The sequence below is a fragment of the Pieris rapae genome, chromosome 7 (genome assembly GCF_905147795.1).
Source record: "Pieris rapae chromosome 7, ilPieRapa1.1, whole genome shotgun sequence".
Classification (NCBI taxonomy): domain Eukaryota; kingdom Metazoa; phylum Arthropoda; class Insecta; order Lepidoptera; family Pieridae; genus Pieris; species Pieris rapae.
In genome coordinates, this window is record NC_059515.1 from 5,254,054 (window position 1) to 5,315,001 (window position 60,948).

Below are 60,948 nucleotides of genomic sequence, written 5' to 3' on the forward strand. Positions count from 1 at the left end.
AAGACTTGCTGAAGACAGGGGTAAGTGGAGGAAAGTATGGGGCTCCACTAACACGACCTACAGAAATGAAGAGCCTGACTGATAAAGAAGAAGGACCAGCTGAGGTATCTGAATCCTTTGACGATATTTTAAAATCGTTGTTAAGTAAGAACTTAATCGTCAAAGAATAAAGAAACTTCTATCCATACAAAAACACACAGTTATATAGAAATAGTATAAAACCTTTTTCAAATGTTATGCGAAACAGCACGTGCCAATTTGTAGTCATCCCTAACATTTCCAACAATCCGTAACTAATCGATCTTGAAATTGACGTAAAATATTTCTGCATAATTTTAAAGAATAATAAATCAATATGAAACAGGATCTGCTTAATATGGACATAATTCTATACAACTCCTTGTCGGAGTGAAAATTAAAGGCTGGCGTTGAAAGACTGGCTCGTAATGAGATCCCTAGGGACATTTTAATAAGAAAATGGGCAGTTGTAATGATATGAAATCGTTATGTGACATTGTTTTATAATTTATTGCCGGTACGAATGCGGTCTGATGAATTAAAGCTGTTGAGTTTTATCCATTGTAATTATAAGGAATGATACTTGTGACTTTGTCTGCGCAGGATTAATATTTTAAAAATATACACGTGAATCGATAACTTCTTGCTTCGTTATTAAAAGCAGCATCTTTAGACTCGTTATATAGTTATATGGCTTAGACAGGCTGACTCTATGGACAAGCAGTCTTGAGTATGTACTTCTGTGTGTAAATACAATATATTTTTGACATATGGGAGGCATACTTATACTCTATATCTCGACTCTGAATGAAAAACCCTCTTTAGTAACTGGCATAGCGTAACCTTGCTAATTCATATAGCCTACGTTTTAAGTTTCCTGTACTGTACAATATCAATACTAATATTACAAAGAGGAAAGATTTGTATGTAAGTATTTTTGTAACGAATTGGCTCAAAAAGTACTGGACCGATTTTAAAAATTCGTTCACTGCTGAAATGCTACATTATCACTGATTAATAGGCTATTTCATTACAAGAAAAATGTTGGTGGTGAAAGAAAAACCCAAGGTGTAAAAAATACCTATAAAATATCTTTCATAGCCTGCGCTGCGTAAACTATGGATGACAGAAAAAATAAATGATTCACAATATTAAAGAAATGTTAGGTAAAAAATTAATGTTAACTCTTGCGAAACTGGGACCAGCCGCTAGTAAGTTATAAGATTATCCTCGCCTAATACATATGCAGTATCTACACAGATTCCATTTTCACTTTCACAAATTTGTGTCAAGTTCAATAACAACAAGTTACAATGAAGATAAAATTTAGTATGAAGAGATTACTGCATAACATACAGTAGTGTATGATGTCTCAATTAAAGTGTTTTGTCTGTTACAATAATTAATGTTTTGTCCAGATTGCACACGAAATTATCGATTAGCCAAACAATAAGGCCATATCTCGGCGTAATACATCGACAATAAAAACCCAAACATATCGCCCCCCACCGCCATTAAGTTCGAAGAAAAATCTGTGTTCAAATTGCTTTGCGTATCCTTTGCCACCCACCTATGCGCGCACACGTTTCGAATTGAAAATCTCTAACATTTTGCTAACTATCCGTGCAAAAACCGCAAGTATTCTCTTAAGTTTATTACACGAATACCTGTCATAAAACGATCTGAACTACTCATCAAAGAGTTTCTTAGTGTAATATAATACAGAACTGAACACCAATCAAAGACAGCGATATGGATGCTTTTTACTTCACGATGGAACGTCATACATTTTTCATATCGACAATGCGACCAGCTCCATTCAACATTCTTAACACTATCTTCGCAAATATTTATTTTAGACCTTATCCTCTTGGAATAAAGGCGTTCAAGATTGTTTTCGATGATATGTTCGTCTGTTTGAACGCAATTAAAGCGCAGAAACGCACATCATTAGCGCACACGGCAATATTCCACGGTGTTTCTTGCTGGTAAACCGGTGGCTGCAGTGATCATCTCATATTTATCTTTCATCTATTTAATGATACACGCAATTCTTTATCCAATACCTAGGTGGTAAAGACTATAGTTCTGTAAAGCGAATAGAGATGACGGTGCAATGTAAGCGGTGTGTAAACATGGAAGTCATTTTCATCGAGATACCGTAACCGATTCCATTGTAATATGATCGGTCGATTGGCATTTTGATGAAATCCTAGCAATTTTATTATGGCTTCATATTTGGTGAGACGTTTATTAAATTGTGATAGCTGAGGAAGATAAAAGAGTTGAGGAGTGGTTTTTACGTTGGTTGTTTATGTCACTTACCGACATAAAAAGGTTTTCTAAAGATCATAGATTGCGGTAATGATGGCTCTCCTTCAGCTAATGACACTCTTATCAGTCTCGAACGATTTTCAATAAGATCAGTCAAGTTAGTGGCCGCATCGATCAATATTATTACCAATGTATTAAACATATTGTTGTTATGAGATTTTTATCTTGCAAGAAATTGTCGTTTAGCTGCAGATCAGATTGGATAAAAACTATTTATGAAATTATAATTGATTTCGGAGCATATCCTCATCAGTTAATTGGTAGCTAACGAACTCCCACGGAAGAGGTAAGGTTTTTTATTGCTGGCAATATACAGTTTTGGTATTAAAATTATTAGTGTATTTTTGTAAAATTTAATTGCATGAATATATTCTAAATTTGTAATAAAATTAAAAAAGGAAATGGATCTCCTCTGGTAAATAGATTATAATATAGACAGCTCCGTAAGTAGTATCAAAATGCAATCCTTTGTAATCTACTTTTACTTTGCCATGAGAAGTAAGATGCATGTCGCACTATCAAAATAAGTGGTACTTTTCATACCTAACCAAACAAAATGACTAAGACCAAGATTAGATATGGAAACTGTGTATGAAAGCGTTTTGAGTAATCTTATATATAAAATTGTCGTGCCGTGGTGTTTGTGGTTAAATTTCTCCGAAACGGCTTGATTCCGATTCACATAAAAATTTTGTGCATATTACGTATGCCTATGAATCGGACAACATTTATTTTTCATCTCCCTAAATGTTAAGGGTAGTAGGTAAAATAAGTAGGTACCCCTACATATGTTTTTTTAATTTTTAGATAAATTTTTATAATTTCTTATCAACTGTAGCAATAGCGTTAAAAAATACATACAACCCTAAATTTTCAACCCACTACGATCTACCCCTATTTTTTATTGTTTATTTTTTTGTTGCACCAACATTCTGATTGAATGAAGCTTATACACACAAAAAATAATAAAAATAAGATAAAACAAAGCAAAAATTATTAATATTACATTACAAAATTAATTATAAATGATATACATGGCAAAACGACGTTTGCCAGGTCAGCTAGTAATGCAATAAAATAATTTAACTATATAAAAAAATACCAAAATCGAGTCAAAACAAACGCCTTATACAATCCATGGCAGCAAGAAATAAACAAGAATTTACAATATTTAAAGCAAACACCGAACCGTGAGAGCGGTGACGAATTATGAATAAAGTACAATCAGCAAAATCAGCTGTTTGTACAGTAAAATACGCAAAATTTTTGTTTTTCATTTTTTAACCATATACTCTCAAAGCAGGCTGTAACAAATTTGTGATGCGATACTGAGAGCGATCTAATATTTCATAAATAAAGAACTACAACAAACTTGAATAAAAACGTTTGGAAACGATACCATTGTCGGTAAGTTGGTACAGTTACGGTTCAGGTCGCACCTACCAAGCAAATAGTTTTGCCGAAAATACCAGTAGTACATACATACAAAATAGAGATGTGTGACTTTTACATAAAAGTGTAATAAAAAATAACTAAGTAAATAAATAAATCAAAACATTATGCAATACACATAAAAACAGTTTTACTAAAAATCTGATCGTTTGCTGATAGTACAATGCCTCTTGTCAACCACATACAGACAAACGTGAAAACAATAGAAGTTTTTCTATAATTGAAAATTTCCGATCATAACCCGCTGTAAGGCAAGAACAGAAATCGTCTCCTACCTTTTTATGTCTTCTTCAATTCGAATTTTTGGACAAAACTGATTGTTTACCGGAAAAAATTACGGCTGTTAGCCGAAACGGTGGGCATAAATAAAAGATGGGGCTATCTGAGAATTTTGATTCGGTGTTTTTGCGAAATGAATACCGAGTGAGGTGGTGAACAAAAACATGCACTATGCTGGATTGAGAAAGGAACGTGGTGTCAACTGAGGTTGGAGATTTATGGGAGGGCATTTATAGCGTACGACTTTAAATAACAACTTCTAAAAGTGTTGGAAAATAATAAACGGCTCAAATATAAGAGTCAAACGTCCAAGTTCGATTATGTTCCCTTTGGAGTAGAGACTCTTCTGTCTTAAACAGTTAAGTTGGCGCATGGTATATAGTATCGGTGACCCCAGAGCTGGTACTTTCCTCGGTCAACGAATTAGTATCGCAATACAGCAAGATAATGCTGCTAGCGTTAAAGGTACACTGCCACAGGCACCAAATGTTTTAGATTTGGATTTAAAAGAAAACGGACACAAAGTTTGTAATACATTTTCTTTTCTGACAAAGCTTATCCCAAGATGACAGTACGAAAATTAAAGTTTGAAGTTGAGATTGTAATTGCTGTCTTGGGTATACACTATGTAGGACGTACCTACTACGCAACCTACGTACAGACTGGTGCAAGTGAGCCTTTAACGGCTATTTCAATAACAATATTGAAATAGCAGTTAAACAGCAGGGTATCCTTTAAATTAATTTTATAATACAATATATAAAATATAATTTATTTATAATACAAATTATATAATACAATGAACAAGTGTTCCTACGGCGAATATCGTAGTCGGATTCGTGTAGCATCAATTAAATCGTTCAGCATAAAATAGGTCTTAGTTGTAAAACTTTAAGTGTTTTAATAAGCGGCAAATTTATTTATTTTAAGTGCCTTACTTATGGTTATTAATCAGACTGGAGATTTAGAATGCATGCAAAATTAATTATGCCAGAAACATTTGTAAGGATGAGATGAGAGAGAAAGAGCTATTCTTAGCAGGTTTGCCTTTGACCTGGGATCAATCTCTTGTATTAAAAATATGATTTAATTTGAAATTGATTTCTCTCTGAATGATGGATTAAAAATGTTTATTTTTCACGTCAGCTGCAAAAGAAATTTAAAATATAGGAGCTTAATGGCGTAAAATATAGGATAATTATATTATTGATTATTTCTGTTTACTACGCACGTACACACGCACGTCGACACTCGCGTTGTAAATTCAATTTAAATAACGAATAAATTATTATAATAAAAGTATTTAACTTAAATACGTATTTTTTATCAAATCTTCCAAAATTGATTTGACATACCTGAGTCATACCTTTTGATGAGTATCAAATTGAATCCTATCAAGTGTGACTTGTAAAATTTACATTAAACATTTCTATAAAAATTTGGAACATTAAATCAAAACGTGCTTACTGAGCATAAAGTTCGAAAACGGCGGAAAATGCATTAGAATGTTAAATAGGCGTTTTTTGCACAACGAAGCTTACCAGCGTTGGCGCACGTATTGTCTTATTTGGACATGGATTGCTTAATTAAGATTATTCATTAGTGTTTACATGAATTCTTCATTCCTTAACGTTTTTTTGTTAAGTAGTGAATAACTTGAATACAATCATTTTAAGAATGCTCAAATAGAAGACTTATTACTTCGGAAACGAGTTATTTTTGTACCAACAACTATCGTTGACCTTATTGAGGTATCGAAGGTGCCAAATCCAAATTGGGCTAATATTAAATACAGCAGACGTTTCAATAAAATGTACAATTTATTCCTTTTTGCCGACACTATTGTAGATTTTTTAAATTAAAAAGAAAAATTAAAACGGGAAGCATGTGTGAACGCAGCGGTCAAGATCACGCGAACAAAATTCTTTTTCAATTATCATCTATCTGAGATACTGTATAATTATGATTCCAGGATAATGGGGTGTGCGTTAAAAGTAGAACATTAAATAAATTAACAAGTCAACTTTATTTAATTAATAATTCGTTTTTATATAAAATCGGGGCAAACGGGAAAGAGGCTCACCATTTGTAAAGCCGCCCCACATGAACACTCTGAATCCAGAGGGCTCCGATTGCGGTGTCGGCCTTTTACTGTAAGTACTCTTTTATAGAATTGAATATGTTCTTACTTAGTATACTATAAGTAAACTGCCTTGAAAGACGCCTGAAAAGTTGTGGACCGAATGTGAGCTGATATGGATAACTTTGTTTTCTACCGCGACGTCCGATGATGAAACTTAGTTGTAGATATCATTTCTTATTTCATTTAATAATAGGTAGAATTGCTATGTGTAGGTAAGAATGGCTTTTTATTTTATATCCACGTATTGCTAACTACTAACAAATACATTAAAGTAAAAAGTATTATTATTATTAGAGGTGTATTAATGAATCCGTATTTTTTTTAATTTAATTTTTTATGGTGCTTTTCGGATAAAAATTGTATATTTTCCCATTCCTCATTTTTTTCTATGATTTTTCTCAATGCATTGTTCGGATCAATTGTCTTGTTTCTTACGTATCTTTTTTTCCTGTTCGTCGTTTTTCACATATAAGGGAGGGGCGTGGTCGCTTTTTCCCGCTTGTAAGAAACATTGAGCATGTAATACTTATTTACCAGAAGGTTTATTCTAATTATCACACTTATCCTAGAGTGTTGTCAGTGTCATAATTACACCAGCCAAAAATTTACGTGACATTAAATGTTTGATTAAAAAAACAGTTGATACAGTGACACAGGACGTAGGCTACAATATTTACCATAAACAAGCACCTAATGCGAGAAAGGTGCCTTGTAAATTATTTAAATTAGGGTCGAAATCACAAGCAAAATCGATTGCATAATGATAATTGTGTGCATTCTGTAGCAGTTAGGTGCCTCCGGGTAAATGTTGCCAGCGATCAAATTACTGACTAATCACACAGGGTGGCCAGCCTAAAACATCCAATTTAATGCTTCACTGAAAATACAGTCATTGTACATTATATATGTTTCTAAAAAATAGATAGATTATTCATCAAAATATTTAAAGATTACCTTAAAATATCATGAAATTACTTTTTCAGCTGTATGAAAGAGTGCTCAGTACAGTAAAATAAATCTGTAACAATATTGTTCAATTAATTGTCGTATTTAACAGGAGAGGACTGTGAAGGCTCTGCGGTGAACTTATTATTACTTAATATTTGTTAAATCAGTTTAGCTAATAAATTAAACTATATAGTGTTTTTCTTTCTCTTTAAAATTAGTAGATACTATTGCAACTTCTTAGACGTCCATTCTGTAAGAATTTACTTGGAATACTGTCGCTCGGCTTGGTTTCCTGGCCCTAGTTGCCTAAGTTTTGGTTGCCAAGGGTCTCAATGGGATTGAGTCGCTGGCGACAAGTTGATAGTGCGTAACTCTAAGGCTAAGTGGACTTTTGTGTTCAGAATATAGAGTGATCGAGAAAATTTTAGTGTAGTAGTATATTTTCTATAAGTTTAAACAAATGACTTGTAATGTTAAAACGTCTATAAAAAATACTATAATCATTGCGTTAATACCTTATCCCGAGTTAGTAACCCTGTGTACATGTACAAGATTCGATTTCCGCTAAAGAAAAATATTTTTCTTCGTACCTACCTGCATATCTGTACCGTATTCATTATTTCATTCATTTCACGAAACGAGCGCTACATTACGCGGAGAATAATTTAATTTAATAAGCGTTGACTTAAATTTAAATTAATTCATAAGTAAACAAAATTGAATCGTTCGGCAGCCAAAACACCTAGTGGACATAATGAGAGTTCAGACAGGTTTTTACAATGTTTTCTTTATTTGCAACTTATATGTAACTACATTAATTGCGAAATGCGTCTTTAATAATTACGTATTTAATGTTCATAGTGAAAGTTTCGAAGGGATATTAACTAATTATCACATTATTTTTTATTCTTAGTTTCGAAGCGAAAATAAAATAATTGTTACATTAAAGTAACCTCTGCAATTTCCTGCCTACTTCCAAAACAATTCGACATAATATCATTCAAGAAGGGGTGTACCAATTCTTAAAAGGCCGCCCACTTGCATATCTGGCAGCGTCTATGGCTGTTTGTTTGGCACATGTTCTATAAAAAATCCCACGTACTATTTGAGGCAATCACTGCGATAATATCATACCGATTATGCTATATCGCTAGCCACTGCACTGAACGAACATCCTTCCATTTTTCCGAAGGATGCCTATGCATGTAGTATTAGCAATGTAATGTTTTCCATGGGTTTCAATGCCAAACAATTATATAAACGATAAATAACGCTGTTATGAGGTTCATATCCAAACAGCAGTAGGCGTAACATTTAGATACAATTCTGTATTTATTTTTCATTTCATTGTTTTTTTGATTGTTTCAAAGTTTTTAATATAATTTAAAGATATCAAATAATGTTAATAAATATCTATGAAAAAATTGGTTACGTGTTTGCTTGGTTTATTTCAGAACAGAAGTAATAGTAATACTAACAATATTCAATTATGATTATGATTAATATTTTTAATCGCCTGTACAACATCAGTTTACGATTTTTAGATTGCGCAAAGTCGTGTGCGCATCCAGTGAAGTGTAAAATCCGTGACAGTTCACACGAGCATCATAACAAGGGGCGGTGACACATAATCGCATTATTGTAGCATCTTGACATTAGCACGCCCATATTCAGAATTCAAAAGGGCGAGGGAAGCGCAGTATTTTTTAAGGTTTTCTTGTTAGAAATAGATAATTTATTTTATCGTATTAATTCTGTGCTGTATTCCCCTATTTTGAGAGAAAAGCAGCCGACCTAGATATAGACTAGCCTCTCATCGCTGAGGTCGTAAGTTTGATACCCGGCTGGCTACAATGGACTGTTGTACGAAACCAGAAAGTCTTAGATTTGGACTCAAAAAGTTGACGGTGTGAGTCAAGTATGGCTGATCATCCTAATCTATTAAGAATCACAGATAAGTATACGGTTAGGTAGTGATTCTAAGTGGCTCTCCAGATATAAAGATATATTGGAGTAATTTTACAAAAGTCATCAGGAAGAAAGCGCTGAAAGTATCTTATTTCGAAGGCCAAGACACTTTTTGGTTCGCAAAGCCAGCGGAGTAAGTTAAGACTCTAAATCATTGAACACAGGAGCCAGGAAGCTATTTCCAAAAACTATAGAAACATATCCAATGAAATAGGTTTCATATCTAAATACAGCTGACATAAATCTAGTCATTTAACAATAACAAAAAAATAGAGAATATTACAAAGTCTGGATAGTCTATTATCTATTCCTGCCTAATTATGGACAAGGAACCCGTGTCCAGGTGTAAATATGACAGGGATATTACCTAATGATGGACATTATGTCATTTGTGCAATGCGGGCTGACTGTTGTTTCACTGTTACTAATTACAAGTTGGCTTTCCCTTAGGCCTTGAGGCATATCGAGTATCAATCAGATCTTAGTTCTTCCATTATGTCAGCTAGTTTTTTCGGTCAATTGTATATTAAAACGTGTATGTTCTAATGGTTTTCAATTGTTTTTTTTTGTCCGTTAACACCCAACAATAGAGGATTTTTTAATGAAATAGGAGACTCAAATCATGTGAAGTGACACTGGTGCCCATGGTGTGTAGACCATACCATACCATAGGCACGCGAGTGGGTTGCCGGTCTTTAAAGAATTTGTACGCTCTTTTCCACGTCAAATTGGTTCGGAAATACTTCAGTGGGCAGCTAACCCCACATCTATGCAACGCCAACGATCAATCAAATTTTATTACTTAATTATTTCATGGATTTCTGGGATAAATAGGTAAGTGACGAATAAAATATCGTCTTGGTAACCTTTGGCGAAGTCTTCATTTTTCCTGTTCATGAAACTAATCAAATACAACTGACAAAGCAACATAATGACGGTTGACATAAAAGTATAAAAATACTATCCAAACACCCAGTGATTGGGACGTAAAGTGGATTGCACCTGCCGAATGCGGCGCGGGCGCATTCACCAAATAACTATAATTTATAACAAATTACTTTACAGATGCCGTCGTTTTAGGGTGCGCGTTATTTATTAATCGCTCGTCAGGGATACACAATTCATTTAGTTAATATTAAATACTGCTGTATTTCCGAATACGAATTAATGAAAAATTAAATTTAAATTATTTCTGTCTGTTTTTTAATTTTTATTATGTTTAATTTATATTTTTTTTATTTCTCGTGAACAACGATCAACAAGAATTAAATTGCGAAGTATTAAACCTCCGAGTTCTACACGATGTACCTTTAACAGCGCGATTTTTAGTTTCTTACCTATTAGGCAAGTACTATTTGACGATGGCAAACAGTTACAAACAAATTCTAAAAGATCTGTAGTTAAAGTAAATACAAACTTGCAAAGGACAGCTCCTTGTAACAGCTGGTAAAATTTAGACCATTCTACGGCCAGCCGTCCAATAGGCTACAACTCAATATTAGGTGGGATTGTTGCCAAATGACTGTCCAGCTCTGTATAACCCCTTGTCGCTGGACAAGTTAAGTAAAAGTCCTCACGGGTCTGATCATCACCCAGACGCTGAGGCTTGCCATAGACGAAGGTAGAGTGGAGGAAACCAAAATGAAGAGCGGGATAAGAAGATTAACAGTTAAATTTTTATCAAGTCTAAATGTCAACTAATTGGTACGCCAAATGTTTTCAACCTCTGTCAAGTGAATCTTCAAAAGTGACGGATGAGACGACAGTCATGTCAAAACTCACGCATAAATTAACATTGTAATGAAAGTTTTAATAATCGTTTTTTAAAACACTTAATCACAAGGTGATATAATGATGATTAAAAACAATTTATCAGTCGAATTAAGATTTTAAAATTGAAAGAGCTACCTTCGTATTGTTAAATAGGTTTGATAACATTAATTACTTTATCGTTTTTCATCTTTGGTCTAAATAATGCAGAATGAAAAGGAATTAACGACGAATCTTTGAGAAACCAGAGACAAAAAGACTTTTCGATAGGCGTGAACCACTAACGCGAAACGAATATGTATTGCTCACGCTTTGCCACGTGACCATTATTATACAAATTAATTTAGCATTAGCGACTTTATCTCAATTCTCAGGGCTCTTACTCTAACTTTCAATAGTGTTAGTTTTTGTACCGAATGTGACTTGCATACAAAAACGTCGGTATTTGTTTCGTTAAGTTACATACTACGGGGGCCAACGTGTTGGAAATATGGGACACTACTCAAGTATATATAGAGAGTGTCAACAAAGAATTAACTAGCGGTTGCACAGTTAGTCAGTTTCCGATTAGATACAATACAATAAAACTTTTTCGTAGTATTAATATTCTCCATATTAAAGGCAGTTTCCACTTGGTATATAAAGCTCTGAGATTCTTATTTTAAATCTACTTTTATTCGTAAGGTAAAATTAACATCATGGACCAAGAAGACACTTTTATACCAGTTCATTCACAAACTATATAAATAAATTTGATTGACGTAGTCTATGATATGGGCAAAATAAAATACTCAAAGGTTAAATAGTTCTATTAAAACCTATCTACTATAAATCTAACACAATCTGTTTTAGGGTGATCAAAAAATAGTAACATTGATTATTGCGAATGTTCATTAACAAAAAAAGTTAAACGTTAGGAATATAAGCTTCCCTAATGACCGCAATTTTAAACACAAATAAAATTAAGTTTATACACGTCCCGCGGGAAATGCAGTGCTATAATAAAATGTTAATAAGTAATGAGACTAATTTGTCCACACAAAATTTTGATTATAATTTGATGTGCAGGCATTATCGTAAATTCTTTTGGTTGCAGAAAGCAGGCGTCGAAAATCAAAGCGACATCAAAAGAGGATACACCCATGATGCATGCTGCAAAACATGTTGCAGCGTCAGTCTCTCTTGTTAACAAGCTGGCCTGGGCTGGGCTGTTTAAACCACAAACAAGACTTACTTAGAATATAATTGATAACTTGATTGAATAGTATTGCAGTTATCGGGTAGAAGTATCTAGATGCTTCGTAGCTGACCACGACGCTCAGACATGAGCTGAGTAAAGAGAGAGTGAGATCGGATAGAAGATGTAGAAAACTAAATCTATAGCGTTCGTATACACAATATGCCAATCAATATGCTAATTAATTATTATTTCAGTTTTAGGCACAGTAGTTTAAGGCACACAGATATATAGTTACGCATCACTCAGATGGTGATTGGAAAAATATTACTGATATAAAATTTTGGTTACACGTTCCACAGTTTTATTCTTTGGTTTTTCGCTCTTAGTTATATTGATTGTTGATTTAAATATTATTAATACAACTTGAAACCACCTTCCCGTCTGTTGATATGCCATCATCGCTGTAACCTTTTCGGGCGGTCATAATAAAGTATTATTATTTTGTCTTAGGCAAGGATCTTAATACATAAGAACAATAAATGTGTTGGATAGCAACATATTTATTATATATTGTTGTTGTATAATCTTAAGTTAAATAAGAAGGAATGTCCATATAAAGCGCACACGGCGCGTGTCTTGTCAAGTATTCTTGGCGCTCGATTGCGTCAGTCACATCTGCTTAATTTGCCCTTACTTGCCTTTAAGTTTTTCTCCTTGCTTTTGATAAAATACATAGAAACATTTTGCACACACTCTCTCTCAAATTTTACGCAATACTCTACACTTCATTTACATTTTAAGTATCCAGATTATAAAGAATTCTTATTTTTTCCAATATGTCCAAGAGTTTATGAAATAATTAAGTCAAAACTTAAACACATCATATCCATTAAACGTACTGTCTTCGTGGTACCCATGAAAGAAGACGCCAGACGCCAATTTTTAACTATAGAATCCTATACAAAGTTATTTTATTATACACATGAATTACTATCACAATTTCGCGGAACTAATATTCACAAAATGAAGTGTTTAATGATTTTTCGGGCATTTTTCAGAAAAGCAAGTGAAAAGCTGTGCCAGTATCAGGAAAACATACTTGTAAGAAAAAAGTCTGGTATTTGTCGTAATGTCTTTGTAATTAGAAATGTGCACCGCGGCTGCTACAATTAGGCTTTCATAATAAGGTATTAAAATTTCGTTAAGTGCTTAACGATTATAAAAAGTTTAAATGTAAGATAGTTAAGACCTAAACTTTTATATTGGTAACGTAGCTCGGTTATGAATACTTTTGTGGAAAATCAGGCTCTAGAGGACCTTCTATATGCGCATCCAACAGTGGCTCCTACGGTGAAGGAAATCACCTGAGGAAACCGAAGTGCCTTAGATGTGTGCCAGGCACAGAAGGCTGATCCGCTACCAGCATATTAGAAAGACAAATGAAACAGATATAAAAATTTGAGGCCTAGACTGAAGTCCTACTTAAGACTTTCTTATAAACCATGAACTTATTAGCCCTTATAAATTTAACCGATGAATACATACATATATATAAGGCAACTCCCGGATGGGGAAGGCTCAACTGCCTTTCGACATTTTCAGGATATCTTTGCCTAGAAATAAATATGTTTTCCAAGGAATCGAACCAAAGATATGGTGTATATGGGTAAAGGCCATGTAGCGTTAAAACACCACAAAACATACTAATAGCTATGTTAGTCGTCGTCTGATAATCGATGTAGAATACATGAATAATCATTAAATAAATAAATAAAGAACTCTTAGTTCATATAATTTCATTCTAAGAATGTTATATAAAAATTCGTAAATAAGATATTGTAATTTGTATTCTCATTCTAGAGCATCGTAAAACAAATACAGTTCAACGATTGAAAATCTAAGTCTTACAGACTATTGTAATAAAAAGTCTTAATTTCATTTAGTCAACAGTTCTCATAAAGAAAAATGCAAACAACATTGAACGAGAACAAATAATAACTCAATAAGTGGAATGGAATCCTGACACCAATTAAAAACTTTTTGTTAAACTGAATTAATAAAGACAGAATAGGATGCGTTGTCTATGCGACCACGCCCTCGCAGCGACTGACACGGGTATAGCTGTCTCTTTCAGTCGTATGAAAAAATTCGAGTTTTGTGCTTTATGATTTACGAGGGATTTCCCGTTTAATCTATTGAATTTATTAGCTGGCCCCGCAAACTTCGTTTAATGCCTTAATATGTTTTTTTTACTTAGCCTGTATTTATAATAGCTACATACCAACATATGGAACATTTTGCTATGCAATGCTAACAAAAAGGCTTTTCGCATTTATGTTTTAATTTTGACTTCTTTTTTAGCGCATATTTTGCGATTTATTTTTATATACTATATGATCTTCTTTGAATACATTTATATTTGTATATACAGGTTTTTAAACAATATAAGCTCATAATTAGTATTGTATTTTGCTTTTACACTTTCAAAAGTTAATTGTAATTTTCTACCCATGAATCCTGCATTATAAAAATATATAATACATACTAATAACCTTTATATGAACCCGCTACAGTTATTATGTATTTAAAACTTCTTAATTATACGTCTAAGTTGTTTTTAAGTAGTTGTTCAGTAAACGTACCTACCGTTTCGAGTCCATTTATATATTTAAAACATCAATTCGGCTATATTATTAAAACCTGTACTAGAAATTTATTACCTTAAAATAAACCATACTTTATAAATATTAAAACAATTAGATTACAGCTTGTATTCAAATAACTAGTAATATGATACTTTTAATTTTCCTTGATAAGTATCTCGTAAAAGATTTAATGGCGACGCTTTATGTTAGCAGATGTTTTACTAGAATTATATTCACTTTAACTATCTTTATTTTAAGTATTAAAAATTTAAGGCAAAAAGTATGGAACTTGTTACGATAAAAAATAACCAGTGGCGCTACAACTATTTAGGTCAAGCCACATTTTTGTATGTGTTCCAAGTTTATTTTTTTAATAAGCAAGTAGGTCATCAGGGTTCTTGTCTGACACGAAGTCGACTTATTGGGTTTAAGTATCACCCAGACAAAAAGATCATTGGTGCAAATCCTAGGCTCAGCCGCTGGACCAACACCTCTCGCGCTAGGTATCAAAATGATAGGGACAATTTTAGGGCCAGTGTCTTTTTCATAAACATCTCTTTGTCCGCGACTGACAGTCCCTTGAGCAGGCTGTTTCAGCGTAGAGGAAACAATCTCCCACGTAGTCCTGAAATGCGTGGCTAGCTTCCCAACTAACAAAAGGTCGGAGGTCGCTGTGTGAAGCCTGCAAAGTGCACAGGAAAATTCTGAGCTTTTGGAAGGAGCTAACGCACCATAGGTCGTCGTCGAATATAACTGATTCGCACTACATAAATACATACGAGTATTAAGTAACATAACCAAAGCAATACTCATACAACATTACTTTAAAATTTAATGCATTGTATAAAATACGTAATATATACAAAAATGTTTTAAAATTAATATTGGTAATGAACTGGTCATGTAACACTGACAACAGTTGGACATTGAATAGAACACAATGGAAGAGACCATCTGGGAAAAGAAGATTGAGCAGGCGAAAAAGACGGTTGTCTGATGAAGGATAGACTGACGGAAAAGGTTTAAGGAGGCCATATTTCAGGCAACTAACATTTAGCTATAACTAAATACCTACTAATAATACTGCTATTGGAAATGTAAATTAAGGATATAGAAATAAAATATGTCATTATTAAAAGTTACAGGAGGCAGACGGGCAGGAGGCCTTTGATATCGTCGCCCGTGGACACTTACATGTGCCAGAGGCTCGCAAGCAAACTCAACTGCAGGCATTAGCCCCAAAAACTCCTCTAAAATTCGTAAATGCGGTAGAAGATGAAGAGAGATCCTACGTCTCTACAAGTACTGTTACAATAGTGGATTTGTTTTTGGGTAATAAAAGTTATCGAGTTCAACGAACTGTCTTTTATTATGTCACAGAGCAGAGACTGTTGCGAAATTTACCATAGAATATACGAGATAAATTAAAAATAACTTATATTTTAACAAGTAGGTACATTATAATTTATTACAATAAAATAATTCAAGACTTAATAAATTTATATTTCATTAGTTAAAATTTAAACCCTTCCCACCTAACAGTCTTAATCATATAAATTGGTTTGCGAACATTAACAAAATAATCGATTATCAAAACGCAAGCTATGTTTAACCGATATCTCGGCAGATAAAATTTTATTAGAGGAATTATATGTCAACGTCGTCCGTTGTGTATCGCGCGTACAATCTGCCTTCGCACCCGACCGAGCACCCTGCTATTACGCTTTTGAAAACTGTGAGTAGTTTGAACTTCGGTTAAATTACCACATTTTCACATTTGTGTTCCCAAACATCCCAACGGAGAGTTCTTGAGAATATGAACTATATTGATTAGCCAATCACCACCATTACAGTTACAATTTTCTAACCTAACTTATTATATATTTATATTTCTACTTATGAGTCGCCAACAAACTGATACCCCTAACAAGACCTAACCTAATTAAATAAGTAAGTACCTAAATGCAAGTACATCTTTTGGATTAAATTTGTAGTGTTTTATGATACAACGTGTGTACATTTTTCTTTCCACCCCTTTTAGTAACTATTTTACCCCCTCAAGTATACGATTATTTACTTTAGATTCTGTAGTTACACGGCACGCGGTAAATTTGCGATATACCTTATTAAGATGATAACTGGCATGCAATTATAATCCGGTGCCTAAATTCAGGAAGCAAAATCGGCCGCTGCTACTATTCACACCCTCGGCTGAAACCTTTTCAAAATCGCACTAAGCGATGCCAGATATTGAACAAAGTCAGATTAACGGACTTTTTAACTGTTTTTAAGTTCTAAAAACGGCCACAACCCCAGTAATAAATATTTTATAAATAATTTAATCATTTATTATTATTTAAATAATAATAAATGATTAAATAATTTTTAATCTTTTTGGTGTTTTCATGTCTCATGTGTGTGAATAAGCCATTTAGTCAAATTTAAAATTGCACTAAATTTTATTGAAATTCAGATCACGTTCATAATTTTCGTGGTCACTCTAATAATTGTGCACGTAAAATTTGAAAAAAAGTCACACGCATCTGCCTTCCGTCCAGCACATAGCAATTACACTTGGAAATAACAAAAATTTACTCAATTTTAACAACTTTCTCGCATAACATCTTGTAAGAATTGTAATAGCATCCCAAAAATTAGTTCTAATGAGTCATTGTTTCGTGCCTTTGCGAAAATGGCGAGATCGAAAATGTACATCCGGTCAAGGATTGTTCCAATTATGAAAAATGGAAATCCAAAATGACATGAGTTCTGATGAAGACAGGCAATATTAACATGTACTATGAACATTTACCTTCGGACGAGATTGCGCTGTTACGATGGATGGATAAAGCTTAGTTATTTTATTTAGCAAATAATTAATCGATCCACTCCTATTTAGCGTTTAGAAACTTATCTTCAGAATAGGTAACTGTTTCGTATAGGTAATTCCTTAATAATAAAGTGAATATAAATAATATCAACCAATACAGAATAGCAAGATGTTTTTTTAATATTATTTATCATTGTTTTTACACAAAAGAAGAATTTATACTTCATAATTTGTACTCGGAACTATTTAAGTATCGTACGTAACGTACATTATCACGTTTCAACTTCAGTCATTACAAAAATTACTTCCTTCTCGAAAAGATAGATAAACTTCCTTTGAATAAGCCTAACGAATTTCTCAATCCACCCTACACCCTAATAGAAAACGCAAACATACCTACCGTATTAAATTTTATAAGGGTCTATCATCCCGCCCAGATGCACTCCTCTTAAACGCATTATGAAATATATACCTTATGCCGTTAACATAAAGATACAAACTCAATACAACGCGAATAAAAGCTTTTGAAGCGTCCAAAATATCTAGATCTATGATGTACGAAGTAAACGCACTGTGGGTGTCTGTTTCTGTACTTGTAGGGGCAGAAGGGGAGGTCAATAAGACTGGTTGTTCTATTACGGGGAAGTGTGAAGAACCTAAGAGGTGTATCGGTCCCCTCCGTTCCGTAGGCGGGGCTCAGATACGGTTCTACCGTTACAAGCGTTCCGCGCTTCGTCACGATCACGCGTATGGATTGATTTTCCAAGTTTTGAAATTCGAATTCCATTTTCGAAGTTATAAAATTTCGTTTCCGTTGAACACTAGAGGAAAAGAGGTTTTACATTAAATTCGATTTAATTTAAAATCCAACCCAACATTGTAATATATTTTTACGTACATTGTTTTCTACTGTGCAGTGTCGTGTAGTGACTAAAGACTTTTATGTAATGAAAGTTATCTTAGAGCTTTTCAGAATATTCAGCTGAATAAGGTAAGATTTGTACAATTCTATATAAAAAAATTGTTTCAACAGTATTAAATAATTCTACTAATTATATAAAAGATATTTTTTCTATACTTTTATAAGAAAGATTCTTGAGGATTTATTATAAATAAATTGTTAAATTAGATATAAATTTTATTAATTTACTCTACACAATTATGTAAACACATGTTTTAGTTAGGTTAATAATTATTTATATTTGTAGTAAAAATAATATATTTATTAATCAAATAAACATGTCAATGACACTATAATGATTATTGTTGAAATCCCGTAAGAAAAGACATCAACGCAACTTTAGATAGCACTTTGGATGTTTCAAAGCCGTTCTAAGTAATATTATGGCTATCCTAATTAAGTTTGTAAATAAAAAGGATTATTTTAATTAAACATATCTATGTTCACCTTTTGTAACATATACCTATAGTAATTAAAAAAAATTAACAATGGTTAAAAGTAAACCATTTTGAAAATAATTGTGATAATTCCGTAAATTATCCTTTCATTTTGTTTTCTTGTACTTAGGCCATAATTTAATAAGATCGTCCCCAACAAAACCATATCAATAAATGTGTTTCAAATGAACGTTTAGTTCAGAGGTCTAGTGGTAATGTGTGGGACTCAAAATCTTTTGAATTGTCCGTTCCAACCCCGTCTATGCATTTTTTTCCTAATAAAGGAATAACGTAACACCGGTATTGCAAGTCTGAAAACCAAAAATCTACGAAACAAAAATAAAAATAAAATAAATAAAATACGTTTATTTTGGAACATAAGATCTTCATGGTATCACTTGTTCCACGTCATTAAATTCGAGCCTGTTGGCATCCCTACTCATCGGCAAAGAAGACAGAGGGTGTTGGCCGAGAGAAAAAGCGTATGAGATACATAAAGCTTGCCTTTAAAACAATTAAGTAACACATGTACCTACACTAATAAATAAACTTTTAAAAGAACGCTTAACCCCGAAACCATATTAAATTGCAATAAAAGATTGCCTCGGGAGATGACGATAAAAGGAGAAAAAAATCTGAATTAATTTCTAGTCATTCCAAAAGGTACCCCAGTTGCAATAACGAGTCGATTTTTTATGAACTAAACTAATCATTTTAATTACAACGCTAACAAGCAAGAAATTAAAGATGTGTGGACACCTAATACGGCCTGGTTTATAAATGGTAACACATAATAAACTTGTTGGTTTGACAGCGGACATATCCTAAAATAGTGAGCTTTTTATAAGATATGGAGTACATGTGAAATATTGTTACCCCGTGGTCTGTGATCTACAATCATAAATCCTGTATAAAAATAAACTGCTTTAATAAATTCAAAAAAGCTTTCCTTAGGTTTCGCATTTCTAATTAATTTAAGAATTTTTAAGCACACAAATCAATACTTAATATAAAATATTCATTCTTTCAAGCTTTATTGAATAAGCTAATGTCAAAAAATATTACACCAAAGCTTGTTTGTTACATAGTAGTAAACTATTCAATGGAAACGGTAGAACTCATGTCAAAGGTTTTTTAACTTTTAACATAGCGTCATCTGTTAGATTTGTATGAAATTGTCAAACAAATATTTGCAATAAAATAAAATTGCCACTATAATTAAATATTCAAGCTATCCTATCTCTTAAGTTGCACCAGACTGCTCACGGTGTGCCAATTTAATTTAAAATCGGTAAAGTAGTTTAGGAGTCCATCTCGGACAAACATCGTGACAGGAGATTTATATATATTAAGATAAAGGAAAATCGATTTCATGGAGGAGCAACAGACCTAAAGGATGAATCGCCACTAGTTTTTACGCTGATATAAGTAAGAGTTGTTAGGGGCAGGCCTGTAGTTTAAACTGAAAGCCTTTCTTAATCAAACATAATTATGAGGAGATAAAAACAATTTCTTTGTCATTTTCGTCGTAATAAGAATGAAGTATTCCTTTTATCATATTTTCTCACGTCATTTCGCGGATATTTTATCAACCTGCATCAAAAATGATATGAATATGAATGGGCATATTTTTAAATAGTTCTTTGTTGCATAAGACAAAGAAATATTTGTTAATTGTCACCTTCGGGAGTTTTTAGTGATTTTAGTGAAATTAAATTTCGTAACAACCTGGATTTCAATTGTTGCCTAAGAAAGGCGGGAAAGAACCCCCCAATCAAAACATCGGAAAAAAAAAAGGGAAGAAAAAGGAAAAGGAATAGACCCCCATGTTCCGAATTTCGATATGAAAACAAAAGAGACGGAAATAAAGGGACTTTTCCAAAAAATTAACAACCAGCTCGAAAGCGTCAGGAACCTGAAGACAGAAATAAAAATGGAAGTAAAAGCAGCAACCAAGAGATTGCAAGAAATAATAAGGGAACTATTAACCGAAAGAAAGGAAAGCAACAAAGAAATTCTGGGGATAGCCGAGAAAGAAGGAGGAGAAGTAAAAGACGGAGAAATCAAGAAATCAGAAAGGAAGGAAGCTAAGGAAGGTGAAATGAACAAAAGAATAGAAAAACTAGAGACAATTAGTAAAAGCTTTGAAAAGATGATTATAGAAAGTGAAGAGAGAGTCATGGCGAAGCTGGGGGAAATTAGAAGTTACGCCGAGGTAGCAGCAGTAGCAAGGACTGAGTCGAGGGAAGTTAGCGGCAGCACCGCAAGCAATGACCTAAGGGAAACTGGACTGTACTCCCTGATTGTCGAGCCGGGTGAAGAAACCGAGACGGCCGAGGATACAGTCCAAAAAATTAGATGCTCCCTTAACGCCAGGGACAATGGTTTTAAAATAGAAAAACTCACAAAAATAAAGGGAGGCAAGGTGGTCATTGGTTGCGGTACTGAGGAGGAACGAGCAAGGGTGAGGGAGAGAATTGCGCACGTTCAGAATGGAATTACGGCCAAGGAGCTCAACAATAAGCATCCTTTGGTAATTTTTAAAAATGTATTGAGGTACAACACCCTCGAAGACATAAAGAAAGCCCTTAAAATACAAAACAAGGCAACGACCGGAAACCTACCCGGAGAGGACTGGGTGATGACGGAAAAGCACCGCCAAAATGCCAGGAACACGCACGAGTGCCACGTCATCGTGCAGGTCTCCCCGGGGATGTGGAAGGCGCTGACCCGGGCGCAGAAGGTCCACATCGACCTCCAGAGGGTCTGGGTGGAGGATCGGTCCCCCCTTGTGCAGTGCGCCACGTGTCTTGGATACGGACACACGAGGAAGCACTGCCAAGGGGGAAAACTGACCTGCTCCCAGTGCACAGGTGAGCACCTTAGGGCAGACTGCCCAAGTATAGACAAGTTACCAGAGTGTGCAAACTGTAAAAGAGCAGGAATGGACAGCGTAGACCACAGCGCGTTTAGTGCCGAATGCCCAGTGCGCAGGAAGTGGGATGGGCTAGCCAGGAGGGCGGTCGCGTATTGCTAAAGTCCCCCCAGGAGAAATCCGTATTATACAAGCCAACGTACAGAGATCTGCACTCGCCACGGAGGAGTTAATAATCGAGGCGAAAAAACGTCGCATCTCCATCGCGCTCGTACAGGAACCCTACATCGGGGCGGTGAGAAGAATGAAGGACTACACGGGCACAAGAGTCTATCAACACACCGGAGTTGGAAACCATACAAAGGCGGCTATTGTCGTTCTAGATAATAATATCCAGGTAACACAATACCCCGAGCTATCTAGTCCGAATTTGGTTGCCATATCCGTAGACACAGATAGTAGAAAACTAAACCTAGTCTCGGTATACTTCGAACCGTACCCGAACCCCCTAAGTCCGCACCTCCAGACACTGGAACAAGTCGTCGAGAAACTAGGACGGAGAACAATAGTGGGAGGGGACGTAAACGCCAGAAACGTCTGGTGGGGGGATAGGATAACCAACGAGAGGGGAAAAGAGGCAGAAGCGACCTTCCATAACGCTGGATTGGAGATCTTAAACCAGGGTGGGACGCCAACTTTCCACACCACCAGAGGAAACACAATATACTCTAGTTGCGTTGACGTCACGGCAGCCACGCCTGACCTCCTCGGTCTCATTGTAGATTGGAGGGTGGACCAGAGTGTCACGAATTCGGATCATAATGCCATCCAATTCGAGATCATCTCACGGATAAAAAAAGATGATGGATACGCGAGATCAACTAGAGTGTACCATGTTCGAAAAGCGAACTGGACCCACTTTCGTACGAAAGTTAGACAGTTGCTTTCTCAACACGAACTCACACCACAGTACATCAACACTTTAGACTCCACTACACTTCTAGAAAACACCATAGTTCAATACTCACAGTTAATTACAGACACTTGTGACACACACATTCCAAAAATTAAAGTACAGGGAAAACACACCGCCCCCCCCTGGTGGACAAAAGAGCTGAACCAAATGAAGAAAGGCGTTCTAACAATGAGGAGGAAAATTCGATGCTGCTCTGCTACTCGCCGTTCCGCTGTTATAGAGCGATACAACAAGGCAAAACAGGAATACCTGGAAGCAGCAAACAAAAGCAAGCTGGAAAGTTGGAAGAGCTTCTGCGAGAAGCAAAGTGGAGAAAGCTTGTGGGACGGCATCTACAGGGTCATCAGGATAACGAACGGTAAGAAAACTGATCAGCAACTCGTCAAGGATGGCGAGACTCTCTCCTACCAGGACTCGGCGCACTATCTGGCGGAGACTTTCTTTCCGGAAGATACGAGCGCCCGGGAAACCCTTTGGCACACAGAAATACGAAGAAAGGCTAAAATGATAAAAGAATCGGGCCATGATGGAGCTCATGACCCGCCTTTTACACTGAAGGAACTCGTAGAATGTGCCAGGAGTTTTAACCCCAAAAAGGCCCCTGGTGGGGATGGGCTAACGTCAGACATCTGCAGCGAGGCGATACTTGCGGACCCAGACGTTTTCCTGGCATTGGCGAATAGATGCCTCGACCTGGGCTATTTTCCAAGGATTTGGAAGAAGGCCACAGTGATTGTCTTCAAAAAACCAGGGAAGGAAAATTACAGTCAGCCCAAATCATACCGACCAATCGGACTTTTACCGGTATTGGGCAAAATAATGGAAAAAATGCTGGTGAAAAGGCTGAATTGGCACCTGGTCCCCCGACTCTCTTCCAAGCAATACGGTTTCACGCCGCAGCGTGGTACCGAGGACGCCCTCTATGCTCTAATGGAAAATATCAACTCGGGTCTAAAGAACAAAAAAGTCGTAACACTAATATCACTAGACATAGAGGGAGCCTTCGACAACGCTTGGTGGCCGGCCATTTGTGTGAGATTGACTGAAGAGCAATGCCCATTAAACCTTGCACTACTAGTGCATAATTATCTAAGCGACAGGGAGGTCCGCGTCGTTTACGGAGGAGCTGTAGCGACAAAACCAACAAACAAAGGCTGCGTACAGGGATCCGGTGAGAGCCGGTGTTTACGCGCAGGCCTTCGCGGATGACGTGGTCCTCCTGTTTGAGTCCAACACGGCGTTGGAAACAGAAAAAGCAGCGAATGATGCACTCGCACAGATCTGGGAGTGGGGGCACAGAAACAAATTAAGATTCGCCCCCGCGAAAACCAAAGCGATGCTCATTACGAGAAGATTAAAATACGACACGCCACGACTCAACATGGGTGGCACACAAATTGACATGTCGGACAGTGTGAGGATTTTGGGTCTGACGATAGATCGCAAAATCACATTCAGCGAGCATGTCAATGCAGCCTGCAATAAAGCCATCGGCCTTTACAAACAGGTTTCCAAGACAGCTAGGGTCAGCTGGGGCCTCAGCCCGGAAATCATTAAAATAATATATACGGCTGTTGTCGAACCCATAGTCCTCTACGCGGCAAATGTATGGGCTGACGCGGCAAAAAAGAGGTACATGATCAAAAGACTGGACACAGTGCAAAGAAGTTTTGCTATTAAGATATGTAGGGCTTATAGGACAGCTCCACTCAGCTCCCTCAGAGTGCTGGCAGGCTTACTCCCCCTAGATCTGAGAGTACACGAAAACAAAACATTATACCAAATTAAAAAGGGGCATATGACCTGCGAGTACTTAGGGGGAGCTGAGGTGGAAACGAAAACACCTTTTCATAAAAGTCTTCACCCGGCAAAGACAGCACTGGAATATGTTATTCTAACAAACGAAGAACTAGCGATAAATAATGAAAGCATTGAAATATATACGGATGGTAGTAAGACGCAAGAAGGGGTGGGAGCTGCGATCTCCCTTTGGAAGGGAGAAAAAGAAATAAAGAGTCAAAAGCTGCCTCTGGCACATTTCTGCACCGTGTATCAGGCAGAACTGGTGGCGTTACAAAGAGCGGCGCAGATAGCGGTGCAGCGGAAGGAGACCGAGGTCCTCATATACAGCGACTCAAGGTCTGCATTGGATGCGGTTGCGGGGGGACGCTCTTTCGATCCCCTGGTCACCGAGATCCGCGAGCTTCTTACCCAGCACCCAGAGAAGAGCGTCAAACTTTTCTGGGTAAAAGCACACGCGGGGAGAAGAGGGAACGAAAGAGCGGACCAGTTGGCCAAAGAAGCCACTAACACAAAGCGGAGGCCAGTCTACGACCGCTGCCCGCTATCATACATTAAAAAATTAATACGCGCAGGCACGGTGCGGGAATGGGTCAAGAGACAGTCCGAAGAAACAACCGGGGCGACAACTAGGATGTTCTTGCCCGACCCAGAAGCTGCGTACAAAATCGCAAGGACCAAAGGGTTTAACCCTATAATGACCCAAATTTTGACAGGGCATGGAGCCTTCGCGGAATACCTCCACCGTTTCAAAATAAAAACGAGTCCCGCATGTGAATGCGACGAAAACACAATACAAACGGTGGAGCATCTCCTAGTGGAGTGCCCCATATTCGCCATTCAAAGGCACGATCTGGAGCAGACCGTGGGGATGCGGATGACACGCAATGTGCTGCCCGACATCCTTGCGGGGCACAGGACGGCCCTGGAAAAATTTTGCGAGCGGATTCTGCGGAGGACGCGAATATTCAACGGCGCCCGGAATATTGCTACGCCCTGTAATTAATTCAAAATGACCAAAATGCTAAATTTTTATGAAAGTATGTAAAGTGAATGTAAATAAACAAAGAAAATAAATATACAATTTAAATAAAGAAAACTACTACACTATACTAGGAAATGTAAAATGTTAAGTAAATGTGAATGCATAAAGCTGCTGTAAGAAACACAATATAATATAACATAACAATATTAAAATAAAAATAAAAAATTGAATGAACAAAATAAATACAGCAAAAAAGGACCCAGATAAGCAAAAGTCAGGGGTGGGTTCGCAGCTCCATTAAAAAAAAAAAAAAAAAAAATAGATAGAATTTATTTTATATTATATAAAATAAATTAAATTTAATGAATATGAAAATCCATGTGTTGTTGGTCTAGGTTAAATTATATAAGGTGATTTTACTTGTATGTATATCAATGTATATTTTTTTTTTCACGTACGTGTACATTATGTTACCTACATATATAAAATAGCTTTTAATTCCGCTTATTTTATTATTAATTTTAAAAAATATTGTTTCCTTTAACTTACAAGCAAACTGTTTAAGGCGCACATAAAAAGACGCGCTTATAACACTAGGCCAAGACCGTTGTAAGAATTACTCACATATATTACTCTTGGATTAGCAATTAGCATTAGTAACTATAACTAGAATAAAAATAAAAATCATTTTATTCGTGATTTCAGAATAAATACGGCATAACGGAATCGAGTTATTTTTTATAACGCTTTCGTGTTAAAAACTTATAAATATAGATTAAACATTGCATGATCCCAGTTTTAAGTTAAGCCTAAATTAAATTTAAAGTTGATAAGAAATGACGTCAACTGTTTTATTGTGCAATCAAAAGTTGAAATATTATCCCCATTTACATGTTCTGTTCAAATTTTAAACTATGTTTACGTTTAGGCGTTTCATAATTTAAATATAAACGTAATCTATAAAAAAGATTAGGGTTTTAAAGGTTCAATTTATCGTGGTACCTATATACACAAGTCGTACGCTTGGGATCTATATGTATATTGTAAATATTAATCATAAAAAGGGTATTACACCTTAATAATTAAGACAATAATGAAAAGTATCTTCTATAAAAGTCCACTGATTTCGTTTTAAAATTGATTTCCCGGAAATATCGCTAGTTGGCGTCCTGCTATATTATCTCGACAAAACTACTAGAACTTTGGCTACGGGAATATCAAATTGCCAGTAACGTTTAGCGGTGATCTGTTGTTCCTGTACAAATGGAGGAAAAAAGACTATTGCTTGAGCAGAAACCATCGTTTTTTTGTCTTGTCATACCAAGGCTTCTATAGAAGGATTTATAATTAATTATAATAAAGTTCTGCAAAAAAATCATTTGTAGCAATTGCTTCTGTTCTGTATTGTTCTAGAAACAAAATTAATGACTTTAAAAAGGTCTAATATCTACCAACCTTCTAGAACTATTCTCTATTCTCAGTATTACGTAAAGTCCTTTTATTATGCTCTTTATATTAATAAGATACAGTTAATCTGATTCAACTTATGCAATGCATTTTATAGCTATCCATAAAACAAAAGATATTATCGAATCGAATTAAAATAATCCAAGTAGGTTTTATGATGTAACTCAGCTCTTAATTTTTATCAATATATCTGATCTGACCGTGATATTTCGACTATGGTCATTTTTTTGACACACAGCTTTCATTTTAAATAAAAAATTATGATAGCCAAAAATAATTTTAATACCGTCTCCGCCATTGTTATCTATGTGCTACACATATTTTTCACCTGTTATTACCTAATATCAGCTTTATAAAAGCAATTTTATTAAAACGCTAAAGTAAATTCTAAAATCGTGTACCACGATTAAGCCAGCGATCACTGAGCATGTTATAAAGCCATTGTTTACATACTTTTGACGTAAAAACAACAGAAAATCAAAGTCACCGTATAAATTTAGTGCGAATTCATTAAAATTTAGCCTAAACAAGGTGTATCAACTTTCATGTGGCACGAATATGTAAATACCACCTAAACCCCTTCACACATATTCCGATGTTTAAAGGAATTTAAAAAAGTTCAGCTAATTAGGAAATTTCTAGATGCGTTTGGTTGCATGTGGCATTCAAATATATTAAATTTCATTTAAGGTTATAAATGCTATTTTTACGTTTGTTATGAGTTACTTTGAGTTGAGCAGCTGAAGAGCTGGGAACCCTGACAAAGGTATTTTTACACACACATTGTAATGCATATGTGCTTAAAATGAATAAACAATTTTTTTTATACTTTGTCAAATTAAGCAGTACTTAAAAGTTAATTGCATATGGTTAATGATTTCGGTGCTGATAAACATAAAAACGTATTAAATCATTTACGCACTAAGAAATGAAAAATAATTTAACTCTTTTTTATTCATGCATTTTGCTTATACAATTTAAATAACAATTCACTTATATAATTTACTATTGATTGGATTTGCTTTTGATTTTACCTATGTCATAAACAATATTCTTTAATCAACATCTTTTAAGGGCGATAAATTCTTTTTGAACCTATACGACATTGTAAGAACCGAAAATTTTGCTTTGCCAATAATTCTCAATTACCTCGTAATTTGTACCACTTACACTTCCAAGTAATATTTTCAAACAATTTCTGGCCATTCTTACTTATTTTTCTGCAACCTTGAGTATCCCTAAATACGGTTCATTAACACCTCTTCACTTAATTTATTCAAATTAGCGCAATTGCGCTGTTGACAGAGAAAGCCGACCAAAGCCGCGGGCTAACCATACCATCGAAACATCGAAGCCCTTATTGCCTACAAAGTAGGCTCCAAAATACAGTATTTGACCAACATATTGAAAATCTAGAAATTTTACAGAGAATTTTATCTCATTCTTTTAGCTTAGGTGGGACGAAGACAAAATACACGTTGATATAAAAAAGTAATTACACAATTATAGGGCGTCGGTTGTAAGGTGCGAAAATTGGGTGTAAAATTGAACTCACTCATCAACATCTCATTATTGCAGACACGCGAGGTTTTAACACCTCTTTTTTATTATGAGGTTTTTGACTGCAATTAGTTCTATGATGATATTTCGAAAGATTTACATTTAAAGTTTGTAAAATATGAATAAAAGATGAAAAAAAGATAATCATGTAATTCTTATGCTACCAAGTCTTTATTTCGTATAAATGAGATCCTCTACAATAGAAGAAATGGCAAAGACAATGAAAGTGTGTAAAGTAAAAATTCACAGCATAAAACAAAAGAAAGATAACATGTGTGTAAAATTATAAAGCAAACAATCACAAAGTTATTAGGATTTCAGTTTTAAAAACTTAACCTTATAACTAACTAACTTAACTTAATATGGTTGTTATAAGTCTATTTTATTTATAAATATACATAAATGAAACTGGATCGCTAGAAGAAGGCTGAACAAATTTGAGTAGGTATGTGTTTTTATTTATTCCATGAAGTCTGAAAATTTAACAGAAAAAAATTGGAAAAGTTTAGTTTAGTAAAAATGTAGTTTTATTGCGGTTTTTCAATTATAATAAATAATTAATATGTAGCTTCTAAATAAGTAGCCTAAGTAAAAATCATATCAAAGCGAAACGAAGCTCGCAAGGGCAGATAGTAATAAATAGATATAGATACATTTGAAGTGGTGAAAGGGATCTGTTAGGTAATATAATAATAATCCCTATTTACCTAATAAATAAGGTATATTCCGACTATAGACCACAATAGATACAATAAGACTTAAAACAATACTTAAAGTACATTGTTAGCAAAACTAAGAAGAGCCGGATCCTTATTGGCTAACATTTCTGTGAGGTGGTCGCTCTGTGTGGCGCATAAATGCAAATCTTCAGTGCGGTGTTGCTATCTTTATCTCGACATGCGAATCCTCAATTACACTGTACCGTACCGTTTAATTGGCACTTCCAATAGCAAGATGACTTCATCACTAATTTGATCGGATTAATTTCTTCACCTCCGATTTTGCATAAGATCAAAATTGTTCAATAATAATATTTGGTGTCTTTATATATGGTTATAAAAAGATAGATATTGCAGTTATATATAGTACAGTTCAAATGTAATTTATTGATTATCTTAACAAAGCCAGTCTGAACTGGAATTCTATTGGCTAATACGTCCGTGGTGGTCGCGCTGTGTGGCGCATAAATGCAAATATTTGGCTCGGTGTTGCTATCTTTATCTTGACATGCAAACGGTCCTCAATTACACCGCACCGTACCGCACCATTAAATTGGCACTTGGTCATGAGATAGCTTATTTACAAATTTTCTACTCAACGAAATAAATTGACAATCTTATATAAGCTGACCCCGTCTAATTAAACACTTATAAATATGGTACCATATCTGCTGTAGTCTTTTGTTTTAAAACATAATTACATAAAATTACTCATTAATATATTTTACGTTTATACATTTTGTGAAGTTTATGTCCGTTACACTTCGGTGTGAGTGCACGCACTGTTAAATTTAGTCGCACAACTCGAGTTAAATGAAGATATATTCAACCATTAATGTGTTTAAATGGCGTTCAGACCTGTTATCAGAGAAACCCAATTATTAATTTAACTCTCAACTAGATAAATAACTTTATATAAACACATGACAGTGAAAAATATAGCTACTGTGCGAATTGTATTTAAATTATGTATATCCTTTTTGATTGTATTATTTGTGATTTCTTTATTGCTGCTAAGATTTTTTAGTGTTTCATGGCACCTTACTCATATATACTAACACCTATCTTAGTTTATAACTAGATATTTTGGATTCTATCTTTCGATTGGAATAACATTTCCTATTCAACATATATGTGCAATACCTACTTCTATATGATTAAAAAACATATAGGGCGATGACCGTTAAACCTTGTCTTCTAAAGCCAGACAAAATTTATGAATGAATTACGTTTTTATATTCACAAAATATTAATTTACTCTTCATATAAATTATGAATTCAATTTCCGCTTTTTTCACACACAATTTAGTAAATCACCTGTTTCATCATAAAAATTTAAATCAATTCCACTATCATTCAAATTTTCTTTCTATGTATTTAAATGTTGATTAGCACATAATATGGATACATTTATTTCGTTTAATTTATGTTCTGTTTTGACAGAATATACATATAATACACATAAAAGCTTCTGATTCCTTGAATTATATTTTTTATCAAATAGGCGTTGCCGTAGTGAGTAAACGCCCATTCATTTATCTTAATTAAAATTAATGTTCGAAATATTTATGCATAAATTCTATTCACTAGTGTTCGTAATTTAAATTTATCATTGATGTTATCAAATGTGAAATATTTTATAGACCGTAAATAACTTTAAGAAAAAAAACTCGATATCCAACCTCAGTCAAGGTTTAAGCAACAACAAGCAACTCGACCCAAAATTATTGCATGTTTAAGGAAAATATTTGCAAAATACACATAGAATTCTGTGTACATTCGATATACGTAAAGGAACTTTGTTGATTTGAATTATTAAAAAAATAATACGTTTTTTTGTCGAATTGGTTCGGAAATACTTAAGATATTCATGTTTTTTTTTTTTCAAAATATCGGTCCATTATAAATCAACGCCAAACATATGTCTACAAAAGTATTTTCAGAAATGCTATCACTATAGCGACTGCAGGGGGAGACATGAAGAGTGGTAATCTAAATATCGTAATTTTAATTCACGCAGCCACATGATATATTTACATTAAATACACGGAAACATTAAAAAAACGCACAAATTTTTTAAGTGCTCGTGTTGAAATATCATTTACATAAATTCGTTTTTTATTTTTCAGTTAGTTCGACGTGATACATTTTTTTCTATATCGAAAAGTATAAGAGACTATTAATTTGGATAATTATTGATTTTCATTAACTTTATCTTATAAAGATCGGATCAATTTAAAAATCGCATCGGAATCGCGTCTAAATCGCAAAAGGCCTAGTAAAGTCTCAATCGCGATAATGGAGGCGCACGCTAAACTACAAGGGCTTTAATTGAACCCTGGGAGGTCTGGAGGTGTCGTATGCTAATCCATTCACTTATTTTTTTACTCCCAACACTCTTATTCGAGATCCGTGTTTGTTTTGAGTGACGTAATTACGGGGACTTTGTAGAATAGAGATGTCAACGGGAACTGCAGGTTATTTTTACATGAGCTATACCTTTTCAATAGCTTATTTTTTGTATGCGATTTCTTAACAGTTTTAAGATCTTACACCACAACCGGAAATGAGGAATATTAAAAGCTATTTTACGACTCTTTTTATATAATCATAATAATAATAATAATAATAAAACCTTTATTGCTGTATTTACATATTATGTACATAATAGTGTAAAATACTAAAAAGTTATCACTAAAAAATTTAAAAATAAAAGAATAAAAGATAATCATTACTAATATGTAATTACTTCTTAGACATAGGCCTTCTCTAAGGACTTCTTCACTCTTCTCTGTTTCGGGCTTTACGCATCCAATGAGGGCCAGCTACTCTTCGCAAATCATCTTCTCATATTTTCACTTGTCTTCCTCGTCGTTTTGTCATTGCGAGGAAGCCATGTCTTGTCTTATATAAAAAAACATAATTGTTAATTAAATTAATGTACATATTTATTTTGTACCGTTGCTTTCGTTGGTGAAAAAAAATTATTATTGCTAGAATATTTCTTATGCTTCACACAAGTCTTTGCATTTTATCCTAAGTATAAATTATTTAGAGCAAATACCCAAACAACTGCTACTTATATTTGTTCATGTATAAGATAATATTGCAACCATTTTGAATACGTAAGTTTTACTTACGTATACAAACATACAGAACCCTTTTAACTAATGAATCTTTTGAGCGTATAATTTAGTTCTGTCATCCGTTTCCCGGTGGTCTGCCGATAGATTAACCTTTTATTTCTATTTCTAACAGTTAATTAGGCAAAATAACACAACGTTGAAGCAGAACGATTATACAGTTCTTAATTTTTGTTTCTCATATATGTTATGACACATCTTTCAATTGTCAAACGAAATTAACATAACTCATAAGGCTTAAACACAAATGTTAAAGGTTAAAGATTTGATAGTTGAACAGGTAGTTGAAAAGAACAAAACCTGATCTTTATTAAATATCCATGGAATAGATAAATAGAGCCCCATTCTCTATTTATCTATTATGGATGGTAATAGAGATATGACTTCAAGAAAAGCGAGTACCACTCCCTCAAAGGTCGAGCACGAACACACCCCACGTACACACCATCACTTAGATACTTACCCAAACATTTACACCATCACACAACACAACCAAGAGTAATTCTCTTAGTTAAATAAATTGAATCACAATTAGTTAAATGTATTGAATACTTTTTGTTTGTTTGTTTCCTTTTCTAAATCTTTGAAACTTTTTGTAGTAAAATGTATGATGTATATCATCTTTGGCTATATTTTCAGTGTATTTGTTTGTAAATATATATAATTTATGTTAACTGTAGGATTACGAAATGAATAAATAAATACTACTGCAATCCTTTATTCATAATGGGCTGTTCTTTTAGATTCGTTAAGATCCGTTTTTTTATGTGGTAACCCATAGATGACTCAACGGAACAATATTAGTATCAAATTTCAACAGAGCCTCTTCCAATCTGTGTATAATTTTGGTTAATGTAGAGATACTTACGGTCCGCGATATTGCCGTGTAAATGTATAATTCAATTTAAGCATAACGCGGCCCTTGTATTAACGCGAGCGTATCACAATTACATCGTGATTAGCATAATATTATATAAATCGTTAGGTCACTAAAGCACGCAACTCTATACATTTTCATATCTAAGCTTTGGATTTTTGTTGAATAACTTTAAAAAAGTAATTGTGAACGTCTTCTCGGAGTTCTCAAGTAGTAAAAGATAATTTAAATATAAACAACATATAGAAATCTAAGCACAGAGTACAACTAACTAACTCTTTACAAAGGATTTATATATAGACGAAAGATAATTGCTTGGCAAAATTGATGCTTTAAATATCGCATTTAGTCGATATAGGCTTTAAAAAACCTTTAGTTAAAGCAACTTTATGAATATTCAATATTTTTGTTAAGATAAGCGATCGGAAGCCTCAGAAAGTTGAAGAATCTTAAAAACGCATCCCCATTGGGTAGGTTGTATTTAACAATATTGTATGTATTTCGTGATTTCGTGTGAAATTACAATGTGATTTTGTAACACATATGTTTTTTTGAATTTCTGACGTTATATTACAATCCTTTACACACTAACCACAAGAAATTTTTTTCAAACATGAAATATACAAACTTCCAGAAATATACTTATTGTCATTTAATGATTATCCCCTCTCTTCCAGAAGATATCAATAGTTTCCGCTCGTTCTATACTTTACTTTCAGAACTACGTATACACTAGGTTAAGTAATTTTTGTAACCTTTCATGAGGAATAGGCGTTCTGTGAACCGCAAATGTATGATAAAAATAAGATAATACACTAAAACAATGATATATACGTAGGTAACTACCCCTCTAACGGTAAAATTCAGAAACTTTTTTTACGTGGGAAAATGCGTTATTCATACGACTACCTAGTAGTGGAAGTTTATGTGGCTACTGTGCATACCCACAGTGCCACGACCCAAGGCAGAACACAGTAACAGCGTAGCCTTGTCCGCATCCCGCCACGCGATCAGCCGTTAAAATCAGCCGCCTACGGCCATGAATGATGTAGACCTTAGCACAGTAAGGGCCATACTCACATCGGCCAACTCAGCCTGATTTGTAGAATTGGGGGAGACGTTACTTGCAAGGATGCCCCATAATGCCTTCCTCTTCTTTGTCATACCGTTTGACATACAGGAAGTCTCGTTTCTAAATATCACCCTTAGTGCTTACGGAAAATGCGTAATAAATCCTCCATTGTACTATGACCTTGATGACCCAAAATAATTAAAGCATTACCATAAGACTAATATTGCGTGTAGCAACAATTTTCATTCGTAATTTCTTGATTTTCACGGTGATCGAACAGCGAGATACCATCGATTTTCCACTTTCCTCACGCACCTACTCACTTAATTTCTGATTTATCACCGCATCATATTTTGATAAGTATTTTTAATTTGAATAAATTATGTTTTAAGCGTGTTATCGGCGCGTAATGGCGGGTTTAATCATAGACGTTGTGGTTTCATGCTCAAATGTCACACAAAATGCGTCGCACACGTAATAGCTTGAGAGTTATAAGACTGGTCTTGGCAAATTTACGATAAAGATTTTCTGAGTTTAGATGAAATGGTCAAGGAGCATTAATGAAATGTTTTCATATGAATCATTGCCAGACACAAAAAAAATTTCATAACTAAGAATAATTGGGATTGTTTTTTAGTTAAGTGTTTTAATACAAGCGTCCTGTTATTCATAAATGTATCCGTCCAATAGCCGTTGATTATAGAAATCTATTCTTTATTGTTATTTGAAATTGTCATTTTGTGAACTTAGTTACATTTCGTTGGAAAACGCACGAGAATTTCGAGTCCTAGGAATCTTGTTTTTCCTTACTAGGATTTCGTAGAATATCGCTTGGGGATAAAGCCGTTGCATTCCTAATTAAGTTCTTTGTTCTTTTAATGCAACTAAGTCTATAATAAGTAAATAAATCTTTAATATATATTCCTCTCTTGTCTTTACCTATAAATGTACGTAAATAAACTTATATATCTAGTGCTTCTGTGACTACTGTCGTTGAATTTAGACATATTCGTGATTCGGACAGACGATCTCAGGATGGAAATTCTCACACCACTAAGCCAACACTGCTCTTATACCCACATCACATAAGACAGGGGTATATAATAAAGTGCCAGCACTAAATTATTGCAACATCCATATTTCGTTATGGATGAAAGATTTTTATTATTATTATTTAAGTAAGGTTAACTCTTAAACTACAAAAACAAAATACAGGTGATATAGATGTCAGAAGCAGTATTTTGGGCGCCACAAAGATTGTTAGATTAGGCATAAGCCCTAAAATGTTAGACCAATTGCGTGAAAACTTAGAAATTAAATTAATACGATAACTGACACGAGATCAGTTTAAAATTCAAAAATAAACATAATAAATTGTTTTATCTTGATTTTTTCAGGAACGTTGGCGCCATCATGCCGCACACTGGTATGTACTTTATTATAAATATACATTAAATAATATTATAAAACATTTTTTCTACAGTTAGACACTGCAGACATTTTTTAATGTATTTTTCTGATTCTCTAATGTGTCTATGTATGTGAATTACTGATACATGAATATTCTGTTTTAAATGTAATCCTTTCTATATGTATATATAAAGTTAGTGTAACGCCAACAACAAACTAAATTTTGAAAGTTGTTTGTAAATATGTGCCGATAAGTATATATATATATATATATATATAAGATCAAGTTATTATGATTTGACTTGTTTTAAGGAAATGGTTAAATATGAAACCTCAACGAATTTTACAAATCAATTATATCTATGAAATATTTGACAGCAAAACATATAAATTATTATACATGGTCCTCACCGTTAAAACCTCCTCATAATTATCCAAATCGGTCCAGCATTCTCAAGTTTTAGCGAGACAAGCGAACAATTTTTTTTATATCGTTTATATGACTTTAAAAACGTTATTTTCCACAAAAACCGACTTGGAGTCCTAAATATTGTGACATTACAATCAATAGTCGACTCCCGCGCATTTATTTCTAAAAAATAACGCCGCCCACTCGACCGGCGAATTTAAAAGTCTTAATTAAGTACCATTAACAAGATTTAAGTAATCGTATGGAAGAATGAAATATGGTACACTGAATAAAGCCAATGCAAAATGCACTGGAGCGGCGACTTCGTAGAACTCAGTTGGTTATTAGATAATATAGAATTTTTTTTTAAACTACATATTTATAACTTTAAAACTAATTAAAATTAATTTTAAATTAGTAGTTTTAAATTTAAAGAAAAATAAAATAAATGAAAAATAAAGATTTGTCCTCTATCAGCAGGAGGCATGGTAAAATAGGAGCACGCACTTACATACTCGTGAGAACAACACGCAAATACGTAGTAGAAACAACTAATATCACTGCATACACGAATTTAAGTACGACCAGTCACCACAAGTAGCACCCGTTTACGAGTATGACGCATGGCCAGCCATAGGCTCCCTCGCCATATTTTAGGGAGAGAGTATCACAAACTGACTACTTATTTTTTTGGAGCCAGTGTCTTCCACTCCAGAGACCTCGAAATCCGGCATTGCATATGGGACTGTAGCGCCCCTGGATATTATATGTAAGATGCTGCGATGATATAAAATTTATCTAAAGCCTATTTATTTTCTGTGGTAATCATACCATATTATCATTTATTCCCCGACGTATCAACAACAGTTTACCTCACGCATTGAAATCATAAGCGTTTCAAAGAAGTCTTATCTCGCGGCTCCATTACGGGTAATTAAGGGAATCGGTGAATATCGAGATAGTATCTGTATCGGCCCACCCGCTCAAAAACGACTTTTCTAATCCATTATACATGCTTAGTTGCATTATGGATATTTACTTTTCGATGTGACTGTATTGAATAATTTATTGGTTTATGTAGAATTAAATATTGTAAATTTAGTGGCGTTGGTCACGTCGCTGGAGCCTCTCATCCCTAAGGTCATCACTCTCGTCCGTAGGTTCGAACCCCGGTACTCACTAATTTCGCATTGATTGTTGTAAGGAATGCGTAAGACCTAACAAATAGCGTTAGACGCAGAATGCTTATCCATGTAGGATCACCTAGCATTCTGAAAATATCACAAAAATATCACGAAACATAACGAAGTCTCAGGCCATGACCAAGTGTCAAACTGCTTAAAAAAAGCTTAAAACAAACTTTTTATCGCGACTGTATCAACTTGAAGGCTATCCTAATATGTCTTTATCACTTAGATGCCTATAATAAGTATCGCAATACAGCGAGGAAATGCTGTCAGCATTAAAACACTACCGCAGGAACTATTTTTTTTTAATTTAGTGGTCTAATTAATTAAAGAATTATTATTACTTTATTTTAAAATACATTCATTAATTACTATATTAAACGGAACATATTTAAGATGTAATGTAATTAATTGTATTGTTTAATAAGAAACGAACAATATAATAAAGAATTTAACAAAATAACATTTTTGTACTCATATCATTTTAAAGATCTTTATCTAAATTATTTGGTTAGTAAATAGGTTTGTTAGTACCGCCCATATCGTATTTCTAAAATTAAAAAAATAATATATAAAAACATTATGTAATATACCGCAGATTTAGAAATATTTTATATTTTCTATATAAAACATTTAGATGTTAATCCAGAATTAAAATCCATTCAAGCTTATTTTCAAAAGAATACGATTTGCATAACATTACCTTAATTTTGTTAAAGATGCTTATTTCGTGGCCAGATGTGGTGAGTTTTATATTAAAAATCGTTATTAATTAAATTTATATGTTATATAGAACTGTTTATCAAGATAAAATACACTTATTATATCCTTATTAAAATACAGTATTTACTTGACTGTGTTTTCAATAGTCAAGGTCTTAATTAAAAAACAAATTAATGCATTACCATTGTTGCCCTTGAAGTAAGTAGACCCCGACAGGCTCCGAGCTCCATCAGCAGAGTAGCTCATCCCAAATGTCAAACATAAGATATCTGCCACAGAAAACACAAAGAACTTTAACAAATCTTCATAGATTGTACTTAAGAACCTCGATCACATCGGCACCTAACAAAAACTGCAACATAATTGGTTTATCAGTTCATGCCATTCATAGACACGTAGGCTTATAACCTCATTTTTGGCATTGCGAGTTAAAATTAAATAACATTTAATTTTTAATCCACAACTTTACTAGAACTGTTTAACTCCTGCCTTCCTCGAAAGCGCTTGAAAACGCAACTTCCATCCGAAGTCGCAAATAAATAATCCGATATAGTTAATACCTATAGTATGCAAATGTTACATAATCAAAAGATATCGCAGTATTGTACGAAAAGAACTCTCAGAAAGCAAAAAAGTCCTTCCCGCCCTTTTTGTGTCTAAGCCAATCGCTTAATTTGCTAAAGCCTAAACCCAACCATTAAAAAGATACAGGTTTAGATGACATTTGCATAAGAAAATTGCCAAGCAAATCTAAACAAAGTATTGTGGCCGTACAATGCATTGAAACACTTTCAATGGCAATTTCAATTTCTTCGCCATGGTCGGCGGTATCACTTAACATCAGGTGAGCCTCCTGCCCGTTTGCCCCATTTTCTATAAAAAAATATACAAAAAAACAAGTGCAAAATAGGATTTCTCGTTTGTTCGAAACTCTCATTTTACTTCTGGTTTGGGAGACGTCGCCTACTTTAGTAATAAAGTATAGAATTTATCAAGATATCAAAGTCATTAGCATGATAATATCAGAAGCCGAGAAATATTAGATCTCTTTGATAACTTTCCGAATAGTGAGATCACACACGACGTTTCCGGTTCGAATGAATTAATTTCGCTTAGTTTAGTTGCGAATTTAATTCGTAATTAAATTAAATATATATATATTATACCTTACTTAATGGTCCATATGGTATTTTGGCATTAATTTACTTTATTTATCAATGAATAATTTAAATTAAAAAACTAATTGCCAATTATATAAAATAATATATAATTAGCAATTTGTTTTTTGAACGTCAAATAAATAGATTTTACAAAACATGCTGCATATATTCTTGTGTTTCTTAATTGATCTGTATGTAAGTTCATTATTAACAAAGAATAAGATTTTTATTGAAGTGTTCACTTAGATAAAATCCAGTATATAATTAAATGTTTAAATTATTTTGAAATAATGATAACATTTCGGTCTTGTAGTAAATGCGTTTTTTTAGTTGTATTAGTGTGACAATCTTTAAACGACGTGACAAGTTCATGCTCAATTAAATGTGAAGCCAAGCCAAATGTCTCTGTTAAAGATTTCTGGTTCTAACTTACAGATGACAGCATATAATACCCTGACGTACTTATTTTGATGTGATCTAATATTTGAAAAAATCCTATACTTATTAAAACTTATTAAATAAAAAAAATAAACTTATTACTTAACTTACTAAATTTTTTGCGAAAGGACTTTATCTCTTCCTTCAGATTCACATAAAGCTTAAATTCTTGTCATGATTGTACAGTAATCAAAAACCATTTTTTATTGTATGTAGAGAACAGCTTTTATAGTACAAAATATAAAAAACCTTGGACGGCACATCAAACGCTTTAACATCAAATTCGATTTTCTACTTGGCTGTTTACAACTGTGTTACAATTTTATATCATAAACTTATATTGTCAATTAAATTATAATCTATGCTTCGCTCCACAGATTAGGCAATGGCGCGAAATGATTTGGTTCAAGATACAGATTGTAGTCTTGTATTGTGATAAGAAACTAGTATTTTTCCGGATTTGACACATATGGAATAGATGCGAGAATTTTAACGCGTAATTAGAGTTAGTTTCACGAATAATACCTATATGTGGTAGGGCAAGAATAGAGTACCTTGAGTTTGAGATAATAAGTAGTATTATAAACGTAGCATGACTCTCGTAGCAATACGGAATATCTTTGAAGGCTTGGTTCGGCTTGGAGGTCTGAAGGAGATACAAAGACAATGCGAAAAACGGACGCACGGACGCTTCTTAAACTAGGAAGCTAGCAATTACGGTCATGTGCATTTCTATAAAGAAATAAAACACTTTATCGAAGGTAAAGTTGTATTGCGAAATATGCGGTTTTTATTCATTCAAATTAACTTTTTAGTAAGTTATTTACCAAAAATAATATTTGAATAACAAAACTAAATTTTTAATAATACAGAATATATTTAAAATATAAATAAATATTATTTAATCCAAAAAAAACTAATCTAAAATAATATAAAGAAAAAAGGCAACAATAAAATTGACATATACAAGTAATAGTTATTTTGAAGGTTTGTCTAATTTTATCGGCTCTTGTATTGGCACTCACTCAAATTTTTGAAAATTAATTTATTACTTTGTAACATCAAAATGTTAGAAGTGTGTTCTACCACTTGCGTCTAGTAATAAGGTAAGGACACCACATTTGTTCCACTTTCCTGACAGCTGGCGCCATCTTGTTTTCTGGTAACTCACTGGGATCAAGCACTCTATAAGCTTTCGGTTTAGAAAACTTCATATCTTCGTAGTCTACTCCATGACGAACCCAGGTTGTTATAAAGCCAGACCCTTACAACAGCAAAATTATGTTACTTTATTTTTAACCGCGTCCATGTCCACCTGAATTTATTTTAATATGTAAACTTATGGTAGATAAATAAAATGGTTTTATAAAGATTTTATCAGTGCTTCATCAAAGAGGCAATGCAAGGAATATTGTCAGTTTATTTTTTTTCAATTAGTCCCTTTTTAAGTCAGGTTTAAAAAAGATTTAATTGACAAGCGAATTCCATGTATTTCAAGAACTATTGGTACTAAGAAATAAATACTCACTATCATAATTGTCTATTATATCCGGCCTCAATGTTCCGACTGTGTAGAATCTGAGCTTTTTCACAGCATCCTCGTATTCTTCACATCTACAACGATCCATTACTGAAAAAAATAAACATTAAAGTCTTTAATGTATGTAATATACTTTTGTAAGCAGATGACAGATTAGAGATATAAAACCTTTTTTATATTATTGATATAGATACAAATATATAGATCATAGATATAGATACAAAGTTGCTTTTACAATCTTCCTTCAAATGGCTGCCCACTTTCCAAACTTCTATAAGAATTGTTTACAATGCCAAGTTGATGGTTGACATAACTCAAAATTTCCTCTAATGTCTTGAGAGTAAAACCTCCATAATACAAGTACATTATACTTTAATCAGTTGCTATGCCGCTACTATATAATACAGCCATCTCAGATGTCTGTATGGACACAAATAATTTGGTTCGCACTTTAAGATAAATTCAAGGCAATTCTTAGCGTAATGCAATTGTTTATTACAAATAGTGTGGGAATGGAATCATCTCACGTGACATACAAATTCGATTGACAAATGCGTGCGTTTCATACATATATTTGGCTCAGACGTACGAAACTTTAATGTTAGCGTTCCTTTGTAATTATTGTGGATACAGAAATATGGATGTATCAGCGCCATCTAGAGACAATCACACGCATTAGTGCGTAAAAAACGAAGATTGAATTGCAAAAAAAGTCAGCACCCGTGTTAACCGACCGGCGGCATAAAATCAGTCACAAGTCATAAACATCACCATAACTTGCGGTATATACGAGCAATTCGCTAAGAAAAAGTTTAAATAACGTTTTACGATCGGATTGTAAAACTGAGATCACGTGCAATCCCAGTTTTTAAGGCTTCTTGTAAGTTATATCATAAAGTGTTAGTATCACATTGTGTTCTGAGATTTTCTTAATAACAACTTAATAGCAATCATTTTACAGGAAAAATATTGAACTAGCCATAAGCAAATTGTTTTAAGGATTTTATTATTTACCTGGTACCATTTTATCGAACGCTTTTAGACCAAATAAAAATAATACGTTCGTAGATACTAAAAAAGGGGATGGATCTAAACTGGCTAACATAGGATCAGATCGTAAATAACTTCGGAGTTTTAGAGCCTTCTGGATATACTTTATAATATGTCAAATATTTTATACATTCAGTCTTTAAAAGTAGATAAATCTGTTAAAAAATTCAATTAATTTTAATCCAACGCACTATTCAATTAACGTTCAGCCGTAACCAAAGCTGCGAACAGAAATCAATTATTTTTAATTCGACTATTCGCACATAATGGTCTCAACCATCTAGATTTAACTGCTGCAGCCATTGTAAAAGTCATCAATTGCAGTGGCACAATTTATTATCTTAATGCAATAAAATTAACCTACTAATTTGTTCTTAGCAATTTAATTTTTATTATCTCTTAAAGTCGATAACCACATGAAGTTATGTTGTGTAATTTTTAACACGATACTTCAAACATCGGCGTTATTGTAAGGGATCGTGTATATTGTGCTTAGGCATAATGTATAAATAATAAATATACATAAAAATATGTGGCTGCACCGATATGCCTAATTGTGATCTTAAAAGTGTTTAAGTTCACGGAAGGTTTAAATTGTAATACGTAAAGAAAAATACTAAAAAACGATAAAAACTATTTCCAATTAAAACTGTTCCAAGCTGTAAAATATTTGATGTATGTCTTTAAGAAATAAAAAAATGTCACTAGGTTTTCATGCATGCATTTCATGCCTTCAGAAATTTGTGTTTCATATATACGACGTTCACCAGGTCATCTATTATATAAACAAATTAACAACTTAAAATTACAACTACAATTACTCGGCTTTTTTATTTTTGATATAATAACGTGATGGGTTGCCAAAGACGCGGAATTTTAACATATTTTTATGTATCTAAATTAAAATAAAATATTAAAAATGTTCATATTTAATAAACTGCCTATTTTTTAATGATGTATGATGATGATTTTGTAATAAACACAGATTTAGACGAAGCCGCAACAGCGCATCGTCGCTTTTATATACTCTATTTAATTTATAAAAAATTTCACATTACAGACCTTAAATCGTTAAAACCTCAAAGACAAGAGGGTTATCTTAAAAAAAATTGCGTCAACGGTTAAAAAATGCAATGTGTACAACCTTTATCCGTAGCGGTATTTCACGGCTATCCGATACCGACGCCTCCGAGTTAAGTCGCAAATTACTTCGAGTTTTACGATTCCTCGCACCGGGAGCCGTTCCACTAAATGATATAAAGGATAGACTTTAATTATCCCTCAATAGTACGAATGACATTATTTTGTTCCCTCTTCTAAAACAAGTGAACACTAATTCAAAAGTTGAATCATTTAGATAAAGTAATATTTATCGGGAATAATTTTTATCCAAGCCAATTCTTAGGATTAGGCAGCGGATTTCCTTTACATTTATAAATTCCTAAAGTTATTCGCATGAATTTCTTAGCTCATAAATTACACGGATAAAAATGTTTCTTCTACCAATACAAAAAATACGTAAAAAAAATAATACTCATTAACAAGACAATAATGTAAAGAAACAAAAGGTTGTTATTTTTCGGACGGTGAGTTCACCTGTCTCATTTGAGTTAATATTTATTTGATTGCCAAATTTCCTATTCCCGCATCTACCTGTATGACCAATTGTCGAAAAGGTTTTAGGGGTCCGATGTACGACTTTTGAACAAGTAATTTGTATAATTTTTTAGACTCGAAAAAAATATAATTATATTTTGTAGGTATGTATTTGTTATTCTAGTTATATAGTGCTTTTTTGTGTTTGGTCCTGATTGAACTTTGTAGACGACTTTTGAAGAAATAATCAAGATTTAATGTTAAAGTTACTAGGTCTATTTCCACTGCATATATTCATGGTAGCCTAAAAGTCAAAACCCTTCCCATTTCTTAGCTGCCACGTTTTATAAAATGAACAAAATTTCGCTCCTGACCGTTTCAAGATCTTGATAAGAACCCCATAAATAAGTGTTATTTGATGTCTTCATAAAGCGAACTCATTTTGATGATGTTTAATATTGTTTTTTCTACATTGTATGTTTGGAAAAATTATTAGAGCGCATATGTATAAGGTAATATATGGCCTATTATTTACATCAGATTATACGTCTCCTACGCATAAATAGATTAACTTTAGTAGATCCTTAGAATATACATCTAAACCGTACAGGTATTTAATACTAAAACTTAGTTTTTTATTGATTACTCCGTCAAAATTCTTAGGAATGCTCCATGAATGAATAATGAATTGTTAGCCACATTTTTATTACTGATAAGTTACCCAAATGCACGTTGTTTTTCAGGCCAGGCGGGTGTCAATCAGCTGGGAGGTGTTTTTGTCAACGGCAGGCCCCTCCCTGACATGGTACGAAAGAGGATCGTCGAGCTGGCCATACTTGGTGTGCGACCCTGTGACATTAGTCGACAGCTTCTTGTGTCGCATGGCTGCGTCTCCAAGATCTTAACCAGATTCTACGAGACTGGGTCTATTAGACCTGGTTCTATCGGCGGGAGTAAGACGAAGGTATGTAAGCGATACTGCTGTTATGGCGTAAACTTATCAGTGTTAGTTTGTCCGTCGGCATAAGCAAGTAGCTATTGAATAAAAATAGTCAATTGTATCAAATCTATCGTTCGTAATAAAACTATAATAATTATGTAGAAATACCTGAGCATAAAGTATATGTTTCTTAAGATATGTAATGCCGTAAGAATAATTGAGTGATACCTACACTGAAATTTTTTAGAAAATGAAAAAGGGCTTGATGTAGAAAGTTGCAAATACTGCTAAGGTTTTGAGAAGTAATCTCCGTTCCTCTCTACACATAGAACTACTCGATGGAACCACTTAGAAAAGCAGTGGGCCCATTCATTCTTAAGGGTCTCTTCAATGGCATTGCCGTACGCTTTCATCACATCTTCAGGGCTTGTAAACCCAATACTTCGAATTTAATCTTAGTTCTTGGTAATAAAGAAAGTCGCAGGGTGCCAGGTCAAGACTGTATGGCAGATGACTCATTATCTCGACACCAGTCAAATATTCAACAGTCAGTTTTGCGGGGTACGCTGATACATTGTCGTGGTGAAGGAGAATCCTGCTTCCAGGTTGCTGCTGTCGAATTTTTTCCAAGACAAAAGGCAAACAGCAATTGACATACCAAAATTTCCAGCTTTTATCACCTGTGACGTAGTCATATACAGCATTTATGTCACCGCCGTTGAATTTATCTAACCTTTGGCAAAAACAGTCCATGTGAAGGTGTTTCTGGTCGTCGGAAAAGTATGAGGATTACCCATACTTTAACCGACTGGTACGATCTGGTACATAGCTTCCGAACGCGTTAATGTTCGTTTAATATTTTTTGAACTTAACTCATACCAATGCCTGGGCTTGCCCGTATCTGCTGAAAGGTCACTCTCACACAGCACTGAAGTTATCCTCAGTAGTCGCTGTTAAAGGACGTCCATCACGCGGATCATCATTAAGATTGCTACGTCCACGCTTAAAGACGTTAAACCTATTGTAAATAGTGGCACGAGATGGGGTTTCATATAGCTTTTTTGTTGAGTAAGCCCACAACGAAATGTCATAATAAATCAGTGACAGAAATTTTTCTCGCGTTAGGTTCATATTCATGTGTAATAAGAGTTTTAGATTTGCCGCCATTTCACAAAAACAAATGACAAATGAATGCAATATACTACATTAGGTTACCATAGAGTTCTCAAATTGAAATTCAAAAAAAGTTTATTAGTAATGTTTCTAACTGGTAAATTCGAATCGTTCTCAGTGTTATCCGCATAATAAATGTTATCATGTTTTATGTAAAACAGTTACTACAACCAATCTAGTTAAAATAAAATAAGTTTAAATTTAAAAATAAAATTAAGTTAGATTTCTATTTAAATTGTTAATGTCCCTATAAAAGTATTTTTTTGTAAATTTTGTTCCCCTTGGCGTAGACTCTTGGGGCGTCGGGTTAAAGAGCTCGAGAGCTAATTACAAATTTAAGCGGCCTGATAGATAGTACCGGTAACCCCAGAGCTGGTGTTTTCCTTACGAATAACTATCTCAATACAGTACACTGCCACAGGGACAAAACTTTACTAATTTTAATTAGTTTCAATGTTCTATTCATTATTATTATTATTATTATTATACAAAGGTTAATAATATTATAAAAAGTGTCATTATAAAAAAATAACTGACTGTCACAATATACGAAAATGTTCATACAAAAATAATAAACAAAACGACTGTAGGCGGCTCAATAAACCGAGTGAAGGGGTCACGGCGGCAATCACATGTAATTATAAACTATAAAATCACTCCACTTTCGGCTTCTTCAGGTGAGCTTTAGTCACGCTGGTTTTATTTTTCGGCCCCGGGTTCTGTGTGCTTGGAGCTTTATTAATTTAAAAACTTGATCTTAGTTATATTGTTTTAAAATGGATTACAAGTCTTTGTAATAATACTACAGCGCATTTATTAAGGGCGAACTCAAAAATATAAATTTTTTCAATTTTAAATATTTATTTCCAACACACATATTTTAACGGTATTTACAATATTCTATACCTACATTGTAATAATGATAATTAAAAATATATAGCTAGAAATAAATGACTTATTTAATTTAATATTAAGATTACAATAAACTTAACCTAACCAAAACGATTTATTAAAAAAAAAGAATCGTAATTGAAGAAACTGCTAAAGCAAAAATATGTAGTTGTATGTTAACGTTTCTACATACTCATGTATTTCGTTAAAGATATTCTTTATCCACATCATGCCCCCAAAACCCGTGAAAACTGAGCAGCGGTGAACGCATCGGCCTTCCTAAATTCGGTACGCCAATAAACCATACATTTTGTATCCACAAACGAATGCCGCCGCCAAAAAATTGATTATAACAAAATGTACCGAATCACCGAAATTTTATTGCCTTTATGGAAATGTTTAATTGACTACTAATCAAGCTGCTCGAGAAACGAACTCGGGCCAGCAGTGAAAATATTGATGTAGCGAAATGGAAATTAATTTTAATATGCGTTTTATTGTGTATTTCATTTGAAGTGATTAAATCAGAAATAGATCTATAAAATCTAGTCTCGCTAAAATTTCCCTTTGTACTCCTCTCTTCGAAGACACTCTTCTAACGCACCAGTCACATCAGAATACTGGCTGTTGACATTTCGCGATCATTTAGAGTCGGCTTAATTCGCCTCCAAGAAGCTTGGTGTACCAAGTACCGAGCAAGGCAAGACGGTACCTGGAAAAACAAAACAATATATGCAACATTTTCATAATAAAATATATGCTTTATTTTTATAAATATAAATTCCAAATACTGAGTGTCAACTAAAATTAAAAATATCATAAAATATGAAATTTTATTGACATGGAATACAGTTGTTTCGATAAATACACTAACTCCCAATTATAACTTCGATTTCGTCCAAATCAAATCGCGAGTGTGGGAAAACACGCAAGGCTGTGGTTTCTGTAACAAATGGCCACCGTTACTAATTTCGCTTAAGAAAACTCATGCTAATTAAAAGATAAACAAAGTTCTTTGTTTACATGTACGAAGTATAAATAATATTTCTCTTAACGCTTTGCGCGCGGTTCATGGACCTTATTAAACATTGTGTATTTTATATAAGAGCTGGACAGGTTGTAATTAAGTAAAACGGTTAATATAATCAGTGTCATTAGATATTATAACACCTTTTTTGGTAAGTTAAACAAAAGACGAAACAATAGCGCGTTCCGTTTAATTGTGATTGGTGCAGCGAAAAACGGGCCGTGTTTGTGATTGGACATGGAAATTATTTGAGAGATGATCTATAAACTTAAATGAAAGAATCGGAAATAGGCATTTCCGATGCTATATGCAAAAACGGAGATTTTCAGTTTAGCATTAATGTATTTTATATTGCAGTAATTAGATAATATTTGACTGCATATTACTACGCGTAGATATTATTTTAGTCCGCTAATTTCCTGATTACTAAAAGCCATTTCTAGATAGTCATTTTAATAAGGTATATTCTAACTTAGAGAACAGTCAAGCTCCATCAAAATCAGCTACGTAGTTTTTAAGATATAATCTATTTTACCCTGGGTATTGAGCTAGATAGAAGATACTTGAAAATAATCACATTTGATGGCAAAAGCTTTGACTTATTTTTATAAATTGTATCCCCTTATAGGTACATCGGAAAAGTACCAAACATCGCAATAGTACCTACGAAACATCAGTTAAGTATTAAACATCGCAAGTGTACCTAAAATGTACCTGTGTAACAAACATCTTTCAAACATTTATCATCTACGAGCACAGTTAGGATTATGATTGTTCGAATCATCAGTGATGGAAAAGAAGCCGATAAATTCATATAATTATTCACATACGTCACGCATTTATTTACGCGTGTTCGACAGAAGCGTTTACCGCTTGATATGGCTTCCATTCGAATAATTGAACTTGGCATTCCCAGTACTTCACAAAGGCATTTAACGAAAAACCTATTAAATACGAATCGATTATAATCCCGAGTTATGTTTCCAGTTATTCTCAATCGATCCGGTAAATCGATTAATCGTCCGTTTATTATTAGGTTACATTTTTTACGGTTGCTGTCGAACAATTAGTGGTAAGGTTAATGTCGTACATGAAGGAATAAAACGCATCAATGCTGCAGTCAAAATTTAAGTCGTGTATTGCTCATTGTTGCCGTTCTATCGAATTAGTAGTAACTGAGGTAGAATAATGTAGTGGAATAAATAAATACATTTTAGTAAAAATAATAATTTATTAAAGATGTTTGTAAATCAGCTCCAGAAACAAGGACTGTAAAACAAATGATAATCAACAGTGTCAAGTTTCAATCTGTTTGGTCATTTAATTTTTTTAACCTCTAATAATGTAAGTTTGAAAAGGCTTTTACCCATTTGGTTGTTTACACCGTTAATATCTACCAAAATTATTTACTTCATTTCTAAAGCGATAAAATACTTTAAAAAAAACCACGTTTCGCACAACTCAATCGACCACACCGACTCGCCTTTGCTTTTACGAGCAGAAGTTATGCTTTTTATGATCGATGGCCACTATTTACGACGAAATGACCATAATTAGAGATCACAGCGCTCTCAGCTTTATGGTGTGCCCATATTGACCACTTTCACACTAAATTTGATTGTTATAACACTAATGTTCTCGAAATATAAATTTTAATAGGTTGTAATTGCGACTTGTTTTGTAGCAAATAAAATAAATCATAATTATTATTTCTACCTGTCTATTAACTTAAATCTATGGACCCAGCCCTTTTTGCAGATAATATAGAAAATTATGAATTACTAATACATTACATTATGTTATTTACTATAGAGCAGTCATCTGAAGCAAGCAAGGAAACAGAATTTTAAAGCCACTGCATACAAATTATCAAAATAGTATTCTTCAAAAAGAATTAGTATTTCCAAAGTTTTAACAGTTTAGTTACATAGGAACGCCTTCACGCCCAAACCTCCTTGATTTCAACGAATTTTAGCGTAGCTTAGTAAAGTATTCAGTGGAAATTACATGTACAGTTCCGGGATATTTAGTACTTAAATATTATATTCTCAATTAGCAACTTGACAAGTACTTGCTGTTTTTATACCTGGTCCGAACGATGTCAAATATTAACGGTAGTTCTTACATTGATGCATATGGATTCTATGGGGTGAAATAAATTTAACAAAAGTTTATTTTTAATATTAATTTATTTACACTTTATGTCAACATTTACACAAGATATAAACATTATTTTGTGCAACGGGCGGCCATTTTCAAAACCAGTTAGTATGGAAGAAATGAAAAAATAATATAGGAATAAAAATTAAAACATTTACAAAATTTATTATATGACAATCATACAAAACTCAGATGCTGCTTTAAATAAACTAACACAACAAATGTACTGGTAAAAATACTTATAAATATAAAACCTAATCATTGGAATCATACTCTCTATTTAAAAACTTAAGCATCGCATTATATATTATGCATGATATTTTTTATCTTGAACATCTTTTATATTTACAATATTCTCTACAGTTTGACTGAATTCGTCCGTAAGTTTCTAGTATAGACCTAAAAACACAATAAAAATATAACAAAAAGGTTTTATTCAAACGTCACCTCATTACAAGAATATATGTTATATTGTTTTTCATTATTACTACTCACCCACATCACGCATATCCAAGGGATGCGTAACCCTTGTTTTAGTTATCACATAATAAAATCACTACCTAACCTATATTTGAACTTACCCCTGACTGCCTATTTCCGGCGATTATATTAATAAAACGGTAATAGGGGGTTAAAACATTTTGTCATATCTCACTTTGATAAGTTTAAATTACTATTTAAAGTTACTTCAAACTATGAAGCAGACTTTAAATATGTTAATATATATACTATAATAGTTATACATATAAAGAAAGGATAAAATTTTCCTAAGTTTTCTCTCATTGGTCATCTGATTTAAGAAAACATTATCTTAATTATTTATATATCTACTAAATGGCTCAAGTAATCGTTAACTCTTAACTCTGAGTACGACTTTTGACAGGACGTGTTAGCGCTAAAACGAATTTATCATAACACCGCGTGTTTAAAAGAGTATATAGAAGTTGAAAATATTATACGTAATAATGAAAATCCAGTACAAAAAAATTCTATTTTCATATACCCAATGATAACCTGAGACCTGCAAGTAATCTTATTCGGGTGATTAATAATAGGACCGTATGCGATACTTTTATAGATGGAAAAAAGTGGAACAAGTGTATAAGTTCGTGTACTTCGGCTTTCTATCAACTCGGGAAGGAAAGTATGAAGATGATGCGTTGTATTGTAAGCCAAGAAATCTTAAACTTCTGGCCGTACAGGGGAGTGCCTATAGTGACTAACCGACGTTAAAATAGTGAATGTTAGGTGTGGCAAAGAAAGAAAAGAGCATTAGGAAATATGTGTGGTGTAACACTGATAGGATAAGTAATGCTCAGATACGTGAGCAGAGAATAAAAGAGGAAGTATGACAAGGATATGAAAGGGAATGCTTAGTGGTTTGCCATATAGAACGGATGAATGAGAAGCGGTCATTAAGTAAGATATAGAAGTCAACCGTGGATGGTGGAATCGAGTTGAGTAGGTTGTCATACATAGCTGGAGGTACTAAGGAAAAGTTAAAAGTAGCCACTAACCGACGAGAAAAGATTGCAAGTGGAATGTCACAAGAGTAGATTAACCGAGAGAGGTATGTTAGAACCGTAGAAAGTACCTGAAATACGTCCCTGCCTACCCGTTCCAGAATAGTCGTGTTGCTATAAATAAATAAAATAACATTTAAAGTAGGTAAATAGTAAATTTTGCTATTGAATATAATTGTGATTTATACTCAACTAGCTGCTTCCGCGAACTTCGTTTCTCCTTAATGCCTAGCCTACCTTTTTAGTACATGCCAACATGGAACATTTTGCTATGCTACCCCTTTTTTTTATTTTTTGGTTGATTTTTTACACCTTGTGTCCGAAAAACCCTAATATCTTACGGAACCCTATTTTTGTTCAAAATTAAATATAGCCTATATTACTCGTGGATAATGTAGCTTTCGAATGGTGAAAGAATTTTTAAAATCGGTCCAGTAGTTTATGAGCCTATTCATTACAATCAAACAAACAAAGTTTTCCTCTTTATAATATTAGTGTAGATTACAATATTACACATTAACCTGTGTTTTGATGTTTCATGATAAAGCTGTAATTACAAAAAACCGTCAATCAATATTATAACTCGAGTTAAGGCCTTAATTATAGCAAGGGATGACAAATAGATACAATTCCCATGAATTTAAAACATATTCGTATATTATTGAAAAGTTTGATAAACATCGAGAGTCCAATAACATGCCAAAGCCACATTAACAGCTTTGACAAACAGAATAACGTGAATATTTAGTGTAGCCAGCGTGTTAGCCATGTTTAATTGCGCAAGCAACACCGAAGCGTAATTCGAGATTAATTTTCATATGGCCAATGTTCTAAACACGTTTTTATTTTATTAATTGTTTTCCACCAGTGAAATGCGAATCAAAATTAGGTATTATAATCAATTGAGACCTTTTATTTTGGAAAGGCAGCTTTGTCCTGAAATCATATCTGGACCTATATAAACACAGCGTTGTTTCAAGAATTTAGCTATACTATTGCTAAATTTACATTATGGGTATGATTAAAAAACAAGATTAATTATTTTTTAAACTTTTATAATATCAACAAGGTTAATTTTTTAATTGTATTTAATCCACAATATTTGGAAAACCCCCCATTATCGTTTTATTAATAGCCATTTCAAGAGTGAAGTGATAAATACTGCCTAAAATATCAAATATTCAAATAATTCGATAGATTCAAGAAACAAACTTAGCTCTAAGTGTCTCCCACGTGTCAAAAACGTATTGGATTTTGATAATACAACCCGGAAAATAACATTCATAATATTCCCAACTCTAGGAAGAATTAGCGCTAGAAGATTTCTAATATAAGCATAAATAAAATTAAGCAAATATTAAGTGAAATAGGTATATAAGGATTTCTTGATTGCTATTACATAATCCTCACATAACATCTTGCCACCGCTAATGCAAAGTAAATGATAATTTACATAAGAAATAAAGTAAAATTATTATATAATCATCTAAAAAACAATACATGAATTACATAAATCACTTTGCTAATAAACTCTATGCATGACAAATCTTAAATAACTCATATTAATGGAATTATGATGAGTTTGTACTAGAATCTAGTCACACTTAGATCAAGGAGACATTTTGAACATAGTAAATGGTTAATAATGCATAAACGTTAAAATAATAATTATTAATAACCTACGTTTTATGTTCTACCGGCCGCTGCTCAGTATCAAGTTTTAAAATGGTTTTTTAATAATAAATATTAACTTGGCATAAATAATATTGAAAAGTACCTACATACATAAAGTATTTCTAGTTATGTATATAACTGTATAACAAATGTAATACAATATATTAATTATACTATTTACGAGGTGTACCTCAAAACCTAAACTAATCTAAATTGGTACCTCTATACACAAGCATAATATTAGATTTGAGAGCTACTCAACCGATTATATGCGGCTAATATTATAAAAAAATACGGTTATTAAAAAAAGTAGTCGGTTTCAAGCCTCAGCGATAAATTTCAGCTACTGTAAAATAAAACAGTCATTAGATTTATTTAGATAAATTCTAAATATCTTTAATCTATTGTAAAATGTGATTCGATCAAAATGTCCATTTCGAATAATTAGGTTCCTTTTGTAATCTGTTGATCGAGTAATTTGTAACAGCGATTGGTCTGAGCAGGCCATGGGAGCAGGCACCTGTCAACCGTTGTCAATTGTCAACCGGAGTGGTTATCTTTGCCTTAATAACAACGATTACGATGTGGTATTAAAAAAACATTTCGATATAAAATACGGCTATCTTTTAAATTATAATAGGTAACTAACAACAGAGGACAATAATTGCTAATAATTAATTAAATTTAAACTAATCTTTTTTGTTTGTAGAAACCATAAACTTATGTTGTTACATATATAAATGGTCTTTTTCGACTTAGATAAAGACTTTCTTCCGCCTGAAAATGTGTAGTGTATAATATGTACGGTAATGTTTTTAGATAGACACAATAATGTCTCCTTGAAATACGACGACCCCTTTTTGTATCTAAAAACATATTACTCAAATAAATAGTGAGCTTATCCAAAGCGATAGATAAACCCTATATCATATAATATTTCCAATATGTTTTATGAAGCAGCTTTACGGTATTAAGAGGCGAGTAATAATATTGACAATATAATCTAGGTGAGCCACCATAAAGTAAATATTATCTGTGTAAATCCGACTTATGTTGCCCATCACATAACTGTAGAAAAATTCAGTAAATAAAATTATAAATGCTTACTCTTTTTCCAATTCAAAGCAAAATATCTGTTATATACTGTAATTATTATCTGTGACGCCACACAAAATTTTAGAGCAAATATAATAGAGGAAACAGCATGTTCATAACACATAGTTTTACAACCGACTTAGACGCATCAGGCTCTCTTTACACTTATGTACCTAAGTTTTATGAGTCATCTTCGCAGCACTAGGAAGTGCAGGATAATATAGACTTACGGTCCATAAAAACATCATGTTTGTCAGGATTAATGCAAAACCATCTAGGAACTAGCGGAGTAAGAACTATTTTATATTAAACTGGAACTGCCAGCAATAAGTACTATTTTAGATTCAATTTAAATATTCAGGAAAGAGTTTAGGATTTTTACAAAAGTATGAGTATATCATATGTATAAATATGTATAAGCTCTTCGTACTTTATATATTGATTTTTTATTTAAATGAAGACGATTTATAGTAAACACTTTTATTAAAAACTAACCTAGAAATTACCTTTTGATTATTATCCTCAATGCTCCATCACCTTTGATATTTGACATAACGGTGTCGCAATCATTAAAAAAACGTCACCTAGACAAGCAATGCACCTGCAATACCATTAAGCCAATATTAACTGCGGAGAATCTCTTCCTCCCTCGAATTAATATCGAATCAATCCGCCATTAAAGCAACGGTCTCACGCCCCGGCAAATTATCTTTCACCCCATCAGGAAGGTGGAAAGTCTAATAGAAATCGGTAATAAGAAACGCTAATCGTACACGCGTCTGTGGACAGTTAGAGCGCCATCTTGTTGCGAGCGGCAAAAACTTATATTGGATGTGTCAAGGTATGATGGATGTTGGCGCGCAAAAAGCGTCGCGTACGGAACCGATCGTCACGGAATGCTACTGCGTTACCGCTTTCATAATCGATCTTTCGTACCGTAATATCGTTGATGCTAACGGATCATTTTCATTCTCTTGCTTTTGTTCATTTAAAGGCTCTTTTTGTATTTTTTAATGGTGAGCGATGCAACAAATTAAAAAATATATTAAAATGAATAAATATTGAAATTGATTTGATGCACTGCAGTCATCATACATCAAAACAATTTAAAATTATTTCATAAATGCTATACGAGGAAATGTGATTGTATTTCATTCGATATTCAAATATGTATGTATGTAACGTAACGGACACAATATAATTATCCTACAACAAAAAATATGGTATTTATATTTTTCCCATAATCTTTAAAAAAGAGAATGTTAATTAATATATATAAATTATTAGGTATTTTATCTTGCATATACTCAATCAAAGCGCGCCCCAACCACTTACCTAAAAATAAGTGACCATCAAATTAAAAGATAGAGCCATCACTAGTCAATTTTCTGATATGGCAACACTTGAACATGAACTAATGAGGAAAGCCGGGGAACTAAGCAAGTCATTACTTCCACCTGGCTGTTCGCACGGACTTTCATTTCATTTATTACCTACTAAAGATACAGCGTAATGAAAAATTCCAATGTTTGATATTGTTGAACAACATGCACTGTTATATTTACCTATTATTCCGTGAACTCTTATCTCTTGTGCTTATAAGACATAGAAGTAGCCGACAAAGCTTTTGATCTTTAAAATATTCAGTTTACTATCACAAATAAAGAAAATAGGATTTGTATTATTAAATTTATAAGAAGTAAAATACAAAAAATATATTACACTAGAACAAAAGATAACATGGATCATGAAATTATAAATTTTACTTGATAATTTATTTGAATTAATAATCAAAATAATCTTACAGTTGGTGTAAGTACTAGTAGGTTTTCTATTTCATTTCATAATCATTTCTACGTGGACTCTTGACCATTAGGATCAAACTTTAACAAAGAGTCTTTCATTTTTTGCATAAGTCCCTAAAGAAATCATTAAACGAAAAATTTCAAAATTGGAACACTAAAAAAATCTACAAGCCATCAAATATTTTGACACGTAACATCTTGCGCATCAACCAACATAATCATAGATTTACCAAATTGTAGTATCCTTCGATTTTCAGATTACAAAGTAGTCATTGCCATATTAAAAAGTCGGCATTAGACAAACCCTCTAAGGGTCCACTGGCCTTTCAGTAAAAAAACTATAGAATATCGATTGAGCGTCTAATGGCGTAATTACTAGCTTCCCGCCAAAATTAACGCCTCGAAATTCAACTGGGCTACTATTTACACATTATCTTTGACAGACCATAAAGGTTATAATTAATTTTTTAGAAGTTGCGTTTTGGATAATCGTAATGGATTTCATAACATGTTGTTTCCGTGCATTCTGTTAACATTTCAAACATCTGTCTATTAAAATATTCCTCCGATTTGAAAGTATAGGTTTATTTCTCATTGGGCTTCCAAGATATTTTATAGCAATCAGAACAAAACTTATTATGTACCTATCATTATCAAATTTATTTGAACTTGATGATACATTAAAACATTTTCAACACATCGAAACGTTTTATATCGTAAAATATCATAAGGTACGAATGGCATGCGTATATTGTATAGACTAGATTCAGAGTAAATGTGTAAAATTAATTTTAAATATAATTATAGGTTCGATCTTAAGACAAGTAATATCACTTGCATGGAACAAATGGGTTTTTAAACAATTACTTGCCGTTTTTGCTGTGGGCGGGTTGAAAAAACAAATTACACGTACTTCCCTGTAGTGAATGAGACGTTTCTCGGTAAAACAAACAACGTATCGATGTATGTCATTATTAAACAGCCATTAAGTTCACGCGTCTGCGGAATGCCGCATCTGCAACACTTTGTTAATGATATAAAGATTATGGATACGATTGAGGTGTTACTATTTAAGTAATCTATACTAGTTATGGAGAGGTGTCTCTGGATTCTCACTTTCTTAGGTAGGCTGAATTATGATTCATTTTAGAGATCAAAATGCATTTTTCAGGGGCTCGGGCCGTGGCCCGTTAGATGTCCAGTCAGGTTTCAGTCATACTGCCATATATAGTATACTAAATTATATCATAGGTTTTTTGTAAGAAACTTTTTGAGTATTCATCAAAGTTCTGTAGGTATTTTAGAGGTTCCTTAAGACATAAATTAACAATACATACAACATGTTTTTTTCCAGCAAGTGGCAACACCGACCGTCGTGAAAAAGATACTACGTCTTAAGCAAGAAAACCCTGGTATGTTTGCGTGGGAAATTCGCGAAAGGCTTCTCAGCGCGAGAGTGTGCGAGCCACATTCTATACCATCAGTGTCTTCTGTTAATCGGATTTTGAGGAACAGTGGCCTGGCCTGGAGTGACGATGAACCTAGGAACCCTCATGGTACGTTTTATGTCTTAGGTTTACATCTTTGACCCGTATATCAAAACTGACTTATTTGTATTATGGTGAAAGACAGACAGAGATACTTCTTTTTATATCGCTAAAAATTAACAAATATGTACATAGTGAAATTAAATTAATGTACTAATTAAAATAAACCAAAAAGAAACAAATTTAATGAAAAATGCTTTTATTAACAATACATAAATTACGATAATAAAAACTAAATTATTATAACAATCTCAAGCTGAGAATGAATACCAATCGCTTAACGCTCTATTATAAATTTTTGTATTAATTACTTGGACTTACACCTTTCTTGTCGCTATTTAAATAATTATATAAAAACACGTGACATAGTTCCGCTAATGTAATCTAATATGTGTAATATGTTACACTTATTTACACTCGTGGACATATACTAAGACAAGCATCTATCAACTCGTTTTCTGTTAAAAAACACTAGTAGTTACTGAACATTTCATTATATAACAATGGTATTGTAAATAATCATATGTGTTAGAAACCAATATAAGTATAATAGCAAAATATTAGTTAAAATACTATTAAAAAAAACATTTACTGTAACGGTAGAAACATTGTGTTTCTTACAGTTAGTTAGAAGCAGTACATCACAAGAGATAAATAAGGCAAATTATCTTATGGAATACTATACTCAATTATTTCAATTGAAACATAATAAAACACACAACTAAAAGATCACGTGATGAATTGTGATTTTATCGCTAAAAACTATTACTTTCAGTCAACACGATAGAAGTAATGATTGATAAAAAATTTATTAAAAGGTACGAGAAATATAGCTCCTTATTAACTAAGAAACACCATATGACAAAATACATTTCGCCGTTATTAAAATGAAGTAGATTGCTATATTGGTCCAGGATGTTCATTATCTTTTTAACTGTCAAAACTTGATTGATATGTTAATTAAGCAAGGAATTGTCACAGAACAACATTAACTTTGCAATTAATTATAATAAATGCTGTTTAAAAAGAATAAAAATCACAGCGCATAAAAGGCAAGTCGTTTCTGGATTCGGTGCAAAAAAAGAAAAGAATATTAATTATAACAGCCTTAATTAATTGCCCGTGAGTTTATTTACACTGTGAAAGGCATTAAGCACCTTGAAACAAAACTCGTAAACTCAACTCGTAAAATATTTTGAAACATAGACAGGTGTAAATAAACTAGGCGATGTTTAAAGGTACATTTTATATTTAAATACATTAATTAATTCAAATTATGTCGCGTTATTCATTAGAAATTAATTACTAATTAATTAATGTTGTAAGTCGTGTGCGGCTTTAGAATAATTGGTATTTAATTCAATTTATGATTATTAATTATTAGATGCAGTTATTGCCTTCAAGACTGCTTGATCATCAATACAGATGCAGAAATAGTCTCAAATTTCGGGTTAAATTTGATTTGTATAATGAAGTGTTTCCTGCCACATGCTGTTATGTAATGTTCTAACCGTTTCAAAACAAAAGAGATGTCAAATATTTTGGTTTCTTCATTTGTTTTTTTTTTGTAATTTTATAAGCAATAAACATATTAATCAAAATCTGACAGATTGTGTTATTTTTGTAAATAACTCATAGCTTTTAAATGTCATTTTTGAAATTAATCATACCGTCTGACATGTAGAACATCCAATAATTCACCTCACGTGTCAACCCGTAAATTATTTAACATTTTCTTTTATTAAGGGCTATTGACAGCGCTTGGCATTTGTTTTAGATCATAACGTTGTCCATTTTATGAGCGTGTTTAAATTTCGATGTCATATTTATTGACAACATTGTCGTCCAGTGGTTATGGCTGTCGTAAATTTAATTATATTTGCAATTTCGTTTTAAGTATAAATAATGAGTTTAAAGACACCTCGGATAGAACGAATGATTTGTTTTTGCATCTTTTACGTAAATGATGGTTGGCTTATGCTCGTTTATTAAATTTTCGTTTTTAACTTCTGGTTACATCAAGGCAACGTATGTTATAATGTTTAAAATCTTAGTAAAAACAATCACCTATTTAAATGGGGTAGACATATATGATATCTTCCTATATCCTATTTGATTCCTGCTCATGGGGCAACAAAACTTGTTTGAACACTATAAATAATATTCTATGTACACTGTGAGTTCTTATACGTGTAGTTATTTATTTTTTAAGCTCCCAAAACTAACAAATGTCTTTTATTTTCTAGAAACGTACGCACAACCAGAAATAACACAAAACATGATGGACTACATGAAGAATATGCCCCATGCTCTACCGCAACAAACACCTTACTTCCCTCACACAGCAGTAAGAGTGCCGCCACCGCAAACTGATTACGACAGACGTCTAGCTACCACTTGGCTTCTAGCCAACCAGCAGGCGCAACTCCTCAAGCCATACCCTATATCCCCCTGGCAGAGAGTCATGATGCCCTACCCAGACACTAAAACCTTCTCCCCCTACTCTCTGAATATTCAAGAAAGGCCAGACGAAGTCAAATCTGAAACGTCGGAACAAATATCAGTCGAAGCCAGTGACGACAGCACTGATAGGCCTGACACCGACGACCAAGAATCAAAAGTTAAGGAGAAAAAGAAAAATCCATATTCTATCGAGGAGCTCCTGAAAAAACCAGATAAAATTGTCAATACTAATCCTATAGGGTTCCAAAATTTTCTTCGGCAACCGAGCGGCAGTTTTATAGAGTGCGAGAAGACCTTAAGCAATCGAAGCTCGCCAGCAAGTTATTGCTCTGTTCAAAGTGGAGGTTCGAATGATTGTTCTGTGGAATCGAGTTCCGAAAAGAACTAGTCGATGTTGCCAGTTGTAAAATCCCTTTCCAAGACATTAAATTTTTAACTTCAAAACACTGAGTGTAGCCATATTAAATATGTATCTTTGCCATAATGTATGCGTTCATTAGCATTGTATAGCTATTAAAAATATTTAGGTAATTTATTTATATGTAACTTATTATTATTTTATTTATAAGAAAGTTTTTAATGTATGTTAGTCTAGTTTTAGAGATTATTAGTATATCTGTAAATACTTCTAAGAGTTTAATCATAATTCTGGTTAATGTTAAGTATTTAAAACCATCAAAATATTAAAAAAAGTGATC

General features: G+C 33.4%; 1 protein-coding gene across 1 annotated transcript; it reads left to right on the top strand.

The window, feature by feature from the left end:
* The first annotated feature begins 18,301 nt into the window (after window positions 1-18,301).
* On the top strand, window positions 18,302-60,689 carry LOC110995107. Its single transcript, XM_045628880.1, has 5 exons — window positions 18,302-18,558; window positions 35,837-35,865; window positions 44,696-44,916; window positions 57,595-57,796; window positions 60,034-60,689. The coding sequence occupies exons 2-5, from the start codon at window positions 35,853-35,855 to the stop codon at window positions 60,636-60,638; spliced, it is 1,041 nt and encodes a 346-aa protein (XP_045484836.1). The 5' UTR covers window positions 18,302-18,558; window positions 35,837-35,852; the 3' UTR covers window positions 60,639-60,689.
* The last annotated feature ends 259 nt before the right edge of the window (window positions 60,690-60,948 follow it).

What these genes read in the sequence shown, in the direction of transcription:
- LOC110995107 (XM_045628880.1), top strand. An exon ending in TCGGCGGGAGTAAGACGAAG is followed by an intron (nt 44,917 to 57,594) that starts GTATGTAAGCGA and finishes GTTTTTTTCCAG; the next exon opens with CAAGTGGCAACACCGACCGT. An exon ending in TGAACCTAGGAACCCTCATG is followed by an intron (nt 57,797 to 60,033) that starts GTACGTTTTATG and finishes TTTATTTTCTAG; the next exon opens with AAACGTACGCACAACCAGAA.